Genomic DNA, 70,968 nt, shown 5'->3' on the forward strand with positions numbered 1-70,968 from the left:
GCAGCGGGAGAAAGGCACTTAGTATAACCCAAGGCCTGTGTGTGTCCTAGATGCCAAGAAATACATGCTCTCGTCGTTGCTGATGCTCGGTGTGTTTATTTCTTAGACTTCATTGTTGTCTGTTTTTCCTGTTTTCAGGGAATCACAGAATGGCCTGGGTTGCAAAGGGGCACAACGCTCATCAGTTCCAACCCCCTGCTATGTGCAGGTTGCCAACCAGCAGACCAGGCTGCCCAGAGCCACATCCAGCCTGGCCTTGAATGCCTCCAGGGATGGGGCATCCACAGCCTCCTTCAGCAACCTGTTCCAGTGCCTCGCCACCCTCTGTGTGAAAAACTTCCTCCTAATATCTAACCTAAACCTCCCCTGTCTCAGTTTAAAACCATTCCCCCTTGTCCTATCACTATCCACTTTTGTAAATAGCCATTCCCCTTCCTGTTTATGTGCTACCTTCAAATATGGGAAGATCACAATGAGATCTCCCTGGAGCCTTCTCCAAGCTAAACAATCCCAGTTCCCTCAACCTTTCCTCACAGGAGAGATGCTCCAGCCCTCTGATCATGTTTTTTCTCCATGTTTTCTGCATGTAGAATTCTCCCTTCCTAAGCCAAGCATGAGTACTTTCTCCTATTTGGTCTGTGGAGCAAATCTCATTCTTCCACCTCAGAGACTCCATTTTATATTAAACCAGCTGAACATTTGTTCTGTTTTGTTTTTGCTATTATTTGTTTATCTGGATTCATTATTTACTTGTCTGCTTAGAGGCTATTAGAGCTGTTTCTGCATTCCTGCCTCACCTGTTAAACCTCACCTCATTCCTCATTCCTATTAAAATCACTGGATTTTTTTGTGTGTTTTTGAGTTTTGAGTGCATAAAGATGGGGCTAAGAATTGTGTTCTGCACTTCTCCACAAGTTTTATCACTTATAATTAAGATTTCAAAGCAGACAAGAAGCAAATACAACACAGATAATTAGAGGATGTTTCTGTCAGATACTGACATGAACTGCATCTCTGAAAATCTGGAAGGCGGTTGAGCAATTGGTGATGAAGTGGTGTTTTTCTCCAAATTGCCAATTTGGAGATAATAAAATAGATCTAGTGATTTTAACCATGGCTTCTCTTAAATTTTAGCAACTATACATGTAACTTTTTTCTTTTTTGAAGAAACTTCTGTGCTGAGATTTTGTTGCTAGCCTCATCTCTTCTTCAAAAAAAGTCTGTAATTTGCATTTCTGAAGAAGACCAGAAGACCAGAATTTGCATTTCTGAAGAAGACCTGTGTAGATGTATCCAATCTCTGTGTATTACTGTAAGTAGTCACACTAAACTGAATGAAATGTTGTTCATGTTTAAAACCCTTTGCTCAAGCAGTTGGCAGTACTGCCGTGTCTTTGCTGTTTTTGAGTCTTTGTCTCATAGAGCTGGAGCTTGTTTTTTTTTTAGTGAGAGGATGTGTGTTACAAAGATCATTGCAACTCAAATCGATTTCTTACAAATCTTTTATTCTGGGTTGTGTAATCATAGAGTAACAGGCTGGAAGGGATCTCTTGGAGGTAATTTGGTCCTATATTCTGTTTGGAAGAGGGCTGACCTCAAAGTTGGATGCAGTTGCCAAATATGAAATCCAATAAAAATAATTAAAAACAAGGTAACTATAAACATTAATGATTTTTCTGTATATTCAAGTGGAAGCCTTTTTATAATAACATCTTCCCAGTACCAATTTTAATCCTGACAATTAAAAAGTTGTCACTTAAAATGTAAAGTATTCATTTTTAAGTGAAAAAAAAACCAACAACGTATGGCAAAATGTTTATCTTTTATTTAAATCTAGGCAGAAAAAAAAACCAACCATCCTGAGTGATGGTTTTGTCATTCAGGTTTCAAAGTAATTCACATCTGCTCATTAGTGGCAGGCTAAAATCTTGTCAGAAACAATAAAGTCTATCAGCCTTCTGCAAGTCATAAATTGGATTTAATGCTACTTATGTCTGTTTGACCAGCAGAAATCCAAGGAGTTCATGTGAACTTCAGAGAACAGTTAACATGTCATTATTATTGAAGTTCTTCCAAATGTTGTTCACCAGATCCAGTCTCAATCCACTGAGTGCTCTGTGTTGTGTACATATCAGATTAGCTAACCTGTCCTTGTCCCACTGACATACCTGAACGTGGATGCTAGTAGATATGTATCTATTTGTTCATAAGTAATCATTATTTCTGCTGTTTATGTATTACAGTATAGTTTAAAAAAAGTAAAATTACGATCTAGAAGATGAAGTTACTCAAGGGAATGGAAAACTACTGCAGGACTATAGAAGTTGTTGTAAAATTCAGTATAGTCCCTTCCAAAGCATCCGTGAAGAGGCAGAATGATCTCATTTGCTTGCAATGTTGTAATATTTTAATAAAAGACTCTGTAAGAGCCACAAATGATTATTGGATCTCCTCCTACCAGTGAATTGGTTTGGATTTCCCAGCTTGCTGGTGCCATTTCTTGAGTCCTAGCATCTTGGGAATCGTGCAGTGCTGTCATCAGACTTGCACTGAGTCACACAGTGAGTGCCTTGCTGACCCAGGCTTCTGGTCAGTCCAGGGCAAAGTGCACTCGCTAGTTTTTCAGAGTAGCCTAAATACAGACGAGATATTTAGAGTTAAGGAACCAAATGTAAACATCCGGATCCAATACTTTTGAAGAGCTCCTGATTTTTGAGCCGTTTAAGATGTCTTCATAATGCAAATGATCTCCAGCATTCTCTGTTGCTGGTAGCTGGGTGTATCTGACAATCATTGCACTTTAAAGTGTGAATGGAACGCTTAGCAGTTGCAAAACTGGCAGAAATTCTGAGAATCTATCCCTCAATTATTATTTTTTTTAATTCTTGCAATTAATCTGGAAATGGTTTTTAAAGCAACTGTGTACAAAATATCCCAGCTCAAATAGCAAACACCACAGAATTTTTCTACTAGATCTCTAAAGCAGGAAATTTATTTAGAGAGACTTAGAAATGGAGCACTCATTAACTTTCGGTACTGGAGATTTCAGTTAAGTCCTTCGGCAGAATTGAGACAGTTGTAAAGGTGGTGTATCTCTAACAGCAGAAAAGAGCACATGAGGACAGGAAAAGAAGAGAATTCGACAGATGTGTGCTAAGACTGGGGAAACTGAGCTGAGCCTTTCTGCACTATGCAGTGCAGTGACTGCAGCAGTGCCGCCTCCATTACTCTGCAGTTGTTCCACTTTGTTTTTTTGGATAAAATCAGGCTAGCAGAAACGCAGAGATTTCTGATCTCAGGCCTTATGAATCCATTTATTTCAAGCAAAACCAGTATTGTTGTGCCCATATGTAAAAATCTCAGTGGAAAATTAAATATATTCTCATTCTTTTACTTAGATAATATGAAATATCCCTAACTGTTTCTGTGGCACTTGATTTGTGCTGGAGTAGGACTGTAAGAGTGTTATCCCTCAGGCAGAAGGGATGGGCATGAAAATGAGATGTGAATATTGTCAGGCTGCCTGAAATGTGTGAAATCTTCACCAGATAAAAACCAGTACAAAGAATTCTGTTGGGAGCTGCTGTGAATAGTTATATAAATGCCAAAAGTTGTTTTTTCCTGCTCTGAAAGTAATAGCAATAACTCAAGATGAATTTTAGCATAAAAAAGACAGATACTGGCTGTACTTAAACCCTCCAACTAATCAATGGGGATGGTTTGGAAAGGGTAATTATACCTGAGTACTTGCACAAGGAGGACAGTCTGTTTAATAGCAGTAATCATTCCAGCCAAGAGAAATGAAAGAAAGGTCTATTTGTTACGTTTTTTTCTGTGAAAAAGTGATTTCAATGTGTCAGCTCTTATTTCTGAGTGACTCCCTGACACTTTTAGGGACATTTTAAGGACTACTGGGGGGATCCTGTGTCCTGTTGTCATGAAGTGCTCATCATCACAGACATGCTAATGCTTTATTATCCAAACAAGGGATGGGTGGGGTGCGTTTATATGGTATGGCATAGGAGTTAACCTCATCTTGCTGTAGTCCCAGTGCAAAGAGCCCTACAGAGATCAGTCCTAAGTGGGGAAAGATGAGATTCTCTTTGTCATCCAGAACAGCAGCGGGTTTGGACTGCATTAGCACTGATAAGAGCTAGGTCAGGCTTCAGGCTGGCTGAAGTGTAGGATCTGCTGCCACAAGCTTTCCCTGGGGCTTGCCTGCTCCAGGAGAAAAAAATAATAATAACAGCAATGTGCATCTTTAAATACAGGTATGGGAACCTACAAGAATGCAAACACACCAATAATTTGCAAACTAATGCAGGGGTTTATGTGCCAACCCTTTGAGTGCATACTTGCATATGGAAGCAGGCATAGTTTTCACCAGGGCTGCAGAGGGAGCAGAGTTGAGGAGGCTTTTAATCCCTCTGTGAATCCTTATCTTTCATTTCCTTGCTCTAATGCTGGATTGCAACTGGCACTTCCCTCTCCAGCGGCTAAAAAAAAATATGTCTATTTGTTTTTTAAACTAAAAGCTAAAAGGAAAGACTAAAGCCCACTTCAGTCAGTTGAAGTAAGATAGCGCTGCATGCAGAAGGCAGCATTAGCCTCTCCTGAGCTGTAGCTTAGAGCCAGGGATTCTTTCTGTGGGAGCTGTTTTCAGTTTTCAAACCAAGGCAGCCTTTCCCCAGTCGGACCTGCACAATGTAATTTAGGCAACAGGTAGCTCTGCGTAGTTAAAGTGATCACTCCCTCTGTTACATAATGTGGCTAAATGATAGCACACAGCCTCTCGTTAACTCTGGTTATCTTTATTTGGTTTATTTCATTTGCATTATGTTGCTAATGTAACTGTAAAAATCTGATTTGGGGGAAAGGTGATGCATCTGCCCATCCGATGTTTTTCCAGTAGGTGAGAAATCAGTAGTGATGCTGTATGCTGTCAGAAATAACACCCTCTGCTCCCAAAACCAAGTCTATTCTCCTTCCATGATAAACAGGCAGAAACAGAACCAAACTATCTTCACTCTTTTCCCAGTAGCCAGTCATTCCCCAGACAGATTCCTGTATTTGGGATGGGGTTGTGGTTTTGGACTCTGCAGCAATTACACTGCTGAAATTCCCCTTGCAGCTCTACTAAATAAAGCATTTTATTAGCTTTATGTAGTAGTTGTGTAAAACTTAAAAACCAAAAAATATCTCCTCTGACACAACTACGAGGGATATTTAGGTAGACAGAAAGCTACTATCTGAATTTGGAAAGAAAAAACAAGGTTAACTTACAGTGGGATCAAGGGATCATTGCTCACTATGAATGCCAGACCTGGAGCTGGGAAAGCTGAGTTCTACTTGAATACAAAGAACTGAGGCCCTGCACAAACGGAAGTGACCACAGTGCTGCCTGCTAACACTTGACTGCATCAAAGCTGTCAGCAATAGAGGTATTTTATCCCAATTTACTTGATTAGAGACACCGACAAAATTAATCGTTGACAAAAAGAAGTTCCAGCAACTTTGAAGACTTTTAAAACATTTTTATTGCTATGATTATTTTGCTCTAAGCAAACACACGAGGAACCTTGGCTTAAATATTAAGCAAGCGAACGAAGTCTGCAGTACAAGTGCATGTATGCTATATTGGCACAAAATATCAATTACACTTTGTGTAGCTACCAAACTGGGACTTTTGGTCCCAGATTTCAGTTACCAACTCCTAGATTAATTTATACCCAAGGAAAAGTTGTTTTTGTAGTAGAATAATTCAAAACGAGTGCTTTGTCAATTCCTACAAAATGGGAGACAACTCCAAATCCACCCACATTACACAGAGTCTGTTCATTCTTCTTATTTTGCCCTCCCCACCTCTGCCTGGTTGCTGAAGTTGCAGTTTGATTTCTGTCAGATTAGAGCTCTAGAATTTGTCCTTCTGTTTCACTCATCTTTTCGATCTTAATTTTTCTGTATTTTCTCCTCTGGCACAGAACAATCACCAAAATAATGACAAAACCAGCAGGCAGTATCACCACTGCCACCACAGCACTGATATCAACAAGCAGTTGCTTCATGCTAAACACTGGTGGCTTTTCATCAACGTAGTAAATGCGTATATTTTCAATAGCCAGATCTTTCCTATTAACAGAGACAAGAAATGTGCTGTCAGAATGAAACACAGAGTCCCCTGTTACGTCTTTTTCCAAGTAATAGGCTACATCAACTATATCTACGTCCCGCTGCTTCAAGTTATTCTGTTTTAGGTGGATTTGGATAAATGGGGAATCGTACTTCACAGCTGCGATGTATTTGGGTCGCAGTTTGTAGCGGTTCTCAAACAGACGTGTCAGGGCTTCTGCTACATCAAGAGCTTCGAAGTAATGGGATGTTTCTTTGTGCTTCAGTTCGATGTCGACCCAGTTTGTTCTTATCAGTTCATTGCATATCAAATTTTTGTCACCTTTTCCAGTTCTTCTTATTCCAGCTGTGTTCACGCACCAGCAAGTTCCAGCTTCGTCACACTGTCTGGCTTTGAAGATACCGCTGTCCTCGCAGTCTGGATCATAAATGCCACCATCCAGCAGCTTAACCCGAGGTCTGTAGGAGAGCTTCAGGACAGACATTTCTGCCTTCATCAGCAAGCATTTTGAAGTCAGCGTCGAACAATCTACTGTATGATCTGAACCTACCAGCCTGCAGGTGCAGTTGCCAGATGCATCCTGGTCGCATACTGTCCACTTATTGGTCACACAGGTACAGCTCTGTGCCGATGAAGCTACCATCAGAATCAAACCCAGCGTAACCCCAAGCAGAGGCTCCATAGCACAGGTACAACGTGTGGGTACAGCTGGAAGTGGCAGCAAGTGTTGTCTGGAGCTTATATGTGCTAGGGGACTCTACTTGTTTCTACACGCTGTTGTGCGGCTCCTTTCTTCAAAGTACAACCAGACCTGACAAACAAGTTCTTCTAAAACAACTGGTCTCTCATGCCCAGATGCCAGAGGAGCTGCGCTTTCATCTATTATTTCTAAGTGGGCAGCACTGATTGCCGAGATGCCTGACATCCCTGGTGGTGAAGGAGCAACACGGAGGAGGCAAAAGCAGACCCAAAGCATGGCTCCTGCACTGAGCTTACAGATTAGAGCACAAGGCTTCACCTCGCCTTCTTCTCTCGTCAGGATTTTTATGGAGCCCACAGACAAATGCATCTGTAAGGAACTTCCTCCATTTCTTTTGGAGGAAGTCCCACTCATCCGAGGCAATCCTACTCCTCTATGTTCATTGTGATTTTTCCTACCTCTTACATAACTTCTGTATCATCCACTGTCCAGATGCCACTTTCACATCCTTATAAAACTGCAGAGGGCTTTATTTTATGTATGATCCAACAGAACCCCGAAGTAGCTGCCAACTCAGGTAGAAAGACAATTCATCAGTTTGATGAACTTTTACTTAGCATAGGAGAGCAATCTCAGCTTCCACTACAGAAAGCTTCCCTTTTCCTACTCATCCCAAAGCAGTATTAGGAATGCTAATTTCCTAACTTTCATTACCCTTACAAAGTTGTTAGTGGTTTCTGAAGAAATTTTTCAGTCTGAACTTTGAGTAATGCCTATCACACTACACTCCAGTGGCTCCCAAGTGTCTTAATGATGATTTACAAAGCATGAACCACAATTTCCAGTTAGCATTAAGTCATCTATCTGTTTGTCAAATGGTGTCAGACCCGTTATAAATCATTATTTTGAACAGCACCATTCTCCCATCTGCACAACTTCTGTGCTGCCTTGCAGACAATTCTTTTGGCCTGCTCTGTTTTCCTGAGGGCCTGACCTGCTTTAAATCACTACGAGCAGGGCTGCCTGTAATGATGACTTGTGTGTATGTGAACAGTAGGAAGCTACCCTGGCTACTGATGAGCATTAATGACATGGTGTAGGTTTAGAATTGAAGCTGCAGATGTAAACACTCCCTCTCACTCCATAATCTGTCCATAGACCTCCTCCTGTTTCTAAATCAGCCAAAGAAATTCACGCTACTTAGGGCAGCAAAGATGAGGCAAGTTCTTCAAATCATTCCTGGCTCCTCTTCAGACCTATAGCTCATTACTGCACCTCTTCACTTCCCCTCCTCTAGGATAAAAATATCAGCATTGAAGAGCTGTAGGAAGTCATTGTGAACTACTGATACATTTTTTATGGAATCACCAAGTAATTCAGTTTCCCACTTTGAGGGTTTTTTTTGTTTGTTTGTTTGTTTTTACAAGTGTACTACATCCCAACTCTCATGTCATTTTTATTTCCAAGTAATTAATTTCCCTATCTTAGATATACATAAAATCCATATCCTTCCTTCCAAGTCAAAATCTATTTAACTGTCAGCTACATCCTCATGCTATGTCTTTGACGTTACGCACTTCAGAGAGAGCAGCCTTTGTTTTGCCCTCTGAGATGTCTCACTGAGGACAGACCCTCACCAGCTATAAAATGTTACAGCTCATAACCAGATTCAAAAGAAACTACAGCAACTGCTGTATGGCTGAGAGCTGAGCCGCCCTTGTGCTCTGAAAGCACTTTATTGAGCCAAGGTTTTTAGGTGACAGCACTTTCCTCATGCGATGCTCAGCCTTGGTCTGAGCCTCCCATCACCATTTGATAGTTTCTCCTTCCTTACAGACACAGTGAAACAGAATAAAGCAGTGGTTTTTCAGAAGTAATGTATGGAAGAAAAATGACAGGCAATTAAAACAGATGGTCTGACTTCCCTGCTGGTGATGATTCTCACTACTGTTACCTTAATTAAAAACTCCATTAATTGCTGCTTCCTTCAAAGCTGGTTCAGAGTACACAGCAGTGCTTTTAGTCACCAAAACCAAAAAAAAGTAAAACTGAGGCAAGAAAAAGGGAAAGCAGGAATAACTTCAAGTTTCCCTGACCGAGTTCCATAATTTGCCAAAGTAGCGTGTACTCCTCCATTAACTTTTTTTCCCCACTGTAGATTTTCCCTCTGTAAACATGCAGAGAACAGATTTCTTTCAAAGGCAGGAAAGGAAAAAAAGTCAAGTATATATACACAGTCCCTCAAGGTATTATTTTCTGTTACCTCCTTGAACCCACGCTAAACTGTAACAGCGCTACAAGAGTTAATTGCTGAGAACAGCAGGCTGTAAAAGGAATCCTGTAGGAAACACGGAGTGTTATTTCTTTTGTGATCTCTGCTTCCATGGAAACAATTTTTCTGCACAATTTTAAGTCTCATGAAAATAGGGCAGTAGGTCTGTGTAAAACAGCAAGGCACTTCCAATTAAACGACCAGAAGGCTTTCATCTAGGCCATTAAATGCTTTGTTCAGTATCAAACACCATTACCACGTTCCCTGAGACATGAATGAGCAACTTCCCATGTGCTGGCTCTGCAGCCACGCCGCACACATCCCCATTTCCCTCACAGTTTTGCAGCAGTGTTTCCTTTGCAGTGTTTCCTTCCCTTGCAGTGCTGAGCTACACTGCTCTGCCCCAGCGCAGGTGGCACACTGCTTTTCGCCTGCACAGCTTCTCTCTCTGCTACTCAACAATGTTCTCCATGCCCAGAAACTCCTAGCAGATCAAATTCCCTGCTGGTGCAGCAGGAATAGAGCTATAACCAACACACTTGAATGAAATTTGGGTAATGCATACAGCAGTTTGAAAGATAACTTGATGATCACCTTCAGAAGTCACTGCAGTTGCCTGCGGTGGCGAGGGAGAGAGAAAAACTGCATGATATTATTTCAGTGATCCTACAGCTAGGATGCTGGAATTGTTTCTAAGGAAATAGAGTGAAAATACAGCTCTACCATCTCAGCATCCCTGCCACAAATCATCCTAATTTTCTGGAGATCAGAGCAGAGAGTTGGTAAGAACAAATGAAAGCAACAGTATACAAACTACTGCCCACAAAACTTAATCACTGACCGCAAGGCTGCATACATAAGTAAGAATAGTTCTAGCTCTTCGTTCAAAATGACAATCATTTCTGCTGTATTCTGTAGTTTACTTTTTCGTATCATCTGTACCTAAGCTCCCTCTAGTGGTATTACACTGAGCTGAACCAATTCTTCATTCTGACTGGCTTCAAATAAAGAAATAGCAGATGTTATCTTCAAGAAGCAAGAAGCTATTAAAAGTTTGGAACGCATCTTCTGAAGTACAGAATATTCAGTCTTTATTAACAGATTCTTGGATACCATCAGTCAGGAATATCAAAGAAGTGAGCGAAAGGGGAAAAAATATTCAAAGGAATATGGACAAGGCCCCATCCTCACCATGAACAAGGTATAAATAGCTGTGAAAAAGTGCTGCTGGTTCCTGGGGCAGCAAAACTTCACTCAGACAAAAATGGCCAAGAGCTGCATCTTAGGATGCAGGGGTGACTCTCCCAGTTTGAATTCCATCGTTCCAATTGCTGCTCAAGCATTCCCCCTCTCTGGAGGAAATGCTTGGCTAGACGAGACGTGGGGTCTTATATAAACAAAAAAATACATTAGCCTGCAGTATTTGTCCTAAAACAGAGCTAACATAAGAAAAAAATCCAATGAAAAAACACCGAGCTTCTCAATAAACGTATTTAATGCCTTGTATGTGTTTGGTAGCAGAACCGACAGAATTAGTAGCATACATCTCAGAAGCACACAACTTCCAAGCTCATTATTAGATACAAAGACAAAGGACAAAAAGCAAGAGTACTTCTTACCATGACTCCTGCCCACAGAATGATTACTTGCCCTGATAGCACACTATTTCCAATCCACATGCCACACGGTGTGGTCACACAGGATTATGGTGGCACTGCCAGCTCATCGCGTGCCCCCCTCACCCTTCCTGCACTTTGAGACACAGCCCATGGAAAACCTTTGGTACCAGATCACCCTTGGGAAACCTGGTGCCTTTGTGTGCACACGTATCAAAAGCTCAGTTCTGCACAGTATTCTCTGGAGATTTGAGCTGCTTCAGAAGTGAGTTTGACTCCAAATTCTTCTGACTTAATGCGACTTAAAACCAATTAATACAACTGTATTACTTTAACTCGCTTTAATTCTTAAGCAGAAAAGCAGCCAGCACGTTCTTACCACTACTTTGGTAACACTGACATTCGTGTATACGGACAAAGAATGGTATTTACTTCATACTGCTGTTACATATGAGGCTGAAATTTCCTTCTAGTTTATAGGAGAACTACAGCTTTTAGTACATACAATATATAGCATATGATTTTTCTGGAGTATCCTATGTAAAACTGCAGCAGAACTCCTCATGCTGCAGATCATCCAGGACAGAACCAACTCAGGACAGAATGCTTTGTCACCAAGAGTGTTGTCTAAATCAGAAATACAGAAAGCCATGCAGTCTTTTTAATTAGGAATTCCCAAAGATGATGATTTCGAATATATGCAGAGTCAGCATGCCTTAAACAGATGGATGCACCAAGTTTGTAAGTTATACACAGCAGTGTGATCTAAAACTGTGCACAAACACACCTGGCAGAGAAGAGAACAGTCACCAACATTTTCCAGACCATAATCCTCAAATGTGCACCGAGAGAACCATCAAACAGCAACTGCTCAGACTTCCACACATTCATGTTCTGCATCTTCCACTTAGGAACTGACGTTATGAGATGTGATGAAAGAAGGTAATTCTAAACTCTGCAAGGAGTTCCCTCATTAGGATGCAACTGTACAATTTTAGAGCTTTTCAGATGAAAAGCTGAAGATTTAAACATATAAAATCTTAAATCCCATTTATAGATGTAGAAGTAGATATACATACATATGTATTTTTCAAATAAGAATCAAATCCATCTTTATCCCTATGAGTACAAAGTCACGTTCTGGCTTGCTTTATGTTTTCAAATATATTTCTTAGATCTAAGAAACTTTGCCCAAGATAAATCTGTGTACTGAGGTCAAAACTCCTCTTGATTTAGAGGGCAAAGTTTAAAGCATGTTTTTCTTTGTGTCCCTCCCCCCCCAAAAAGACACAATCTTCTGTTTGTTGCTCTACGCTTGCCAACAATGAAGAGCTCGTTTCCACAGGAAACACTGGCAATTAAATGTGGGCAAATCTCAATGATCTGACAGAAAAATATATTATCTTCCTGTAGAATGGAAGATCAGAAAGACTGCAACCTGTAACAAACAGGAGTTCACATTTCCACTGGAAACAAGCACAACTAGTAATGAGAAGACAACAAGTGGCCAGCCTTCTCCACCCAAAATAAAAGCAAGATGGCAAACAATATGCCAAACAGCTGCTGAACACATCGTTCATCTCAGCAAAGTGGTCAGTTCCCCCTCTGTGAATTCACTTGAACTTGGACTCTGAAAGCACTGAGGAACAAATCCATGAGTGTCAGATACATGTGCCTGTCAATTAAAAAAATGACAACAAAATTCCCAACCTGAAAGAGAGAACTGTGAGAGAACGTGAGAGAACTCTCCTCCAAGACTGAAGCACAGTACTGTGGGCAGCTGTCCTTCTTCCAAACCACAGGCTGGGGTATAAATAATTCACTAACCCTGTGATACATGGTTTCTCTGTATGTTAATAGCAAATGCTCCTCACGTAGCCTGATCAGACTCACCGGGAGTTCTTCAGTTTCTGTGAACCATAACAAAACAAAGAGACTGGGTACTTTAACTCTTACTATTGAAATGGGTCACAGTTGACATATGTTGACATAATGCAAGAAGGAAAAGAAACCGGTGGGTGAAATAAGAATTAAAAAAAAAATAAAAATCCAGACTTGTTTTGTTTAAGCCATCACACTGACAAAGGCCTCAAGTTGTGCCAGGGGAGATTCAGGCTGGGTGTCAGGAAATGCTGCTTTTCTGAAAGAGCGGCCAGGCCTCCTCCCATGGAGGAGTCACCAAACCTGGGGGTATTCAAGGAACATTCAGATGCTGTGTTGAGGGACATGGATTAGTGAGAATTATTGGTGACAGGACTGTGGGACTGGATGAGCTGTAGGTCTTTTCCAACCTTGGCGATTCTATGATTCTAATTCACTTGAACATTCATTCCTGTTTTCTTCAGCATTACTCTTCTTTTCACTCTTGTACAAGGAAAGGAATAAGTTTTCTATTTGAGTCAAGAACTCTTCAGCAATGAAGCAGCTTGTTACCTTGCCCAAAGTCTTCCTCATGCACTCCAACAGCTAGCCAAGAGAAAATGAAATCTTAAAGTTGTTTTCCTGAATTTTTGTTTCCTTCTTACTACTTGGTATTTCAAACTGGTTTTTAATTTATTTACTTTAAGATCAATTGAACAACACAGATTTCAGAAAAGAACAGCTATGTATGAACAAATGGGTGATTTTCCTACACTGGGCTTTAAAAAGAAAAAAAACAACGCTCAAAAAAGAGCCAAACCCCACTACAGCAGAAAGGAACAACTCCTCATGATCTGACTGAGCTACTGCTCAGCAACTGGCCATGACAAAAAAGAGCTGACAGCCTTTCGTGGGGAGATGTGTATTATTTTGTAAATCACAAGTTTACACAACAGCTAAATTCAAGAGAATTCGACCACCTCAATTTCAGACGTCAGCTGTTTGTAGGCAAAGCCACATTGTGAGGGGAAAAAAAGAGACGTGGATAATTATTGTGTATGTTTTCTGTTGATGCCTTTTGCTTTGGGCAGATTTTCTGTTTGGTTTGTGCAATTAGTGTTACAGCTGTAGTTTAGAACCTCATAGTGATGATTACACCAACTGGAAAATTGAAATTCTCACTTATGTGTAATAAACACAGTACAGCTCCACTTCACTGGCAGAATAAAGGACTAGGATCAATCCTCTCTCAACACGTGTGCAGTTCTCACACTGAAAGCACACGACATGCTGAGATGTCATTCATTTGCCATTTGTTCTCCCCCAAAAAGGAGGCTAAAATTTAGCAGCTGTCTGTTACTGCTATGCCCACTATCTCAAGCGAGCATCCTTATTGTCACTGTGCTGTAAGCAAAAAGCTGCACCACAGAAGTCATTTACTGGGATTAGTCTATGTCTAACATTTAGATGTGACACCTGATGATACTGAACAGACATATTTCAAATAGTATTTTAAATTACAAAGCCTGAGAACCAAAAGCAGCAAACTTACTTTCTGCAGACAAGTCAGGTCTGAATCTCTATGAAAAATTTTATCCATGGGGACACTGCTGTTGAAAGAAAAGAAGGAAAGCAGGAGAAAGGTTAGAGCAGATTTATTTCTTTACTGAAACACAATAATAAACATACTCAGCTTAGAATTTCTGCATACTACAAAGCAAAACATACCTGTGACAGAATCTGTATTTTTCAATTATCCATCTTGTTTTTTCAAATATTAATTCCCACTGAGGCTCCTCTGACATTTGCTGTATTTCAAATTTGTAGGGCAGGCCTGTAATAAATCAAACAAATACTCACTGCATAACATTTTTACAATACATTAAAAATATTTTCGGGTCACAGACACTTAACACTTGTCAGTGTTAAGGATGTTCAAGTGTGATACTTTGGATGGGAAATTTAATTTTGGTGGGTGTCTGTGTGAGGAACTGTGGAGAGCAAGAAGGGAAAAAGAAATCCACAATGTAACAGAAAAATGGCAATGTGAATTGAGTTCTTTTAAGTCAGAACCACTTCATGTCTGTAAGATCTGTGTGGCTATTAAACAAGAAAGAAAGGAAGACTGGTTTCCATGTACAAACTGGCTGATGGAATGTCTGCTACTGTTCCAGGCTTCAGAGGAATCTTCCTGTAGGAAGAAATTCTGCTAGTTTATTGAAGGTACAGAGGTGTGGAGGGGCAAATCTAGGAAATATTCCTGAAGAGTTACTTGGAAAGCACAAAGTCAGGTACCAAAAATGAGAGAAAGTGTTAAATTTCAGAACCCTACTTTCCCAAGATCCTAAGAATTCAATGAGATGAGTTGCATGCTTTCAAACTACACCTCAGTGTAATGAAAACAGAGCAATCGATACAATTTGTTAGTTGAACCTGCAGAAATATTTATAGGTCTCATTAAATACTGATTTTGTTCCTTTGCACAGAACTACAGCACTACTGCTACAGTGTAACACATCTCAAGAGGCAGCTGAGATGCTGTCTTGTAAGATGCAGTTTTCAGAGGAAAACAGAAATATTCAATCATCTCAGGTGGAAAATGTAGGTGATCAAGAAAATGTCTCCTTCTAAGGCCAGATAGCATTCCCATAGATTTTAACTCCACAACACAGGTTCCCACCACTACAGCAGCCAAGTCTTTGCTACAGTATTTCTGGCCTCCTCTGACAGAGGATTTAAACTCTGCTGCTTTACAGAAAACAAGTAAAGCATGGGAAAGAGTTTCCCAGATTTTCACGTGGACGCTGTATGTAAGCATACCTTGCTCCGACTCCTTTCTTTCTTTCCCAGATTGTGAGAAATACTACGATGTCAGTAAACAGCAAACACAATCTTTTATCTCTTCATGCCTTTCCATAATCTCCTAACAGCAAGGGCTACTTGCAGGACCTTAGGAGCAATTCCTCATTTTGTACAGCGCAAGTCCTTCCTTAGCAATGTACATCTGCTTCTCAAGGCCTGGCTCAAGAGTATGCAATATTTTTCCCCCTAACATCTAAAAGGATAAGAGAAGCTAAAACAGTGGGGAAACTATCAGTACTTACGGTAGGAACCATCAGAGCTGATCTCATCACTGATCACCAGGCAAGTAATCTGAGAATACGGCAGAGGATTGTTTCGGTTGTAAGGACTCACAATCATTCCAATGAACATGGCACCGCCCCTGGAGAAATAACTCTGAAAAACAAACAAAACCACACATCAGAAATAAGCCTTTTTCACAACAGCATCCTGAAATCAAAGGACAGACAAGAATAGTGGGAAGTCTGGGAAGCATTCATACACATTCAACCTCATTTAAACCAGCCAGCATCAGCATGCAGCATGAAGTACAGAACAACACACGAACATGCTCTGAACAAGCAACAGGGCAGAAGTGTGCATTAACATTGTGAATGGGCCTGAGGGGGTTGCACTTTCTTTGGTTATTTATTATTAATGTACACACCAGTAAGTACCTGGTATTTAGCTTGAGTGTCAATATCTCGTATGGAGGGGTTGGGGTCAAATGCTGGGTGGGAATGGTACCACCCAATAACACCGTATCCTCTGGCAGCAAGCGTTTCTGAGGCCTGCGTTTGAGATACAGGATCCATCTCACACTGCAGCCCTGTACTGAGGCTATTGCACGGCTCTGCTGCACAAACCTGTTAAGAAAGTCTCCAGATGGATAAATGCAAGAAATCTTAATCAGTTCAATAAGATTCATTTAAAGAATTCTAAGTCGCGTGCCAGATCTTCCTTGTGAAAGAGCTGACGAGCCAACACTTTAACACAGAGCATGAAAACCATTTCAAGATTGTGGTAATTAACTTCAGCTTCCGTATGCTTGAAGTAGAAGCCCCGGAGAAATAACATTTGCATCAATTCAAATGCAACAGTTTTAATGACTTAGAGAAAATGGAAAAAAGATAAACACTTACTTCCACAACTTTATCAGCTTCAGAGTATCTTCCACCTAGCAACCCTATTACTTCTGCCATAGACACATGTGAGTGCTAAAATGATATTAAACATCATTATTAAAGTTCAAGCTGTATAATTTCTCCAAAGTTTGATTTGCACTTGACAGACCACATTGGCTTCACAATTGCAATTCAGTAATTTCTCAATGACATGTATAAGAAGAACTTAGGACGGCTAAAGATGCTAAAATAGCCAGTGGTTCAATTTAAAGCAAACAAAAATGTGTTTGCTTATTATACACATGCATGTTTATAATGCACCTGTATAACACTTCCATCCATTAAGCAATGCTAACTTCAGAAACCCCACAGCATTCAAAAACTGCATGAAGTAAATACTGCGTTGCCAAATCCAACCACGTTGCCCATCAAACCCCCTCCCAACACATACATCACAGCTTTCTGTAAGATAAAACTTCCTCCTCACCAAATCCATTATTAAAAGTGCTTCTGAAGACACTTTCACCTGAAAAGGTTCCTGAAATCACAAACACAACAATGAGCATAATGAAAGTAATGTAAGTAACTAAAGCATGATAGATATTCACTCACAGATACATACCCGTTTTTCTTCAGTGAATAAACAGCATGGTATCAGCTGAAAGGGATCAAAGGAACTATAAAACGAAAGAAAATGTCTCTAAAGATGCAGGACAGTCAGGAAACTTTCCTAGTTTCCCACTGTCTCCTCAATAGAGGAAGAAGAGGATTTCTTTACTGTGTGTTTTTCATCTCATACTACGAAGCCTTCTACCAAATGCAGAAGTTCACCTCCCACACTTTTGAATTTCAGCACTAAACATCTGAAATGCTACATGTCATTTCTGCCCACGACACACATTCCTGATTTGCAGTGTTCCAGCCCCATGCCATGCAAGCCAATTGTTTTATTTCTATAAGATCTGTTTTAGAACATGATGTACAGCAAATACCTTTTTATTTGTCTTAAACCCTTAGATGATTTTGCAGGCTTCAGTTTTTCTTCTTCTCTTCTTCTTGCTAATTCTTCAGCAGACAGATGCTAAAAAATAATTGCAAAAACCCATCTCAGTGTCTTGAATGAATCCTCGACATCACTGCCCTCCTTATGTGCCACCAATTACAGTCTCCCACTGCAACCTGTGGCCACAAAGTACCAGAACACCTTCTCAGGGATCAGCATTTTCACTTTTCATTGCAAACCAAAGCTGTGTTTTGCAGGTGTATTTACTAACCAGGGCTGTACAAGAAACACTTCTGTCAGCGTAACACTACAGAAGTGATTGTTACACATGCTTACCACTGAAAGCTGTGAACTTAAGTGATTTGATTGTTTGTTTGTTTTTGTGAGGGAGTGTTCAAGAATAACAGAATGTTTCCTGTTCTTCACTTTTTCCTAAATTCTGAACTTGTAAGAATGGATGGGCTTGAGGAAGCATCTTCCACATCTTTAAAACCTTAAAACATCTCCACAGAGGGCAGCACTTCTGGAGATACTGCTAGAATCCCTGCTAACTCACCAACTCACATAACCTGCATTACAAGCACAAAGAAACCACGCTGGACCTAAAGAAAAATAACTTCATATATTATTCTCTTGTACCATTCAGTAAGGCTAAAGGGAACTAACAGAGCAACAAGATTTTCTGAGAACTAGCCCAATTCCTCTCACATCAAGGATCAAGTTCCACATTGTACACAGTCTGCATACACTATCAAGGCTGCTCTACTCTAAAGCTCTATCCTAAACACTCAGGATAAACAAGGATAGTCAGGATAAATGTAACTTAGTGTTCCGAAATCCAGAGAGAACAAGAGTTAAGCAACTCCTTTTTGTTTCTGGAAAAGGGAACCAACCTTTTCCTGCCAGATTCATGGCAAATCTGAACTAAATAAAACAGACATGTGCCAAAATAAGGCTGACTTATTTTACGTTATAAGCAAAAGGAATCAGTACAGAAATTAACGTCAGCTTCTCCTGATCCTCGATGATTTGATATTTTAACCTTAGCACTGCATTAAACCATCCCCCACCACATCAAGGGTGTAACTAAACTGAGGCAAAAACACTTTTTCTTTAACTAAAGGGTCATGAAGTTCGATACAAGATGAGGCAAAGAGCTCTGTAGGTGTCCAGCTGTGTAGATCCATCCATGCTCACAGCATGAACACCTTTGCTAAGACTGAAGTGCAGCCACTTATCAGCAGATGTAACAGCTGCAGCATTTATTGTAACAGCAAGCAATAACCAATAATCACATATGTAAATGAAGGCTCAAAACCAGGTTACCTCAAATGTCTGCCCTTCCAAGTCCTTGGCATCACACCAGTTTCCCCAAGGGTCTCGGACTCGCCGTCTTCTTGTACGCTGCAGAAAGTAAATAATCACAAATGAAGGATCAAACTGATGCAAAAAAATGCCTTTGCTGTGTTTAATCAGCTGTAAGAACACCATCCAAAAGATCACTGCCACGTGAGCTTTCCTAACACTGACATACTTCCAGAAAAGAGAAAACACCCTGGAGTTCTGCAGAATCGAGTAGTTCACAATCTGTCACAAAATATCATCAGTGATGTTTTCAGGTTTTTAAGGCTGTAAAGAACACCTGGATATCAATCCATGGAACATCAACGTCCCTCACAGAAACAGCAAACTATTATTCAACTGTGAATTATAGCACAGACCATGCAGAAAGCTATCAACCAGTATGTGTGTGCCTTGTGTAAGCTACTGTTCCTCAGCTGAAGCTTTTTTTTTCCTTTAATGGGATTGATTTTGCTTTCTTCTCATCAACTGATTTATTTCCCTATGAATTACTTCAAAATGCTACAATAAATGTAAATATGAACATTACATCTGGCAAACCTTGGTAATTCATCTAATCATGAATGAGTTACTACTTAATTGCATGCATAAGACTCTCAGCAAGTCAAATCACACACCCAGTCTACTTAATGATTAAGACACAAGCAACTTAACCTCACTCTACTGATGCACTCCACTCTTTTTGGACTAATTTATGTGAACAGATTATGGGGTGCTGGGGAGGAAGGGGTTGGGATTCCAGGAAAAAGACTGTACCAAATCTTAGTTCAGTAGCTGGGCAATTAACATGCAAGAGAACAGAAAACAGAACAGATACTAGTCAAAAAAAATAATTCTGCTTAAACTGATATTTTAACTGAAGGGTGCTCTAATGAAACTGCAAACTGAACAAGAGGAGGAGTTTCCTAAGATGGCCTGGCTTGAAAAGACCCTCATGTCAAATTTTCCACCACCCACTCTCTTCCCCTTGACCCCAAGACATACCATGGACTGCAAACGCTGAGCAAGCTGGTATGCTTCCACTGTGTCTTTGCCTTCCTTGGACCGAGATTTATCAGCTGGTTGTGGTCTGTTATAGACAGCCTGTTCTGCAGGAAATACAGGAGATACACACTGTGCTTCAGTAATGTTTGAAGGGATACAAATGCCAGAGGAAGAAAAAAGTGACATCAAGACAGATTTTGATGGTTATGCTGATGAGTGATTATACAGTTTTCTCTCACTTCCACAGCATTTCTAAGAAGGGAAAAATCTCCTTCCACTAATTCATTTGAAATAACTTCCATTTTAGACAGGATTTACTGTAGGACATTCCTCCCTACCAAGGTGTTTATCCTTCAGCTTTGGACCAGAGTCAACCCATTACAGGGACTCCAAAACTGAGCATCAATTGACAGTAACTTTTAGGTGTCTACAAATACTTTTAGCATGCCAATTAATTTCAACATTTGTATATTGTTTTAAAAAAAAAAAAAAAAAAAAGTAGCCTTGAGGGTGGAGACTGTTTTATTTCCAAAATGATTCAATATGGGGAAGCAGGAAAAGAAAAACATCCATTCTTCACATGAAAATACTTGTTTTAATAAGAAAGCTGACAAGCAATAGCTGCTCTCAGCACACGCTGACTGAAATTTAAGTTCTGAATCAATTCTGATAGAAGTTTTTTGTTTGTTTGTTTGTTTTTACCACAGCCAAAGTTAATTGCTCCTATTAATTCCAAGTACGTGTGGATACGTCCAATACAGTTCACATCACCGCAGTTCTTAAGGCCCGGACGCACTGAGGTCTTATTCAGGTATTTGGGTTTACATCTCTCCCTGAAATAAAACAGAACACATCATCCAATAGAAAACAAGTCAGGGGGAGATGAGACAGCAAAGTGTTTGACCCCGATGCAAACACCACACACTGCTGTGCAGAGCAATCACAGCAAAAACACAGGTTTCACAAAACATATGCAGTTATTTGAGCTTGCTACCTCTCCAATATGGAACATCAGAGTTTCTTTGCTACTACAATAAGCTGTTAGCACAGAGAGCACTCAGTGAGAACCCACTAAAATTTGCTAATTCTTTCTACTAAGAAGCAAAGTAACCCAGCCAGTGAGCACACACAAAACAGAACTGCAACAAGCCATCCATTCAGCCTGCTACCACAAATATTAAAGGTTCTTTGAACTGATTTTTTTGGAGATGGAATATAAGATATTCCATTGTACAAACACCACTCAAAAGTGGTTCTTAATTTGAAAAATTATTTGGTCAACATTATTTCCTCCAGTGCAGAGTGTTGCTTCCTGCTGCTCTTCTGCATGGGCACTACCACACATACCAGTAACGAATTAGAGCAGGTCTTCTGAAGAAACATTTATTGAAAATATCTAAGGATTCTTATATGCTGGATGACAAAAGCAAAAGAAAACAAGTGTAACAAAAACAGAAGTGGTTTATTCTGATATATATATAGGACACAAACTTCCATAATGCTTCAAAAAGCACTTCCACTGCTCAGCTTCCAGAATCCCAGAATCGGGAAGAGATGAAAGCAGCAACACCCATCAGTGCCATTCACTGATCACCTTTAGATTATTACTACAAACTTACTTCTACTCTTTTCAAAACCTGTTTGTACTGTTCTAACTACAACAAAGCAGGTCAAGAGTGATTTTAATGACTTACTGAAAGAAGTGAAATGAACGCATCTTACCACTGATCCAAAATATAATTCCTAATTTTCAAGTAACGCTCTGGTGTTTTGGCCTGGCGTCCTTCAAAGAATTCAGGAATAGCTTGCTTCTCTTCTTCCAGGATGATGCTTCTATCAATCTCCACTTCTTGATCAGGTGGCTTAAGAGCCTCTGCTTCTTCTTGGTGATCTTCATCCACTTGGCAGGAGGGATGAAAAAGCAGTCCGTTATCAGCCAGGTCTCTCTGCTCCTCATGAAGCTCCTGCTCAGTTACTTGTCTAGCACCATGAGATGCTCCTGTTCTGCCCTGTTCAGCTCTCTCTATAAAATCACTGCACTGCTGGTAATCCAAGTTCACAGATTTATCACCGTTCACGTACTGAGAACACGTCGCTACCTGAGATGGTAACGCATCCACTGTGGGTTGCTTGGTATTCTGAGAGTCTTCTTTCAGCAAAGAAACAGCAGAACTACGTCCAGCACTTGGAAAAGGATGCTCCGTTCCTTTTGTTTCTTCAGCTGGACTTTCTGAAATTACAGACAGTTCAGATTTTCCAACATCTTGCTGGAAAGCAGGAGAAAAGAGTTCATCCATGTCATCAGTTATATCTACTTCTTCATCGTCCGACAGCTTTTCGATTTTCACTGCATTCAGGTTAGGGTCTGCACGGCCTCTCAAGTTTCCAGCTGACCACGCTTCTACCCTTACCCCATCTTCAGTGGGAAGGCTGCCACCATGCTGACTTTGCTCTTCTCTTTCAGAACCATCGTTTTTTGCCTAAGGAAAGCATAAAATGCTTTAAGAAGGGGAAGAAAATAGAAACAATCCCCTCTGCCTCCCAGAAAGTCAGGACAATTTTACTTGACAGCAGACAGACATTCTGAGAGAGGTGTCTGATGTGCTGACAAAGCAATAGAAATACTGAAATCATTCAAAGCAAACTAACTTCACAACAGTACTCAAAATACCTGTTTACCTTGTTCTTAAAGTACTGCCTGGCATAGCTCTTTACTTGTAGCACAGTACGACTCCCAATCAACTTGGCAATTTTTGTCCAGCGGCGGCCAAACTTCACCTAGCACAACAAAGCACAGCCGAGTTACCCAGCCTCTAACATTCCAGTTTATATCCAATTGTATAAAAGCTCAGTTACACATTGCAAACACACAAACAGTACAGTTGAACCCCAGAAGCTCAGTGATCACCTCGCACCGAGAAAAGCATTGCATCCAACAGTAACAAGCATTGCTATTCCTCACTCAGTGTAGACATGCAGTAAATTCCATTGCCTACTAACCCAAGGAATGCTACTGAAATGAGTTTACACTTGCTGAAGCAAACCCTATTGCATTCAGCACTGCACAACCATGTAATCTCTGAAGATCTTATAACACTAGCTGCAGGATTTCACTTTCCCTAGTTGACTTACCCTATTGCAGTTAGTTAGTTATAGCATGCTTAATGACAGGAGTGTGGGCGTGCAATTCAGGAAGCAACATATTTCAGATATTTTGTGATCTCAAATTGTAATCAGACCTAAGTGAACAAAGCATGCTAAACACACAGAGCCATTTCTGGCAATTCATCAGTACAGATCTGATTTATAAAAACACTCTGAGTATACATGGTAATTAATTATCATCAAATTAGAAGAACATGAGTAGAAGCAGCTAAACACAGCATGCTTATTTATGGTTAGTTTATTATTTAAGATAACTTAATGATCTATTCAAAACATTACACATCAATGCAATCATACCAGCCCTTGTTCAAATAGTTCTTTTTCTTCTGATGTCCACTTCAATGAGTAGCTACCTGGTTTTGTAGGAGATCGCACCCTACGAACAGGAAGGAAATGAGGTGAAGTCTCTTGAACACATCTTCCCAAACCCCTGTAACTGAAGACAGCCCCTGCATGACCAGAGCACTACTGATCATCTCCTGTCAAGCTCATGGTGCTGTTTGAAGCACCAACTTGGCTGACAGACTGGGAAACATGTCAGCTTCTCCATCACAAAGAAAGACTCCAGATAACCATGAAACCCAACCAATTTTTTTAAATAAGGACCACTGTGCTACAAAACAAACCAACAAACCAGCAACAAAGCACAACAAGTTATTTTACTGCAGGCCTTTTGCTACATACAGTGTTTCTGCTAACAGAAATAACAGCTTGGGAGCTAACATTTTTGGGTGTGCATTCTGTAATTAAAAAAATGGAAGCTGTGCTGAAAAAAAGGCAACTGTGACAATGTACGTACATGGCTTTTCCAGTTCTCTTATGTGGGCTGCAAATACAAAAACAGAATGAAATTAGAAGTTATTAAATGTGATACAATTGCATATACCTGCAATTAACCAGCTTTTAATTTTCTTATTAATTCCTTATTATCTGAGAGCTTTCCCAGAACACAGCTTACCTTTTCACAGATCTTTTTTCTGCTTCCTTTTGACTGAGCCATATTTTCTCAGAAAGTGATTTATTTGAGAGATAATATCTGAAATTGTTATTAAGAAAGTCTTCAAAGTATCAAAGATGTGAGAATTCTAGAAATCTTACTGATCACATTGGTTCATAATAATTCAGTCGTAGAAATGCTGCATGTATGGCTTTAGAAACTGAAATTTCACATGCTCTTATTAGTTTAATACAGAAGGCAGTGATGCTTGGTTTCTGAATGCACACACTCACTGCAGTGAGCTAAGTGCCCTGTTCCTACAATAGACTTTTGCTTTTTTGACACAGAAACAATAATGAAGTAACTTTCTTTGTACTGATGCCTTATCCATTTTCAATTTAACTCTCAATAACTCATTACGTTGGGAAAATTCCTTTATTTTCTTGTTTCTTTTCTTACTCATAGTCTCAGAAGGAATACAAAAATGAATTGGAGCAATTGTTGGTGAAAACAGCTGTTTGGGCAGGTTTGCTTTGGCTGTGTCAGCACAACGCCGGAGGTAGCACTGAAAAAGCAGCTGATGTGGAAAGGAGCACAATTTCAGGCACCAGGAGCAGCCTGAAGCTGAAAAGCCTTGCAATCCCATTCTTAATACCCTCAACTGACCACATCAGGATATTTTGTTTCCAATGCCTCAACTATGTAATTGTGGCTATGGATACTTATCAGGCTGAAGAAGCCACAGACTTACTAGCAACAGGAGGAGCTATGGTAGCTATCTGACTTAATTAAGTGACAGTGCTTCAGTCACACTGCCAAGGAACCAATTTGGCCAATTCCTTTGTAATTAAGAAGCAAATCAGAAAAAGGATACTCTTCCTCCAGCAGCATTTTCTCAATGACAGCCCTGTTTTCTTCACTAATGCTGCTGTCCAGCGTCCACGGCTGCAAACAACACAAACATTTCTTAATCCTTGGATTCTGTTATGCTGTTATTTAAGTATCAAGAATCAATATATAAACAGCTTCTGAAAATAAGCAAAAAACAGTGTCTAATAAGCTAAAAGGGGATGTACATGGAGGTAAGACTGTAGTGGTAATAACCTTGCTAGAAGCACCATTCAATTAAAAATAACTTACAAGACTGTTATCAGTTCTCCAAGATGAATCAAGGTAGTGATCCTGCAGTAAGCTTGATGCTGTGTTTTCATGACCTCTGAAAAGAAGTCCCATATTCAAAACCACAAATATATTCAATCAGAATGAATGCATCATTAGCAACTATACCGTGAACAGAAGAACGAGATCCTAAAATTAAAGTCACACATTGTAGACTGTTAGGCACTGTTATTATCTTATAATATTCTATAAGGCACAGCCTAGCTGCCCCTGAGTAAGTCAGCTGTTAGTATTCTAGACTGAACATCTCACCTATCCCATTGCAAACCATACAAAATACCAGTGAAACCCTGCACAGTAAGAAGTCCCATCCAGAACCACTGAAAGTAGAAGGGACTTTGCAAAATACATATAGAAGAAAAATACCAGAACTTCATGGATAGTACAGACAATGCATCTCTTCAACTGTGTCATTCACTTGTGTTATTCCCAGTTAACATTGCTCTACCTTTGTGAGGTAAGAACATTTGCCTTAACAAAGCAATAATGTTTGCCTGTAGAGGACAGCTTCTGCTGCCAAAAGGTTTAACAAAATCTCATCATGTGGGATAGTCAGCGCTCTTACAGACTTCGTCCAGACTATGCTTACCTTTTCCTGTCAGTATTTGCTTTTCACCTTCAGAAAACCATCACTAATCAACTTTATTCTACCTTAACATAGCAAAAACCACCCGGTAATTTATGTAATGCCTTGTCATTCAAATCTTTGCTTCCAGAACATTGAGACTTGCGTAAGGAGCCATCAGCCCTCTCTCCCTTGCTAGAGTACTAAAAGCAAATTCTCTTGTACTCTGAACCACTTTGTGCCACCAGTTCCCACATCTCTTTGCAAGCAGGCACATATCCTCGTGTATGCAAGACAACAGAGTTACTGCTGTCAGCTCAGCAGCCCGATACCCCGTCCAGCAGTGCAGCAGGAGGTGCTGCTCCACACCACACACGGCCTGCTTTCTGTCGCAGGGTGATTCCCCTCCTCTGTCCCAGCACCGCTGGATCGGGTAACACCGCTGTCCGCTCACTCCACAAGTCGGTCAGACGTGCCTTAGCTGCGAACCGTGCCCTGTGTGACAGCCCGTTCCACGCCTGTGGTGCAGATTCGCTCCCTAACCGCCCGCCCTTCCCGCTGCACAGCCCCACGCCGTCCCCTCAGCCCTGTCGCACAGCTCAGCGCCGCCGCTCCGCTCCCTGCGAGGACCCGCGGCCGCAGTAAGGCCTCCCCTCAGCCCCTTTGCTCCGGGCCGAACAAACCGAAGAACTCAGGCTCCCCACAACGGCCGGGCGCCGTACCGACAGTGTGCCCGCGCACGACCCTCACTCACTCTGAAGCCGCCTCCTCTGGCGCGGTCGCCAAATCCCCCTCAACATCCACCTCCGGCTCCTCCGCCGCCATGATAGCGGGCTCACACCTCTCGCGAGAAGAGTCGCAGTCTCGCGAGACGAGGCAGAATCGAGGGGCTCTGCGCATACTCAGTTGGCGGCGAGCGCACGCGCGACAGGCAGAGGCGAAGCCGCGCCCTGAGGAGACGCCGGTCGGAGGCGGAGAGATGGCGCTGGGTAGGCGGGGCGCCGGGCGGGGAGAGGGCAGCTGGGGGCCAGGCGTGGGGCAACGGCTGTGGTGCCGTGTGGGGAGAGAGAGAAAGTGAAGGGTGGGTCTGAACGGGGCGAGAGCGGGCTCGGGGTGCGGAGGGAGGGAGTGGAGTGCTCTGAGGAGAAGCGCTCAGGGTGAGTTAACTAAGGCCCTAAGTTGTGGCTGCGGAGGTTCAGGTTGGATATTAGGGAAAATTCTTGTCAGAAAGAGCCATCGAGCCCCGGTGCTGCTGCCCGGGGTGTGGTGGGGTCACCGGGCCTGGAGGCGATCCAGGGCTGTGGGGATGTGGCGCTGAGGGATGTGGGCAGTGCGGTGGGTTGGGCTTGGTGACCTTAGGCGTCTTTTCCAGCCTTTGTGATTTTGTGATCCTACAGAGATCAATTTTTATAGTTCTAGGTTGTGTTAATGCCATGCGACGGGGCATTGCACAGAGATGTCTGAGCAGGGTACAGCCTGATACTGGGTGTCTGTAGACCTGCTTCTCTCCACTGTCCAGGTGCAGCTGTGGAATAGGCTGGCTCAGCTCCCACATCCAGCCTGGAGCAGGAGTGTATGGCCGGGCTGGAAGGGAGGGCAGGGCAGTCTGTCAGCAGTGCTTTGCAGTTAGTTCTGCCTGAGCTAAACAGACCGAACTGCTGTATTACCAGCTCCAGCATGTCTATGCTCTGTATCCTTGAGGATACAAATGTCTCCTTGTTCATAATAGATGGCTAGTTAAGAACCTGGTGTTTAACTAAGCTATCTGTGCAGACTTGAGTGGTGATTTGTACTACAGAAGGTCAAAAACAGTGCATTTAAGATTGCCACTTTTTAGATCCCAAGTATGAGGTTCATGGGAAAAAGCAGATGTGTAATCAATGCTCCAAAGTTTAATGGTACGTTTAAGATCCTGTTTTCCATGGTCCCCACTGATTACTGACTTAATTTGCCTGTTCTCAATCACACAGAGCCCCAGCACCATCCAAATTATATTAAAGAATAATGCTGCCTTTACATTTAGAAATGTTTGCTTTACGTATTTATTACACCATCAACATTTTCTTTTTCAGGAGGGTGACAATGTGAACCTGATTCTTTGTTTTGTTACATTCTGCTACTTGCAATGGGGTCTTTTTGAGGCTATTAGCTGCTAGCAAATTGGCTTTTTCTCCTTCTGACCAGTTTATGAGGGAATTTACAGCATTTAAGTGACCAACCTTGCAAGCACAGTGCAATGGGGTATCCTTATTGCTGTCTAAGGCGTTAATGGCTGCTCCATAACTCAGCAATAAGTATATCAAGTCACTGTGCCCATATTCTGCTGCAATATGCAACGCAGTCTTTCTCCAAATGTTTCTATCATCAATATTCTTATTTTTCGTTGATGTCAAAAGAATTTTTACAACTTCTGTGTCTCCTCTGATGGCTGCATAGTGCAGGGGAGTACATCCATCCATGTCCTTATCTCCAAGTCTTCCTTTTCTAGCTAGCAGAACTTGAACAATACTGAGATGGCCTCGCAGAGCTGCAGCATGCAGAGGTGTTTTTTTCTCCTTGTCTTGTGCCTTGGGGTCAGCATTAGCATTCAGAAGCATCTCCACCATTGTTTTATCTCCCCTTTCACAAGCAAAATGTAAAGGTGATTTTGACTGCTTATCTTTCGCATTAACATTGGCTTTGTGGTGCAACAGCTGTTTGGCAACATCAGCATTGCCTCTTTGACTTGCAATATGCAAGGGAGTAACAAACTCTTTAGTGACAGCATTAATTTTGGCCCCTGCGCTGACTAACGGGCCGACCAATGCTCCATGGTTGTGCAGTGCAGCAGTATGGAGTGGGGTTTCATCAGTCTGATTGGTCACATTGGCTTCCATCCCTTTGTGCAGGAGCAGGTTGGTGATGGAGGCAGCCCCAGCCCGAACTGCCAGGTGCAAAGCTGTGTCTGAAGCAGGGGTTTTTATTCCCAAATTTGCTCCCTTTTCGATTAGAACTTCTGCACATTCAGCCTTGCCCGTCTCACACGCCAGGAGTAAAGGAGTGTACTGCGTTTCATTGTAGGCATTTACATCTGTACCTCTGTCAGCTAAAGCTGCTACAATACCGTGCAAATTTTTCTGTACAGCTTTAAAAAGAGCCGACTCCATTATGTCCGATGGCAAATCTTTAGAATATTCTAGCAGTGTTTTGAAGATGGATGGGTGGCTGCTGTCGAAGGCTCTTTCGGCCACACTGGAATCAACACTGGCTCCAGCTTCCAGCAGTGCTTTTGCAGTGTTTTCAAAGCCCTGAGAAACAGCATAACTGAGAGCTGTCTGTCCTCTCTCATCCTTCCCATCAGTGGAGGCACCACACTTTAAAAGCATTTTTGCCAGACTGCTTTCATCCTTAAGAGCTGCCATGTGCAAAAAGTGATGTCGGTTCCCACTGCTTCTTGCTTCTTCTCTCAGGAACATCTTCACTATGTGACTGTGGTCATTCTGTGCAGCCAGGTGAAGTGGTGCCTTGCCTTCTTTATCCAAACTGTACATGTGAGCACCGCAGCGGAGAAGCACTTTGGCTGCATCACCATGGCCTTTCTCAGCAGCCCTGTGCAGAGGTGTTCTCCCTTTCTGGTCCATCACATCTAGCTGAGCACCTTTGCTGATCAAATATTCCATTACGCTTAGGTGCCCCTGAGAGGCTGCAACGTGCAGAAGGGTTTCATTTGAAGAGTTTAGTGCATTAATATCATTATCTTTCAGTGTTTTCTCTAACTCTGAAATACAACCGTTGGCAGCTGCATCAAAGATGCCAATATCAGAATGACGTTTTCTAGGTTTTGCTGCTCCTGAAAGCTGAGTTTCTTTTCCTTTCTTCTTAGTAGCCCCTTTGTGACTTTTTCTTTGAGGACTCTCTCCTTCTTGTTGGTACTGTTCACAGCTCTTTTCAAACCAAACTTTGTCCCTTTCAAGTAAGTATCCTATCAGTTGTCTTCTGGCATCTCTGATGCTTTCGTTTACTTCACTGACATATTTTCTCATCTTGTTATAAAGTTTTGGCTCCACTTGCTTTAAACATGGATAGAAAAAGAGCCTGCAGGCTCTTTCACCTTGAGAAACTAGGATGTCTAAAACTCGAGAGTTCTTTTCTGTTCGTGTCCTGTAGAAACTCATGACCATCCTTTTTTCTGGAGAAAAAATGCCATTGTCTATGAGGCAGCTCAGAAGGTGGTCAGGGTCATTAATGCCTTCTATTAGCTCTTCTCTTTTAGTTCTTAGGACTTCTATTGCATATGGATTGGTAAATAGGCTGGTGGAATGCATGCTCACCTTGATAAGGAAGAAGAGAACCAAACTATTGTTTAACATCAGAAGTGAAATACAAAGTATCAAAGTGGGGTCACATCACTGCCTGTGAGGTGCTGAACAGCTGCCCAGAGAGGTGCCCCGTCCCTGGAGGTGTTCAAGGCCAGGTGGGATGGGGCCCTGCACAGCCTGGGCTGGTATTAAATGGGGAGGTTGGTGGCCCTGCCTGCGGTGGGGGGGTTGGAGCTTCACGATCCTTGAGGTCCCTTCCAACCCGAGCCATTCTGTGAATCTTTTTGATAGAACTCTGAACCAGCAATCACTGTAGTTCAATAATACATCTTTAAAGAATGAGAAAGGAATCAAAACTCACCTTTAGTTCTGAAAGAAGTCCCTTGATTTTCTCTGTTCTTCCTTAGCAACACGTGAGGCTCAATAACAAAACAAAAACCTGTGATATGTAAGGATCTTCCATTTGGAAGACTTCTTCCAGACTTTTTAATGCAAAGTTAGGGAGGGAAAAAATGCTTTTGTGAAGCTGATATTTGAATAGCAGATATTGGTTATCAGGTTCCTTTGGGCCACGCTGTTCTTTGTGGTTCCCAGTTGTCCAGGCTTTTAGACCTGACAAGAGAAAATGGACAGCATGGTTACTGTTGCTGTGTTTGCATACTTGCACAGTGTTAAATGAAGGAGTACCCTTTGCCTGCACTGTAGGTGAAATCTCTGTCGTGTAATGAAATAAAACCACAAAGATCCAGATAAAAATGAACTGTACAGAGCAGCTGATTGTAAAAAGTGTTCCAGGCTTTCCAGGATGAGTTACAACTTTGGTCTGTGAGCTGTATTTAACTTTAAGGCTGTCATTCTTGTGTCTGCTGTCTGTCTGGAGCCTAATTCTATTCCATGAGGTGGATCAAGGTGTGTACAAAACTTTTAAAGTATAATTAAATGAGACTTCAAATCTGTATGTGTAGTCTTCAGTGTGAGTGTGGGACCTTTGAATCGAGCTGAAATTCATTTAACTTACTGGTCACAAAATTCCTCACAGAGAGGAGGAAATATAATAATAACCATCTACGTATTTGGAATGCAATTGAGAGAAATTGAGATGGCAGTTCTGTAAGAGCTAGAGCTGAGTGGTTGGGTTTGGTGCTTTTTAAGGTCCCTCCAACCCAAACCATCCCAGGAAAATATGCTGACAGCTTCACCTTATTTAAGCAAATCGGACATTTTGCCATCTGGGTCTTTTTCACTGCCTTTTCCATTGCATGCTGCTACCTTTGCTTGTATTTTCTTTAACAGTAGGCATAGTGTGACTGATGAGATTTCTAATTTTTTATGAGTTGACTTTATAAGCTTGCATTGCAAAACTTATTCTATTTTATAAGCTAGATTGCAAAACTTCTTTTTTTTTTCTTTTTACAAGAAAGATTTATTGAAGAAATAGCCAGGAAAGGCAAGACTTCTAGTATAAGTTTTGAAAGCCAGCCAGTTACAGAGTCAGCAAATTGGACAGCCAATTTAAAAGCCCAGTAACTCCTCTGAAATGCAAAGAGGGGCACTGCCCCAAGGATGGGTAAACTTCTGTCGTTTAGTTAATCATTGTTAACACACAACATGGAAAAGTTTGTTGTCAGGAGGTCCAACTGTTCCTATATCTGCTCATGACCCAGTCTATGAGCTGCAAATTATTTAGTCTTCAGGTCTGACTCATCAAAGTACTTCAGATATATCCATCTCTTGAGTAAAGTAATAGGCCTTACTTAAAGTTTGCTCAGATTGGGTTGTTATGTCTTCATTGTTATTGTTCCAATGCAAAATAGAGGAAGCAATGCTTGATTGCACTCACAGTTTTGAGTTCTATCCATGGAGAATGGCGAGTGCTAAGCAGTGTCATGAATACAGCTGGCCCACACAGAAAGTGTGGAACTCGTGAAAAAAATTAAAGCCATCAACTGTGATATTCCTAAAGAATCTGTTGGTATGGCAGCAATTTCCTAATGTGCAGGAACTGTGCTAATAAACCAGCAGGCATTAAAGGTGCAGTGCCCCTAACCGGCCGTGGGGGGGGACAGCGGAGCCCTGTGTGTGCAGTGGCTGTTTAGAGCCAGTGTGAAACTGGGCTTTTAGAGAATAGTATGCAGCCAATTACTTGGCCAGTTACTGTGCAAATCTTAGTCTGCAAATCGTAATTCTGGATATATTTTTAAAAGCTCTTTGTGTGGAGGTGACATGAGGAAATTCTCTGTTAAAATAGGAATTGCATTCATCAAGGAAGTTTTGGAAGCTTGTTGTATAGATGAATAAGAGATTAATAACTGGCTGTTTGAAGTATGCTTTTTGTTGATATCTTCAAAACTTATTTACTCTACTTATTTGGCATATAAATGTTTTAGGGAAAGGAAATATATTAAGGTTCCATATCTGTGTTCCTTTAATTAAGTGCATGAGACCATATATGTGCAGGACTTCCAGGAAGCTCTTCATTAGAAGTCTGAATGGCAAAATTTCTTATTACTAAGCCAAACCTTTGGCATTCTCTATTAACTTTTACCCTTATTTGATGTCTGAGAGGCATGAGGAGGTTTGTTTTTTCCTTGCAAAGTACTTCTTGTGTTGGTTTTCTTTCTGCTGGCATCTTCAGCTCTGCAAATCCAAGGGCATCCATTATTATGTTATTCTAAAAACAAAAGAAAATGATGGTCTTTGCTTCTGTCTTCTTTGTAATAGAGCACTTTTTAGGGTCTTTGTGTTCAGAGACATTGGGGCATAGCAGATGAGCATACATGCATCAAGGAAACTTTGTTTTACTCCAGAAGGACGTGCAGTAAAACTCAGATTGGTACTGATGCAGGCTCTGATTCCCCAGTCACTGGGAAAGCTCTGTGCTGTAGGTGTGCTGGTTGTGTTTTGATCATGTGCTGTTGAGATCCCTGCAGAGAGCAGGCTGTCATGACAGAAGTCCTGAATAACACATTTAAGCTCTCATTTAAGCATCATCATTAAATGCAGAAATAATGCTCTCTGAATATATGGTTAGACAGAAAAGACATCATTTATATAGATCTGTGCATACTTAGCAATGACTTTGTAGGAGGATGCCAGCTGAGAACAATGTGATTGTTTAGAGCAGGCCTGAAAAAGGGCAGGTGATGCTACTGATAGGAAGGATCTGCAGTTATGTCTGCTGAGTGGGTTTCCATGGGGGACCATCAAATGCCTGCTTGAACCCTGCTGTGGCTGCTCTGAGGAACGCAGCTCGAGCCACTTCGTTCATACCTGGAGTCCCAGCTTTGCTGCTTACACGTGTCCTTGGGCAAATCACTTCATCTCTGCTCCCTGTTTACACAAGCATTAAAATAGGAAATTTTTTTCTCCCTCACAGACATGTCCTGTGTGTTCATTAACGGTGGTGCAGTGCTTTGAAGTTACAGAGGGCTTTGAAGTTTTGCTCCTTTGAAGTATTGTTTTCTGACTTCTCAAAGATGAACGTTTATTTCTTAAATTAACACGTGCCTGTGTTTTCGAGCTTATTTTATATTGCTATGTCATCATCAAGCACACATTTAATTTTCTTTATTTTAATTTCTCAAAGATGAAAGCAGCCAAAAGTACACCTTGCACATTGTTTGACTGCCGTCCGGGATGCAGCTCTCTGGGCCCGAGGATCCTGCAGAGGTCAGCCTTTCTCCAGCCAGCACTGGAGCCTTGCGCCGCACTCACTGCCTTCTGCTGAAACCCAGCGACTGCCAGTAACTGCTTGTATTCCCCAGGGCATTTTCTTGATAAAATGGATGGAAAGCCAAACATTAATATCACAGTTTTGCTCACTGCAATATTTTTATATTTCCCAATGTGGAGTTCGATTTCATTTAAGACAGTTGTTTGCAGTAATGCCAACTGCTTATTAGGAACATATCTTTGCTGTAGAATAACCCATTTCCAAGAGAAAGTAAAGCCAACATCGTTATCTGAACACCGTGAGGAATAGGAAATATATCAGGGTAATCAAGGCATCATCACTATTAAACAGAGCTCAGGAATCATGCTTTGTTTTGGATAATCAGAAATCTAAGTGACCTGGCTGGTTGAGGTTGAACTATATTTAGGCATAGTCAGACAGAGAAGCAGCAGTGCTCGAAGTGTTTGTGGTGATGATTAGAATGCACTTGACTTATTATAACACTGGTAGAGAAGTTGACTAGTCAGAATGTCTGCAAGAGAGACAAAGCTTAGCTCTTAGTTTTGCATAAAGAGTAACTGCAGTGAGTTAGAGAAGTCCGAAGGGAAGCTCTGGCACTGAGCAATCTTGTTTGTGTTAAGTCAGGTTTCTGTCAAGAGTGGACCAGGAGATGTGGGGCCTTCCTGGTGCTGGGACGTCTCTATGCTGGCAGGGATTTAAAGAAGTATTCCATAGGGCAGTGCCACCCTTGGAGTGGCACACAGAGAACATGCATGCCAGCTGAGGCCTCCTGGAGGGGGGGGAAAGCTGATCCGTCCAGCCTCGTGTTTTGCACCTCAGCCTGGCACACTGGGCTCCCCTCTTATCTCCTGTGCAGCTCACACACTGCCTGCCATAGCTGCTCCTGCAGAGTCCCCTGTGCCAGGTCCTGTCTCTAAAGAGCTGCCTTGCAAGCAGCACTGCTCCCCTGCCTTGTCCAATAGTCATGGATGCCTCTGAGGTACTAAATAACAATACAGCAGCAGGTATAATAATGTAGATACTTTATTTCCAATACAAGGCACAAATGTTATCCTAACACTTTCCTCAAGTGTAAACACAGAAAGATCGTGTAAAGTGCTGCATCTCTACAATACAAAATGTTCTTTTTCCAAAGATGAACGTATTCTTTTCTGCAGTTCCAGTCCTGGGGCAACTCTAAGAGAGCAGCACACATCAGTATTGTGCCTCTGGTGGCCTTACATGCTGATAGGACTGACTGTGGATCCGGATTGAACTGTGGATACAAGGCTTCGTAGGCATGAATCATCCAAAGTGAGGACTAGGATTGGTTTTCTTGTCCAGTGTGAATTAGTAAACTTTCAGAAGAGTGACCAAGTAACCTTGAAGGCTTTTTTTACAGTTTAGTTTTGAATAATCAGATTCAAAGGTGTTTTTCCATAACTTTCCATGGAATTCCTTGCCAGGTGTTTTTCCAAGAAGCTGCACAGGGGAGGTAGAAGGAAGAAAGCTTTCTACTTCAGCTTCACAGAGCTAAGGGAAAGCAGCATGCTTGTTTTGAAATGTAATAAGGAGAATTAAAATTGCTCTGAAACAAACAGGAAAATTGTTACTGATGACACGATGAAATTTACATCATGCAAAGATCAAAAAAGAAAAAGGATCATTTTTTTTCTGTTGACTATCATGGGCAGTGTGCTTCTATATGTACTTATTCTGCAGAAATCTTTACTGTCACAATCTTAATTTAAATTTAGAAACTAACTCTGTTAGCTTTTATGGAAAGTTGTTACTCAAATCACTAACGCTAAATGCACACGATGTAAAAGCACTGTTACTAAATGCTGAGGCATCTTCAAGGATCAGCAAACTGGCTTTCTTTTCTGCTTTTTTCTTAACAGGCAGATTTTTTTACATTTTTAAACAGGCCTTTGTGGTTTTGGGTTGGGAACGCACACTTAGTCAGTGAAATCTTACAGAAGGAAATGCTCTGTGGAAGTTCTTCAGCTGCCCCCCATAGGCATGGGGCTGCTCCCAGAAGGTGCCTATGGCAGTGCCACCAGATCTCCCACAGCAGGCAGCTGTATGCAAGCAGAATATTGCTTGTACCCATTAGAAAGTGCTGCAGAGAGAGTGCTGCAGAGATTAATGGAGACTAATGTGACTTTGAAAGGAAATGATGTTTTGCTACATCATAAAGCAGTTTTAATTGCTGTTATTTATTAAGTTATTACAGTTAGATGTCAGGCATCAGACAGCACAGACGTGCACCTAAACAATGTCTTGCCAATGAAGTCTACCTATGCACACACTGAAATTTTACTCTCTCTGAGGAATCCATTTATGTATATAAATTGTGTTTGTTATGTCAACAGAATTTTCAAGTCCATTTATTTTAGTTCCACGGTTGTTGTTTTTCCTGAATGTAAAGAAATAGAAAACTTCTGAATTAGGTGTGGAAAACCACCCCAAGCTTCTCTTATTCTGTTAAGAAGAATGAATTCGTAATTACTCTGTAAAAAAGGCAGAGCATTTTCTGTTGACAACAATTTTCTGAGTTAGTGGGGGTAAGTTGGAGGTTCCAGTAACACCACCAGTAGGAAAAAGCTACTGCTGAGAGCAGATAGTAGGGACTGGGGGCTCAGCCGTTCCCCCTTCAAGTTGCTTGAAGGCAGCTAGAACACCTGGACCTGGAGAAGCTTCTCTGCATCTCTTCCTTCTTCTACAGTTGTCATCTTAGTCCTCCTTGATTTTCATTTTTTTAACTTATCACAGAATCACAGAATGGCCTGGGTTGGAAGGGACCTCAAGGATCATGAATTTCCAACCCCCTGCCACACGCAGGGCCATCAACCTCCGCATTTAATACCAGCCCAGGCTGTGCAGGGCCCCATCCAACCTGGCCTTGAACACCTCCAGGGATGGACAGAGCATCCACAGCCTCTCTGGGCAGCTGTTCCAGCACCTCACCGCTCTCATAGTAAAGAACTCAAAGAACTTAATATTCTAGCTTTGATTCTTGTCTCTTTTCCTGTTAACCTTGAAAATGGTTCCTATATTCCCTGATCCCCGAGTTATTCATTGTGAATCCTCTAGGTCACTCTCTTGTCTTTGATACTTTTTTGGATCCAGAATTCTATATTTAGAGAAATAGTAAGTTGATATCAGCCTGGCTGTGTCTCCTTGTGTGCCAGCATCTGTATTCTTAGCTCCAGTTCAGAAAATGTGTAAGTCTGTATTTAAATGCGGAGAGGTGCTTGAGCAGAGGGTAAGTTTGAGTTCTAAGAGCCTTGGTAAAACACGAGCAGTTCCTCTCTTTTTGAATGCAGTACTATGCTTAAACATGAAGGGTCTGATTGCTGCACTGAATCAGGACCTCGGCCTTCCTCCTGTCTGCTTCCATGAGAAACACTTGTGCTGATTTGGGTAGCTCCCTAAATCACAAAAGCCTGACAACTCCTCCAGATTCATGGCGTTTGCTTCCCTTGGCATATCCCAAAACATCCTTCTCTGTGCAGCTGCACCTGTGATATTCTGGCAGCGCTCTTTGTTCCCAAGCCATTATGTCTTCCTACTCAAATTTCCATTCAAAGAGTGATTCATCCAGCAGGGGAAAGGCATGACCCAGCTGCCCCCTCAGTTTCCATCGTTTTGCAAATCAAACACACTCTCATCTGAACCAGAGCTTTCATTTCAGACCTCTCTCTTCTCATTCCTTAAACTGCTTCTTATTCCTTATTCCTGTAGCGCTTGCTGTGAGCACAGAAATGTTTGCTGTACCAATAGGTTTCCTTTGGTCACAAGAGCAACAGAATCATATCAGCATGGATTGTCTTTCCTCTAGGAATACTTTTTTTTTCACAGCAGATGATGGTTGTTACCTGTGCCAGAGCTACTGTGTGGACAAAGCATAAGCTTGACTCATTATGCCAGCATCCTTCTTTGTTTTTTTAATAACAGCTTTCATGCTCTTAATGTTTAGTTCTAATGTCCAGCTGGAGAAAATTGCACACCTCTACCAAAAGCTTCTGCAAGAGCTGCTTAGTCTTCAATCATTCTTTCTAATGCTTCTGTTGTTTTCCATTGTCCCCTGTGCTACTTGCCTCTTATTCCTTTGAACACTATATTAAACCTTTCTAAAGACTCCTCTTCAACCATTTTTCTTCTGTCATCAAATCCACCTAGTTACAATTCTGCCTCCTTTACTGTGCAGTAGAAGTGCTTCCTATCTGAGAAAGGGGTTTTGTTTGCTTGTTTGTTTGTTCTTATTCCCTTACCTAAATAGCCATTCTAGGTTTACAGGACTCTCAGGGATAAAGCTGGGACTCCTGCCAGCTGACATAGCTGTTGCTGAAGTGCTATCTGGAGCCATTGCCTACCTGTAGGTCTGTTTTCTGCTGTCATGGTTCCCAGTGAAGCAAAGTCTTTGGCTCAATATGTGTATACCATAATATGCAAAGAACAGTAAAATCCCCAGGGATTTTAAAAGACTCAGATTAAGGAACATAAAGTGATTTCTAGGAAGTTCTTGCACAGTGAAGTAGCTACAGTAAGAGAAGAGCTGAATAATCAACCTTATTTTTCCCTTGTGTCATAAGAGCAGGGAAAGCTTCATTTCAACTAAGTGTTAATACAGCACTGTGAAAATAGGATCAGTGTGACATTAAGAAATGAAGGAAGGGATATTGTTGTGACAGCTCAAACTGTATTCATTTCATGTTTAATTCAATAAAATACCCCTGTTTTAAACTTATCTGAGAGTTATGAGATTATGAGATCTTGTTATGAGATCTTACAAGAGAATGCAGAGCAAGCTTTCTGAGGACTATATACAAAGTCTATTTGCTAGAAATACTGGCAAATGGAGGAGTGTTGAATTGGGAGCTGTGTTTTTTCCAACAGGTTGCATTGCTGCTACATCAGTATGACTTTCAGTTTTGCAAGGATTGGCACCGAACCCATCAGAATAGTTGTCTGCTCCCCCCTTCCCCTCTGTTACTCACTGGCATAATTTCCATCCAACAAAGCTTTTCAAAAATAAGGAAGGAAAAGTCCTTCCTGTACAAGCTTCCTGTGGATCCCATCCAGATAGAAAGGACTTGTGTAAACGCTTGGCAGGCAGTCCCAGCATATGCCACTTAGTGACTTCCTTTTCTTCTGCTGCCATTCCACGTACAGAGAATGAATCTGAAAATCAGAGTCGTTTTCATTCATTTTCAAATAAGAAATTGTAAATGGTAAATTTCCTATCTGTGTAGAACGCCCACATTTTAAATTAAAAGTTTTGAATGCTGACAGCATTAGTCATAGGAAATCCTGTATGAACATCCAGCACTTAAGTTGGACCTTCCCCTGGATCACACCATAGAAGGAGCTTACAGGAAAACTTTCTGTTACTTTTAAGTGCTTGTTTTAACCCTTTATCTACCATCTGGTAGAACAGAGCTTTTCTTCTGGAGCCCATTTCCTGTCTTTTGGTGATCAAAATAGTATTGGAAATCTATATATTTCAGTGCTGTTTTTTGTTTTGTGTTTTAATAATGTGTTGGTAGGATTTGGTAGATGTGTAAATATGTGTATACACCTCTCCCACCCCCAACGCCCTTCAGTGCATGGTATTCAGAAGGAAATAAATATGCTTTAGAATATTCTATTGGATATCAGGGAACCTGCTTCTAATAGCAGGATGTACAATTTCCTCATAATTGCCCACATATAGCTTGTTATCGTACCAATATATGACATAAGATATTATATGCAGTAGAAGTATTTAAAAATGTTTGGTGCAAGGTTTGTTTTCACAGAAGCCCAGTAAGCCAAGCAGCTCTGCTGGGGCAGTCTGCTGCTTAACCCTTTACCTTCCACAGCCCTCTGCCCCTGGATCAGAGCTTCAGTACCAGCACATCTTGCAGATTAAGGAACAGGGTTTCACCGTGATGCTGGAAGGACAAACATTGACTTGCACACTGTCAGCTTCAAGCAAAGTGTATAGTTCAGTGAGATGGAAAGCTAGAAAAGGCAGCATCCCTTTGTAAGCTAAGCCATAACATGGACAAGGCATGAAATAACAAATGCAGCTATGTTGCATGGCATCATCTTCACATTACTGAGGGATCCAAATGTGATCGTTTCTGTGCCTTCACTTAGAAGAAGAAAAAAAACAACAACCCCCCCCCAAAAAAAAACAAAAAACAACAAACCTTCCAGTTTTCATTTTCACTGAGTGGGAAAATCCCACACATGTTGAGTTATTGTGTAACAGCTGGCTTCAATTAAGAATCCAGGCTTCACGCTCTGGGATTCCTCTCTGAAGTATCAAATAATGCCGGCGTTCAAGATTAGGATGAGGCTCGTGACTTTGGGCATGGCAAACATATATTAGGCAAATGAACTGAAAGAATCAGGTTTTTTGTAGTGCTGAGAAGACTTTCATAGTTCTCCAGTTTTAGATCAAAGTATAGCAATGTTTAAACATGGCTTAATTTATTTTAATTAATGAATCAAAATATATTTGAGTATATAATCATTTATAGGCTTTAGAGTAGGCAAATACTGATGACTGACAAAGAAATGAGAAGGTATTAAAGTACTCAGAGAGTTTACTTCTGTTCTGACTCTTCTCATTGATTTAAACAGCCTTTAATATATTTGGGGGTTTCAGCACTATAAACTCTCATTTTTTGTTGTGTTGTGTTGTGACCATTTTTACGGCTACATGGAGACCTTCTGCTTTCTCCTCTTGCAGTGATATTGTCTGACATTATATCAGCTCAACCTTAGAAACAGTGAGGAATTTGCTTCTATTTTTGAGTGTTAATTGCTTGATCTTGGTTGTTCCTGTTTCTACACAGTGGTACAGGACAAGGAGTTTTATTTCATCTGAGTGCCCTTTGATCATACTGCTATTACAGAAGTTAGACTCTCCTAAAGGACAAGGACAGCAATGCTATGCTTCTCACAGGTTGGCAGGCTTGCAGTTCTGTGGCTGCACTGCACAGTGCACTCCCAAAGGGGATAACATTAGCTTTTGCTTCTTAGATCAGACTGCAGACCTGTCAAAACACTTATAACTAAATTTCAGGAGAGAATGCCATAAGAAAGACCACAGAAAACCAGGCATTACTGTTCCTAAACTGAGATACATATGTTCTTAATTTGCAGCAGATTTAGGGATTGAGCTGTTTCTAACAGAAAAAGAGTAACTGCATTACATCTTCCATTCCCTGAGCTCATTATGTTATTCCTTTTGTCATTTTATTTTGTCATTGTTACCTTTTGCAGTTCGATTGGAGAAGTAACTGGCTTTGCAAGTAGATACCATACATGCTGAGAGTAAGAGCATTCCATGAACCCAGATGCCACATCCAGCCCACAGGCACGTAACCGTGGAAGAAAGAACAATTGACATTAAGCTAAAAAGCAAGCCTTTCTCATATTGCCAGTCTGGCATTTCCTGTGCAGTGAAAAACACAGAAGCAATTTCTGCATGTAAGAATGATAAAACAGCGAACAGAGGGGGCCGGGGAAATGGCTTGTAACAAGTTTGGGGTGTGCTGATATATTTTGTAAGTAAATTCAAAACAGGCATGGAAGCCAACATCAGGAGCATGTGCAAGGAATTCCATTTATAAGACTTAGAATAATAACCTCACTGCCCTCTTAAATAATTTTAAATATATATGCACAAAGTTAGTCATCTCACAAAAAGCAGTTTCATAAGCAGGTATACTAAGGACTCAGTTCCCAAGTCAAGTTAATGGGTGCAGGAAAATTGTTCTCTGTGAAAGTCAAACCACGTTTTATAGCTTTGTCCATATGGGAAGTTGAGCTTGTTTAACCAAAAGCGTGAATGAAAATTAAGTTATAAAACTGGTGCAAGATGTGCCTGGGCATTTTTGCAGTATAATTGAAGTTGGGAAGAATGAATTAAAGAGTTCTGTCTCAATCCCTGGTAGTTTGGAGGTTGCCAGCGATCCCTGTTTCTCAAACAAGAAGAGAGTATGATTTTTAAAACATGCTTTCTTCACAGTATTGATCAGTGGTCTGATTTCCAGAGCTGCTATTTCTGCCCAGCATCTTTTGGATTTGGGCTAGTTTTTGGTAACTGTCAGTCGTTATCTTGGGAAGAAAAGAACCAAAGCAGGCAACCTTATTTTTACTTTTGCAAAAGTACATGGAAGTAACAGCTATACATAGTGGTGAAGCTCAGTCAGGGGCACTTCCCTTAATATTCCACACTTAGCTGCACTGGGGAGGGCATGAGTGGCAAATATAATTCACAAGTCTCTAACCAAGCTGAAATATTACAAGCCCAGCTGAATCTGCATAGTTGAATGGTGGTCCATTTTTCACAGCCTTGAGAACCAATGTGGTGGGAAGTTAGATAAAGATGTACTGCTTCCTGCAGGGCTGCACTGGAAAGATATGGGTTAGAAAATCTCTGCTTAAAGGAGAAGGAAACTGGACCAAGACCACTGAATTCTGTTTATTTTCTGTCATCTAAAGAAGGAAACTTTGCTGTTAACTTGCCAAGGGCTTGCTGTGGTCAGCGACCTTGTTGCAAGCTAACTGTAAACTCTTGTACCAAAGCCAGCTATGCTTCATGTATAGCCTTGTATAGTTTTGTTTGTTTGTTTTTGTGGATAGAAGTACTTTGTTAAATAACTTGAATATTCATATTTAGAAATTGTCTCCTTCAATCAGAAAACAAGGAGAGCTGGCAATCTGTTTGACAGCAGATCCAAACAAGAGATGCATTTGGCCTTGAGAATTACATTTCCTTTTCTCCCCTTTAGGTATTTGGGTCAGACTCTATGTGATTATTTAGTGTGATAAGGATCATATCTTGACTGAGGCCCAGACATACCAACGGAGGGTTTGTAATGAATCTTGTTGTTAATTACTTCTTGTAAGGAGTTTTGAACGGTTAATGTTTAGGGACACCTTGCTGTTTGCAGATGGGGAAAATGGTGTACTTTTGGTGTGTGATGCAGTAGAATAGCGTTTTGTGTACAGAAATTCATTCATCATTACCACATGATGGTTATGAACTTTTCTGTTCAGAAGAAGGAAAGGCCTCCTTTTTCTAATCAGGTAAATCAGACCCAGGTTTTGTCCTATCTGACCGAAAGCCTTTCAGTTAAAGAACCAGACAGCTGAGTTGTGGGTACTCCCAGCTTGCTACTTCGTGTACCCAGCTCACTCTCTGAAGATGTATGCACTGTTGGACTCTGTTAAGTCCAAAGAGAGCTCCTGGTGTCTCCTTACCTAGAAAACTCACTGTCAGAAGTTAAACTGAATAAATCCTGACCCATACCTTTGAAGCGCTATGGCTTTGTTTCAAGAGGAACTTCCCTTATTTCACTTCTCAAGGTAAAAACAAAACAACCAGAGTTTGTACAGGGAGAGCAGCAGCTTGCAATTTTTACTAGTGTTAAAAGTTCCAAAACTACTTTTGGACAGAAACAAAAATGAGCTTTTCATTCAGAAGCTGCCAAAGTGCTTTGATTTGTGGTCACACAGAGGTCAGAAACTTAGAGAAGTTTCTCCAGGTAATCTCTAACTTCTGTAGTGCAAGGCTGCACTTTTCAACCTCCTGCTAATCCTTCTAGTGGAGATTCAACATTTCTGAAGTCACTTCTATTCAGCGTGGCTGCTACCTGCATCACTGTGTGAGTTTAAATAGCGACATTCAGTAGACATTCATGTTTTCATGCCTTATCTGAGACACAGGAAGCACAGTAACAGTCCTCATCCTCATTAGTTTGGCATCCTGGATGCAAATTCAAAACTCATAGATGCTGGGTTTTGAACCGTAGTGTCCTCTGAAATAGCTGGGGTTGTTCTGTGGTCACAGTGATGCAGGATCTCCCTGCTACTTGCAGTGGTTGCTTTAAGAACTAAGTGAAGCAGCTAAAATGCATCGATTTGAGAAGGTTTGCATGATTGCAAGTTTCATCTGAAGTCTTTTCTGGCTGCTCCACCATTTACACAAAAGCTCGTGCTGCAAACCTCCGTGCAGTGTGTTCCAGCACTGTTTGCTTTTGAGCTCCATCTGCTGGAATTGCGTCTCATTTCCCACATCTTTGGTGTTATTGTGCTGCAATTTCATAGGAATTCTTTTAAATTTGAAAGAGAATAAAGAAGAAAGGTCAGTTTGGAGGAGTTTCTAGCAAATTTTTGGTCCTTTTGTTTATGGAATTAACATAAAAATTGCCTGGAGAATTCAAGGCTCAAAACACAAAATAACTGTGGGACAAAAGAAGATAAATGTTAATTCTTCCTCTGCTCTTGCCCACAGTTAGTTCTGAGGTATTTTTGTATAGATTTGGATTAATCACGTCAGGTCAGAACCTACTCAATTCTGCCTTAAGACTTCAATAATAGGTTACTTTCTTCACTCATTTTCCTTAATTAGTTTCCTGCCCAGTGTCTGCTGTTACTCTATGGCTAAGAAAGTCATCATTGTTTTGAATATTCAGTTAACTTTTTAAAAAGCTCTGTTTTCCCATTGCGACTGTTTTCTAGTATTTGGAATACTTAGCGACCTAGTTTGATTTATGTAGTGCCATCATTCCTTAACAAAAAATGTACTGCAAAGAGTAATGTGTGAAATTGGAAAAGAGAGCCCAGGTGTGCAGAAGTAATCAGAGGCTATCATGGTAACTGAGGCGATGACTTCTTACAGGTTCTCTTTGTAAGAAGCACCAGCTCTGCTCCGAGAATATATTGTGATGTCGATGTCAGCAATAATACGTACGTGTGGAATTGGGATGGCCTCCACCCTCGGGGGCAGGCAGTGCTGTTGGCAGTGCGTGCAGTTTGTAGAAACAAGAGCACATCTCTGGAATGATCACCTTCCCGCAATGCGACCCACCTACATTTTCCTTTTCTTCAGCTGGAACACGAATACCATCTTCCCTCTCCCTGTCCCATAGCTGATGTTAATAAGACGTATTCTGTTTCATAATGGATTTGTGTACACAATAATTTCAAATATTATTCCTTACTGTCCGTCTGTTCATTAGCAGCATTTTGCATTCACTTATGTTGTTTGTAACTTTTTTTAATAGAGAAACTTTGCCTGAACTGGTTTAATTTCTAGTTGTTGGTAAATCTACGCTGTTTTGTACCTGTCCTGGGGATAGGAAGGAAGAGATGAAAAGCAGGGAAGGCATTCACCTTGGTATCAAAGATAAATGTTCTGGTTTTTCAGCTCTGCCATGTACTTCTGGCTGTGGGACACCTCGCTCCATGCTGTAACTACTCCACGATGCCCAAGCTTGCTCTGGCCTGAGCCGGTCCACCCGCCTCCGCAGGCTGCTCATTAATGCTGCCCAGCTAATAAACCTGCAGCCTGGCTCAGGTTATTCAGTGGGCAGAGTGCTGTGCTGATCCAGCTGGACACACCTTCCAGTTCTGCTGCTGGTTCAGGCTTCACACTGCCCTGTGCAGCCTCTGCATGTGCTGCATGATGCTAGATAAGCGATGTAAGCCTGCTGTACAACTAACCCGGCTGCCTGCAAATTAGATTCTCTGCTTCCTCTGCTGTTGGGAGGATAAGATCATTAATGCATATGCAGCAATGTACTTTATTGAAAGGCTTATTTACTTTTTCAGAAAACAATTATCTTAATGGATTCCTTAGGCTTCTGCATGAGACAAAACTGTCAGTCTAGTTTCCATACAGGTTTAGAGGAATAGTGATGGCAGGTTATTAGTGAATAGTGAATAGGAATAGTGATGGCTGTGCGTCTTGGCGGGTTCCTATAATTCTGTAGGAAATTATGGCATCTCATCTCCATCATTAAGTGGGGACACACTGCCTGAATGCACACTGGTACTGAAGTGCTGTATTTTGAGGTCAGTATTTTTTGACCTGCGGAGAACTGAGCGACTCAAGGATGAAGGACTATGTCAATAACTGCTACAATGCTCTGACTTTAAATCTGGCTGGCATCTAACACTTCTCCACTGGACTAAGTTGGATGGTTACTATTGTTTCTGTAGTGACAAGTACTTTGGATTTAGAATTATTCTGTTCTCCTCGCAGCTCACTTCAGTTCATGGGATAGAAGTGTGAGGAGTTGGTTGTTTTTGTGCAGACCCAAGTTCTAATTAATATTTCTGTAGCACAAACATGTTGTTCTGATTAGAGGATCTTTGCCTAGGCATTTCGGTGTAGCCTGCCCTGTTTGAAACCCTGCCTTTTTCTGACTTCACTTCCTGAATCCGCTGACAGCACTCACAGCCAAACAAAATACATGCTCACAATGCTGTTATTTGCAAAATATTCCCTTGTGAGTACAGCTGGGGCAACAAAAAGAGTTTCTAAATCTCAAAGAAAATGGACTTTTCCTTATAGAAGTAAGGCACACAACGCATTAGGCAATTTTAATCTCAAGTTAAGTAGGTATGAAAACTTTGCATTTCACCACATATAAACGCATGCATGTCTTTCAGTACAGTCATGCTTATTGATCACCAAGTGATCTGGTAATACACTAGGAGTGCTGGGCTTTAATCTGTTCTGAAGTGCACCAGACAGAAACAGGCTCACATCCCAGCACACTGTTTACAAAACAGACGGAGGTGGAGGTAATGTAAACTTACTTTGCCCCATGTCAGGCTCGATCCTCAGACATGGGATATAGGAAAGGATTTGTGCTACGTCCTCCCTGTCTCCTTGTGAACCTGTGTGACTGGCACTGAATACCGCAGCACCTCCTGGGCTGGGCCTGGGCAGGTAATTCTGTGTCTGCCGAACCAGCAGCGCTGCTACTCAGTAACTTTTTTTGCCAGTGCTTCAGAATGTGGAACTGGAGAGAGAAAACTTCTAACTGCGGTGCTAAGTGCCTGTGTGCGCGTAGAAGGATAGGGTGGAGCAGACTGTCACTCAGCTGTATTTAATTAACATAGTATTTTATATAATGTATTTATTTTTTGCGTAATTAGGTGATTAAGCAAAATGCTTGCTAGTAACATCCATTCCATAACCCAGCACTATGGAGAGTTGAACAGGCACCTTTGCAGGTAATTAATCTCCTTGCCCTGCTTATTTTGCTAGTTGGCACTTGCTTAAATCCCTGTAAAACCACACCCAGCAGTGCTGTGCATTATCCCTCTGCTGTCTATTCCTACATATGGTCAAAATCAACTTACCTTCCGGGTTGCTGACATCAGCAAAATGTGCTCTTGGCAAACTACAGTATCCTCCTAGTAACCCTTTGTTTGGTTGGTGTTGTTACAAGAGTATTCCTCTGACAGCAGCAAACAGCATCTAAACAGTGCTGGCCCCCACGCTTGGGTTACAATGTAGGATACTGCCACAATATCACATTCTACCCGTTAAAACAACCCTTCTTATCATTAACTCCATACAATTTGGGCAGAAGAAAAAAAAGTCAAAAGAAAGATAATTCTGTGCTTCCTGTGAGGAACTGATGTTTGGATGCACATCAGTTGGAAGTTTCAGGGTATCTCTATGCTGACAGTAAGTGGTCTGCTCTCAGCAGTCTGTGATGCAACCTTACACATGGCTGTCACTGCAGATAAACATTTTTTTTTTCCTTAGAATATGGATTAGGGTTGTCTAAAAAACTTCATAACGTTACTTTACTAGTAGTTAGTCTGTAGTATTTTCTGCTTCTTCTCTTTGCTGTTTCGCCATCAGCATCAAACAGAACATCTGCTCTCTCCTCATATTTGTAGCTATTGAAGAAAATGAATTGGGTGCCACATGTTGGAAAGCGTGGCATCAAAATCATTCCCCCCACCAGTTGAGTAGCATGTCTCTAAGATAGATGTTTACATTGTTGCACTAAGAAACAAGATTATATTAAAACTACATGGGAAGCACCAGAAAAGTTGCCATCATGTCTTTTCACTTCCTGCTACATTGTTTTCCCAGTTTTCCTATTGCTAAACAGAACCTGCAGTAACAGCTGAAAGGATTTCAAAGACAACAAGTTTTTTGTTGTTGTTTTTTTTCTCCTCACCGACAACAGCATTTTCACAACTATAAACAGAGATTGCCTTTTACTGTGGAAAGAGCACACAGGAATGAAGGTAAATATTTCTATTTTTGAAGTCTAGAGCACTTTTGTTAAAAAGAAAAGCAAACAGCCTCTTGCCTGATCCTGCTTGAGGGCATTAGCTTAATAAAAAGCATGCAAGAGCACAGGCAGCCAGCTACAAGTGCAGAGCAGTCTCACACACAGGCTTCCTACCATCTAAAGCCTGCCTAAAGCCGCAGTCAGCTGCCCCAGCAGGGCCACTACAATACACAAGCACTCCTCTCAGGTTAAGGTTAGCAACTGCAACTCCAAGACAACTCAAAAAGTTCTGTTTGTTCAGTGCTCAGGATCTGGTTTCCCCCCCTCGGTCTCCTCCTCACACGTTCTCCAGGACATGCCTGTAGTTACAGAGCGAGTTTAACATAATCCCTGCCCTTTAGAGTTCAGCATAAAGGGCGTTTTCCTAATTCCCGTACTGGCAAATATAATAATAATAATAAGAAAAAAGTGTGAGGAGGAAATGCATTTTAAGTATTTTATTTTTCTTAAATATAATAGAACCTTCTAGATTTTTTTTTTTCCAGAAACAGAAACATTAAAAAAATTATACTTTATTACAAATGGTAAACTCAGAGTGCTAAAAAAAAGCCTCTTATTTACAAACAATACTGGGCAGTACCCAAATGAACAACATAAAAATAACTTACAAAGTCATGAAGTAGTTTATTGACATTAATCAACTTTCATAAAATAAAATAAAAAAGGATATGTACATACACCATTTACTTGAAGGCAGGCAGAACAGTTCTTGTTTGTTTATCAGCCTCCCGCAAACCTCCCTCCCGCCTTTTTTTTTTTTTTCTTAAGGAATACTACATAAAGCAATCTACAGTTTCTATTGCAGTTTAACCTTTAATACTGAATGATCATCGAATGTTAGGTCCATGCAGGTCTTGGTCAATGTTAAACGAAGATCTGACGCCTCATCAGAGCAGGAACAGCACTCCTCGGAGCGGTGCTGGCTGCTTCACCAACTCAAGCTGAAGGCTCGCCAGTCTTTCCACACATGCGCTTTGCAGCACGCAGGCAGGACTCGCAGCCTCTCAGCTTTTACCGTGAGCTTTACGCGGCCGCCGCTTTTGGTTTGTTGTTTAGTTATACCACAACATCACAGTTCCTATTTAAGTCAGTCTCTTCAAAACGTTTGCAACTGTTGTGTTAGCATTAGCTGGCACCCGCTGTTGACATGGTTCATGACCTTCTGCTTAAGCTGTGCAACCTGTTCTCTGAGCATGTTGGCAGTGGATGCCAGCTCTGAGTTCTGGGCTTTCAAAGTTTTCACTTTTTCTTCCAACCTGGCAATCCTTTCCAACTTCCTTTTCCGGCATTTGGACGCCGCAATTCTGTTTCTCATGCGTTTTCTCTCGGCTTTGATTCTCTCCTGCGACTCCATGTCAATAGGGGACAGGGGAGGGGTTTCCCCCGGCATTTCAGGTACAGTCTGAGGCTCTTCTTTCAGAGCCTGAAGCCTGGGATGCTGCACGGGCATCTGGGGGTTTATGTGATGCTGCGGCGCGTAGCCCATGCCGTTGGCGTTGTAGTTGGGTGCGGAGTTGAGCGCGTTGGGGTTGAAGTTGCTGAGATTGGCGTACACTGGGGGCTCGCTGTGCAAACTCGTGTTGAAGCTGCCACCACCGGCCATGGAGGACACAGGTGCCATGCCACCGCTGACAGGTTGGGCGGCCGAGGTGACGCTGGGCAGCGTGTTCTGGTTGTGCAGTTCCGCCAACGCTCTCACGAAGCCTTCGGCGAAGCCCTCTTGCTCGTCGGTAACGTTCTTGGGGCAGAGGAACTGCGTCGGGGTCGGCGTGGTCGTGATTAACCCGTTGCTGGACTGGATGATGAGCCGCTCCAGCTCCGGGGAGGCCAACTTCAGCAGCCCCACGTCGGGGGAGGTGAGGATGTCGGCGTTCTTGTTCCTCAGGTGCGGCTTCAGGCTGCTGGCCGGGTCGGACAGGTTCAGCGTCATGCTCTGCTTCAGCACCTTGGCGTTATTATATCCATAGCCGCCGCTCTCCGGCGGCGCGAAGCTGGCGTTCAGGGCATCCTCGTAGAAAGTAGGCTCCATCTTTGCACTCATAGAACAGAACCCGCGGAGTGGTGCCGGGAGCCGCGGCAGCGCGCTGGAGCGTCCCGGCCGCCGCCCCACAGCGCTCCCGGCCGCGCGGGTTGGGGTGAAGAGCGCGCGGAGCCTTACTTCTAGCCGGGACGCCGCCGCTCCTCCCGGCGCGGGCCGGGCCCGCCGGGCCTCGCCGCGCTTCCCGGGCCGCCTCGCCTCGCCGCGCTGCGCCGCCGGGCCGGGCCGCTCCTGCCGCCGCCGCCGCGAGTACTTCCCGGCTCCGCGCTGCCGCTCGGCCCTGCCCGCTCCAGCGGCTGACTCAGTCGCGCTGCCGCCCGCCCGCCCCGCACTCTGAGCCCGCTCGCGGCGTGCAGCCCTTCACTTATCAGCGACCGGGAGCCCGCTAAAAATAGCCCATGATGTCACCCCGCGGGCTCCCCATTGGCTGCCGCCGCCTCTCCCGGGGGAGGCGGGCCGCTGGCCCGGCCCGGTGCATAGCAGCCGGTCGCCATGGCCACCCCACCCCTAGAAGCTTCTCAGCGCCGGCGCGGGGCCTTGTGGGATGAGGTAATGCTGGCGGCGGCCCGGGGCATTGTGGGCTGACGTATTGTTTTTGAATATCTGGTTACCGCGTCTCGAGCTCGAGCGGGGTTGGCCGCCACCGGCGCCTCCTCACGGTCCGCGTACCGCCCGCCCGCCGCCGTGCCGGGGTGCAGCACTGCCGCCCCGCGCCGCGTCCCCCGCCCGCGCGTTGCATTGCATCGCGTTGCGTTGCATCGCGTCGCGTCGCGTTGCCGCACGGGGCCGAGGTGCGACGTGCGGGGGAGGGCGGGCCGCGCTCCTCCGTTCGACGGCGCAGTTCTGCCCGCCGCCCCTCCCCTCCCGCCTCCCGGTGGTACGACCCTGGAGGTGGCGCTCCGGGGAGCCCTCACGTGATTTCCCCTCCTCGCCGCCGCCGCCGCTTCCAGGCAGGGCCGGGGGGAGTTGCGGCGCTCCGGGGCGGGAGCGCAGCGCTGTGGGGCCGCCCCCGCGCCGCAGAGGGGCCCAGCGCCGGGCGGGCGTGCCCGGGGTGGCGGCGGCTCCACCTCGCCTCCTCCCGTCCCGGGGAGCCCCGGCGGGCGAGGAGGGGCCGCCCTGTTCCCTTCAGCCCCGGCTTCCCCCAGCCGCCGCGGTGAACGGCGCGTCCGTTCCCAGGGTCGGGAGCTCCCCGGAGTAACGGGAGAAAGCTGACGGGAAGAGAGCCGGGCTCGGGATGGGTTTCCCTACAGTCATCTTTAAACTCGGGACGGTTTCCCGGTTGCAGAGCGCTGTGCTGGTGTTAGTGCGTGAGCGCAGCTTGGCGTGGGGGGGAACGGCAGGAGATGGAGGGATCCGGTCGGGGAAGGAGGTCTGTGCTGCTGCAGAGCTGCGGGGCGCACCTCCGGACCGCAACGACTCGCAGCTCAGCTGGTAGAGCTGCCCGCGGCGTGCCTCCTGGACGGGAACCCGGGGCAACAAGTCCTGCTGCTGGCTGCCGGGTTCCATCGTTCTGTGTGATGTGCCAAGCTGACAAGCTTAAGTCTTGGTTTAAAAATGCGCTTTAAAATTCTCCGGTGCTATTTTTTTCTAGACGTAATAACATAATTACCTGTTACAGCATGGGAAGCAACAATGAAATAAACAACAACAAAAAAAGCTGTAAATTAAAAGTGAATGTCTGAATGCACTGATAGAAGTTACTATTCCCTTTTCTATAGAATCTCCTCCCACTCCCCCCGCTGTGCCCACCTGACTTCAGTCATTGTATTCATTTCACCCATGTGCCCATGTGTGCTGGAATCACACAGCCAATCCACGCACCCCTGTAGGTTTGTGCTAGCAGTCTGTGGTGTACAGTTTGCCCATGAATGTGGGACTTGGTGTGTGCTGCAGGTGTGTGCATAGCCTTCACGTAGGCAATGAGCACCTCTGTGCGGGTAATTCAAGCTGCCCGGCTGCCTCTGTAGCTTCAGCAGAGGTTATTGCATGTGCGTAGGGAAGTCTCTGAAAGTCACCAGTTTTAGAAGCAGCTTCCTAGCTCTGTCCTAAGCTTTACATAAAAGATAGATAGAGGCCAGAGCCTGACTCCTGCCACAGGACACCGAGCAAAGCTGGCAGATGGCAGGTTCAGAATGAATGAGAGAAATTGCTTTGCAGAGCTGTCGGGCTGTGGAACACCTTGGCAAGAGGGTGCTGTGCAGACGGAAGGGTTTTAAAGTGATTAGATGAAGTCACAGGAGAGAAATCTCTCAAGGGCTATTGAGTGCAGTGAATCTCTGGCTCTGGAAATCCCGAAGCTGCAAATGGCCTGTGTCTGGGAGAGCATCCCAGGGCAAAACTCCTGTGTGCGTGCCTTGGTTTTGTGTGCCTTAGGACTGCGGAGTGTCTCATCGGGCCTGATGGGGCTGTCCTGATGTTCCTGCTGTGCCCACACTCCCACTTAGACAGTCTGTAAATGATCCGGCTCTGTTGTGTCAGCATACCATTTTGATCCATGTAAAGGGCTTGTCTGTGCAAAGAAGAAATTCTGGAGAAAGGCAAGATGTGAATTTTAAACATTTTGTTGTCTGGAGGTTTTTATTTTAAAATGATTTTTAAACTAAAAGGCTTTTATGTGTGTGGCTTTTGTTACGTAGGAAACCATTGCAAGTCCTTTGCTTTAGTCAGTTTTCTGTATAAACAAATAACCCCGACAAAGGATGTTCCAATTAACTGTTGACATATTTAATTTGTCAAAGTGTTGTCCTTTTGTTTCCTCTGCACATCTGTTTTGTCCTAGAAAGCCGCATCCATTCTGCGTATCAGGGAGCTTGGTCAGTGTAGCTCTAACCACTCCAGCCTGGTTAAGTGGGCCCTTACAGCCTGTCCACATCATCCCCACCTGTATGGGTGCAGAATTTTCATTGGCCTCAGTGAGTGCTGGATCGGGCTGGAGATATTCACTCCAAGTCATTTCATTTCTTTGGTCTTTTTTTATCCCCAGCCCATTTTAGTTTTACTTCCTTCCTTTTACAAAGGTGCAGTTTAGGACTAGACATTCCAGTTTGCCAGAGACGTGTTGCTACTGAGGCCCATAGCTATAGGGGACACCCATCAGTCCACTCATTATGTTAATTACTACTCGCTTAAAGGTTACCTGGTAATAGACAGCCAGCTTGCCCATAAAGGTTGCGCGTAGCAGGAGAGCTCTGAAACCCAAGACCAACGTTCTTTGCTGCTCTGAGGGGATTTCAGCCTTCTGATCCCAACAGGGAATGAGTGCCAGGCGGGTGCTTGGCCATGGGCAGGGATCTCGGCTCAGCTCTCAGCACAGCGCCCGACTCCCACCTGAGTCATTGAGCGCGGCTCCCCGTGCGTGCAGCGACAGTGATCCTCCATGGCCGTCAGCCGAGGGGCTGGAAGCTTGGGGCTGTGCTCTGGTCTATTAAACAGGGCTTTACTTGAGGGCTTTCCCCTCTTTCCTGATGTCCTTAAGCAAATACTCCTTTAGTAGAATGAAAACACTTAGCGGCCCATCTATAAACCATGGCCGTTTACATGTCCCAGTAAACTAAACCCTTGGGTAGGGGCTGGAAATTAGCTGCATATCTCTGTTGCTGTGAGAGGCAGATGCTCTGACCAGCATAATGCAGGTTTTGATTTATAAAGTTCTCTAATCGATCAATATGAGATTGACTGAGGCAATCAGATAATCTGAATAATTAAATGGCTTTTCAAAGACAAATTAAAATTTCTTATACGTGCTCCATCCATCTGCACTATATTTGGCGTCCAGGAATAAGCAGGTTGGTTGGTTTGTTGCAGGCCTGTATCCCAGGTGCTTTTTGCTTATGTCTGGATTATTAGAAAAAAGAAATAGTAGGTTTTTACTGTTTCTGTATTGGAAACAGCACTGACAGAAGGAAAGTGCTTGCTTGTGTGCAGAATATATACATATATATATTTTAAGCTTAGATATATTACGACAAGGAGTTTCTGCATTATCCTTATAAATGCTCTCCTTCATTTATTTGCTTTTTGACCCCCTTCGTGCTTTCCAACATGATACCTGCTTCAACTCTGCATGAGGTAAGGCTGAGAATCCATGGACCTTCTCCAGCAGCTTCTTTTTTTGATGAACTGCTGCAGAGCACGTCTGCCCTGCTGAGGGAGTGGAGAGTTGGAATGGGCAGAAGGAGCAAATGTATTTCTTTTGTGTTCTTTATCAGAGCATGGTGAAAGAGGCCAGGGGTGCGAGGGCACAGGGAGCAGAGTTTCCTTGGGGTAAGTGGAAGTAAAAATAATTCACAGCAGTTCCTCAAGGTGTGTTCTCAGGGCCGGTTCAAATCCACCTCAGCCTGCAGTGCAAGAGGTGTGGCAGAGCCGCCACATCGTCCACCCCCGGCTTCCGGCCCCACGGCCGCTCCTTCTGCTCTTTGCCCTCAGCAGGGCTCACGTGGCCTCGTGGGGATCCAGGAACTGCGTCTGGCTGAGAGCTGAACTTAAAAAATCATCTCTGAGGGTCCAAGGGAGAGGTGTGAATGCGCAGGAGGTCTCTGAGCTTGATGTGAAGAACCCTGAAACCAGATCTGTGAGACAAGGCGGAACACGTGGTCCTGAGCTAGCATTTGTCCATGAAAAGGGTTCCTCAGAACTACAAGCACTTGTAAATGAATATCGTGTCCATCTCCTCCACCCTCAATTAGTCATCGCATAACCAAGCTACATGCGTTTAGTCCTTTTCATCTTTCTTCTTGTCAAGCCCTTTAGCCTGTCCCCCTCACCTACTCATCCCACCAATCATTTTAATTAATCTGTGAATTTCTTTGAAACTACTACTTTGTGGAATGGAGGAAAATGAGTAGGTTACAGAGACAAGATTGTGAATGATGGAGGTGGGGCAAAGTTAGGAGACTTTGCAAGACCTGTTGGGTTACCTCTGGGGCATACAGCAAAGCTGGATGTAAACAGAGTATAGAAGTGAAGGAGGAACCACTAAAAACAGTTGTTGGGTTTTCTTTTTCCATTTTATTATGAGTACTGCTGGAGCATTTCAAACCTTGGGTGTTTTATGTGCAGCAAAAAAAGGAGTGAAAGATGTAATATGATTGTCTCTAAAGTGGAGAGGATGACCTTCTATTTAGTTATTCCGTTTTTTCCATTCCTTGCTAGCTTTATAGAGGCTTTGAGTTATCACTGCAGTTACTCAAAAGTATATTTTCAAATCATTAATGAGCTGTTTTTTGTTATTCAAACAGCTGTATTTATTTGCATAATTTTTGATGAAAAACCTGGGTGAATAGAAGCTAGCTACATTGTTTAGAGGTGAAGAGATCCCAGGGTATTGCTCCCCTTGGAATTTTAGGGCTTTACAAATCAAAATATCATGCTATTAATGCCTCTATGTCATTATTCCTATCCCACAGCATATCCAGTGTTCTGAGAAACAGAGAATTGGGCAAAGTTCCTATCCTTTGGATCTTATACTTCAACAATCCCCAACACACAACCAAGGCTGGCAGAAAGGCAGCTGATCAACAGTGGGAGCCCAGAGAGTGAAGTGAGTTTGAAGGTAAGCTGTACAGGAGGCACTGGAGGACATGTGGCATATGGGAAGCAGAAGGCAGTGCTCGGTTGTGGCTAGCAGTATGAAAAAAAAATTAACATACAAATAGAAGCATACTAATGCTGAGTGCTGGAGAGGCAGATGAGCACCTTTGAAAAGATATTTAGTGTGTTTGAGGACAAAGATCCCAACAGAAATGTGCATTTTTTCAGATACAACCAAGGCACGATTTCACTGTGCAGAAATGAAATGAGGTTTCTGGCATTTTGGTATTTTGATAAATCTTTATTAAAGTAAGCAGGAACAACAAAATGCATTGAGTTATGTTGCCAGTTGTGACCAAATACCTCAGAATAACCAGATTTAACTGTTGGGAGCCGTCGATAAAATAGTTTACTTTTGATTAGAGTCTCAGAATGGATACAAAATGCCTGGCTTTTTAATTAATAAGCAATCTGGCATCTCGTCAAAGTTGACACCTCACTCTGTCTTAGCAGCTGTTGGAACAGTAGGCTTCTGGCAACCTGGGATAAAGGAGTGCTTGCAACGGGAGAAGGAAAGGAAGCAAGTCAGCATGACACCAAAAATGCCTTGCACCACAGAGCATAGGAATTTCCAATGAGAAATCAAGCTCCCCTTCCCTCAGCTACGGGTTCAGACTTGCATGGACAGCGAGTTTCTGTTGCTGAGTATCACCAGTGGTTGGTGGCTGACAGATGTAAGGACTCCTGTGTGAATTTGAGTGATGTTTCTGGTTCTGACAATGGTAGCAATAAACAGAGAAAGCATTGAACAGTGAAAGTAGGTCCTGCAGGTTGCTTCTTCCCAGGGATTATAGTGGCAGAGCCTGTGGGGAAGTTTACCGAGTGCCTGCTCATGTCATTCAAATGGAAACATTCCCTCTGGATGACAGTCATTTGAGTTGGAGTCATGGTGTGGGAGCAGTGAGGGTTGCCAAACAGCTAAGGCAGGCACTGTAGGGAGGAAAGGGCACAGAGGAGGAAAGGTAGGACAATAAGCAGAGTTAAAGACTTCAGCTGTGGGGAAGATGCTGCTAAACTGCTACTCTTCCTCAGTCCTGTCTGATGAATAGTAAGCAGGCAGATCTCTGAGCACAGCTGAAGTGTCACACAATCCCCACTGTGCTGGCTGCTCCCACTTGAAGTGGAAATGTCCTGGTCTTGTCCACTGCAGCTTCTCAGGGCTTCTGCAGGAGGAGAATCAGGCCACTTGAAACCCTGAAAATTGCACTTACTGCCTCTTTTCTTCAGTAAAAAATCACGTGCAGTCACTGACACTGCAGTATTTGTACCTTCCCTCGTTTCAGAGACGAGGCACTGACGGAAAATTCTGCCCAGGTAGTACTGATCCTTACCTGTGTTCATTTTACTTACAGTGGCTTTAGGAGCACAGCTCACATATGTGCTAGAGGAAATACTGCATGAACAGCAGGCAGTGCATTTGGCAGACACGTTGGTCAGCTCGCAGGATTGTTTACACAGTCTGTTGAGAACATATGAAACATATAAAAAGCCATAATATTTGAATATATTAGAAACAAGCTCATGAGATCAAGGAAAATTTTGAGGATAAAAGGGCAACAATAAAGCAAAGGCCTGAGGGCTGTGATGGCTGCTAATTGAAATTCAGCTGGTTTTTTGGCTGTTGTTTTTTTCCAGAGAACATAACTAGAAAGACATTCCAAAAAGGACTGCATGGTATTTAGAGGTCTGGGTACCAGCTGTAATGTGCACATACTTGCAGAGGCTTCTGTTCTGCCAAGGCTGTGGACTCAGGTGAGTCACATGAGAGAGGTTAAGCACACATATTGTAGGAGCTAATGGTACAAAGTAGCCTTATTCTATATCAGCATGTTTGGTGCTGATTTCTTCCAGCCACTGCGTTCCTTACAGTCAGTGTAGGAAAAGATGTGTGGCTGGCAAATCTGCAAGCCCAGGCAAAGATGTTCTGGGTGTGGATGCTTACAACCTATTGCCAAGTGCTTCAAATAGGCATTTATGTCAAAGATCTGAGGTCAATTCAATGATAGCCAATTTCAGCCTCGGATGATTTTACAAATATTAATAAGAACAGTAGTGTATTTCACATTTATGTTCTTGGCCTGCAAAACACCTACCTAAGCCTGTACCATTAGTGGTTGGGAATATACATTCAATTCAAGGCAACCAAAAGAATTTACAAGGTGAAGCAAAAATATGTTCACCTCTTTAATGTCACCTCACAAGTATAATGAGAAGTAATTTTATTTTCTGTGTGGAGAAAAAGCAGGAGAAATGAGTAAACTCAAGTGGGATACAACCACAACCTCCCCTGCTTCTGCCTCCCCACTGAATGACCTTAAGTTACTTTTGCATTTCTCTGGCTTGCTTTGCTTGCTTGTAAAACAGTCATAACTGAAGTTGTAGTAAAGCGTGAAGATCCCCTTTCTGTGGGGAAAAAAAAATGCTATGCAAGTGGCATGATCTACTTTTCTTTCTGAAAATGCAGTAAGGAAATAGGTACAGATAAGGGATGAAATTTCATCTGGAAGAATACCTAGGATTAATTTATTGGTATAAAATATTTGTTAGTGGTCCTGTTTGCTTTTAGGATATCAACTATTGACATTTTTATTAATTCATCAGCCTTGTAATGCATTTAGAACATGTAGAGCACATCCTGGCACTGAGATTTATGCCATTTTCACTCTCTGACACTTTGCCCAAATATCTTCCTGCAGTTGCTGTGGACTTTTTTTTGTTGCTGCTGGGGGAAGCTGGAGAGGGAAAGCAGAGGAGGGGAAAGGTGTTAATGTATTTTTTTCCCCCCACCCTCAGAACTATGACTATGATTTGGAGTTGTTACTGTCAAAAATCTGGGTAGGGGAAAGTAATGCTTTTCAGTTTCCCAGTAGGGGGAAGTTGGGGCAAGGTGCTGAACACCTTCCCAAAATCACACGGACCGTTTCTTTGGATACAAAGTTTTGATACTTAGTCCAAAACACTGACAAGAAGATACCACGTGAAACACAGGAACTCTTCTGCATTTCACACCCCTTGGGGAAGAGAGTGAATGCAACAGCCACTCCCTGCTCGCATGAAAGGGCATTGCTGCAAAGGTGAGGCTTACAGTCCCCCTGGACACTCCGCCCAGCAAATCTGCCCCTAAGCTTTCTTGCAAGCTTTTGCATATATCTATGTTTTAAATTGCACAGCAACAATTTTTAGGAAAACTAAGGAGCAGATGTAAATCAGCACAATTTACCGTGTTGTGAGCTCCCAAGTGCTTTTGGCCTGCACTGCTGACAAAAGAGGCCGTCCTGCCCTCTTCCTGCTCCCACGCTGTCCCCTCCCTTGCTCTGACACAACCATGAGGTGAAGCGTTTTGGGAAATGCATCCAGTTCAAATCTTATCCCAGCAAAAAGTCTGAATGGCCAGGGAAGGAGGAATTTCCTTCTTTTCAGAGTGTCACCAGCATACGCTGGATTAAAATCCTTGTAGAACCACTGCCTTAGTGCAATTCCCTGGTCTGTGAGAGCCAGGAGCTTCTCTAGTTTGTCCCAGCAGCTCTTGGCTAAAGGAGAATTGTGCTGCATCTGGAAACTCAATCAAGCTGCTTTCAAAACCTTTCATTCACACGTGGTCCGCAGTTGGTTCTTAGCGCACCTTTGCTATAGGCAGTAGCGCTCCACGAGCCTGTCAACATTGTAGTCAAACAAAGGCTCGTCTCAAGACTTTGTGTTGTGTAAATAAACCTTGTGCCTAGCAGGGTGTCACTGAGTTAATGTAAAGCCTGAAGAGGGGAGGGCGTGGGAGCAGCATGCCAGTGTTAACTTTTCTGCTCAGGATTGCAACAGGATTGCAACAGCCCAGCCTATCTGAGCTGCCGCACGTACTGTAAACATGTCTGTGCACTTGAATTTGATATGGGCGGTGATAGAGCAGTATACCTTTCTGGGAAGTGCTAATGGGCAGCAAGCTTTCATTTTAAGGAAATTCTGCATAAGCAATAGCAGTTTTCTTGCTACAGTGCTGATTCTGTCCATGAGGTCCACAGAAACAGATAAACAAAGGCAATATATGTGGCAGCATTCACCAGCAGGTTGAAGTCTCAGGGTAAGAAGGAGAAATGCAGAAAATCCCATAAACATCAGTAGTTATACTTTTGAATCTGTGGTAGCTTTGAGTACTTTTTGTGCTTCTCACAGATCAGGAACCAGGGGACAATTGACAGCAATAACCACAGTGGTAAAAATACACAATTGTTTTTTTGAACCAAACAGCGCTTCATATGCAAAGCTGCCTATGTAAGTGTGCCTAGGGTGCTTTTTGAGGCCTCATGGGAAGTTTTGCAAAGAGTTAGCTACCTTTTATAAACTTTTATCAACCAGAAGCTTTTCTGATAGTTTCAGAATCCTCTGTTGCTTTTTCTAGACTTACTTTTTCTTTCCCCCCCCCCTCACACAGGGTGATACAAACTGTAAGAAAAGTTTCAGGAGAGCCTCCTGTCCCCCCATTCCTTTTTCTCATCCTTCCCCCTCCCCCAAACACTGGGAGCTCTCAAAAAATATTTTAATATCCTGGAGATTAAAGGCAGTGTCTTTAATTTGTATTTGTCTTTTAATAGCTCTGATTGTCACTGCCTTGTCCTTCCCTTTGCTGGGAGTACATTTGAATGCTCCTGCTATGTTATTTGTGCACTTGCTGTCAGGTTCAGTAAGCAGTTTCTTAGCAGGGCACCTTCCCACATAAAGATGTCTCCAGTTCTTGTCTTACCTCTCTCTTCCTCCATGTGCAAGGTCTCGACAGCAGAGAGCAACAGAGCTGAGTGTCAGGGTGTCAGTAACTCCTAGCTGATAAATGGAAATTAACTCCAGAACCTCACAGATCCACTGGTAGCTGCGTACAGGGCACTTTATACATGTTCCAGTTATGCAGGTTTTGCATGGTGCCTATTTTAAGTTTAGGCATTTTGTTATTGTTGGACCTGTTAAAGTTCAGAACTGTAGCACGCCAGTGAACCTCTTAGGTAATACTGAAAATGTTGTGGTAATCTGCTTAAGGATTATCTGTGTAAATAGGAGTATCGACAAAGAATTGAAGTTACACGTTAATCACAATAATTGCTCCAAAGACAAACTGGCGAGCAGCTGGCTAGAAGCTAGAAATGTAGCTAGTTTTATACCATAGATCCTAAATGGTACTGCTGGTGGAATCCTGTGTTTAGTCAGTGAGTGACAACCCCCCCTTTGAGGCGTAGCACCGAGGATTTCCCCTTCCTGAATGGGTAAAGGTGAGTAAAATTTCCCAGAGCATAAAAGCATGTTACAGAAGTGGCCAGATTTTCAGTTTTGAATTAGAAGAGATACTTTCATTTTCAGTATCTCCATTAGTGCTGCTTTTTGCAAGACCAGGAGCGTGAACTCCTGTATCTGAGCCAAAATTCCAACCTAAGCAGAATGTACTCATCTAAAGTTCCCTTTTGGTTTCATTTGGACAAGATATTCTTTGGTGTAGAGTTGCTGTGTACTGTTTCAGCAGTTGCTGTGTTGGGAGCTTGGGAATGTGCTCCCTTGGAAGAGGTTACGTAAAAACCTAGACCATAATAATCTCAGAGAAACCCCCGAGTGTGGTGATTAAAAAGACCAAACGATTAGGGGAAACACATCAAAGAGTCTCTGTGAGAGTCCAAAAAGGAAAAATACTGATTATATTTGTTTTGATTTTGTCTTACATGAAGTAAAAGATGTGTGGTGTGTCCTGGGTCACCACCCTAAGGGGTGTGTACTTAAAGACAACAGAATCAGGCTCCAAGACTTGTATGTGGTTTATTTTGGTTGCAGGGCTGGGAAGATAAGATACCATTGTGCCATCTACATAGTGGTGCTATCAATCTGATAGATTATACTTTCCATACACCTCTGACCACCTCACCTGCCCTCTGCCCACTAATCTGTTTCTAACAGGGTGACTCCTAGCTTTCTGGCCTTTTAGAAACTTTCGGCTGTGATTTATTTAAACGGCCACAAAAATGTTTTTCTTCTCCAAATGTGTAATTCTTTGTGATGAAAGCAGCCAGAAGCGTGAGATGGGTAACACTGATTACTGAAGCTATTGTGCTAGCTCAGGCTCAGTAAATTGTGAATCTTAGGGGCCAAAATTGTTTAGAATTCCATCCAAGGTCTGGGAATAAGAGTAGATACTCATTGATTGATAGCCTTGTTGTTCACACTCCACCGGGTTCTAATGCTGTTATTTTAGAACAGTGTTAGATTCATTTAAAAAGTTTATTAGACTTGGTCTGCCCTGGGAACCAGGTTAGAAAAGATTTGAGCTAATGAAATATGCAAAATGTGGTTTTAGGGCTCTCCTTTAATGTGGAATGGAGAAGAAAGGTTTTAGTCGGCTACAGCAAATCCAGTAAGGGAACTGTTTACTTTAGACTCTCACAGTTATTTTTCATGTGCATTTTCAGAGCTTTTCAGCTGGATGTACTTCATGTAGACTAGCATATTAATCAATATTTTCTTCTGATATTTGTTTTCCTGTTGGTATTCTGACTTAAGTAGTCACAGTTGTTTTCTTTCTGGGAGACTGGTATAGCAGATTCCAAAAACCTATGGGAAAATAACTGAGCTCAACACTGGAAATGGAGGAATATAAAATATAATCCCAATTTAGGCAGGAGTATTGCATCTGAGTTTATTTTCCCATGCGCAAAGTGATGTGGCAATAAGAATATTACAGATTCTTGATGTCAAGGCTTGCATACACTTGAGCGATGCAGCCATCCTTAGAAAATGGAAGTCAGCAAAGCCTTTGTGCTATCCTACTGCAAATATCATCTCTCTTCCCAAGTGCTCATCTGTCACAAAAAATCGTACCTAATCTACATCTGAAGATGACACAGAAGGAGCCCCTGGGCATCTGAGAAGTTCCAGTGCTTCCCTGGCTGCCTCGTGTTGATGGTCATTTTAGGATTTCATATGAAGAAAAACACTGGCAACAGTGCATAATATTTTCTTACATAAACAACAAGAGATTGAAAACAAAAATCTCAGTGCAGGAACATATTCTCTTTGTGCCAATTGGGTGATATATTGACTTTGCTGGTTATGCATGTTTGGCTTTGGCCTCTTTAGAACACTCCCAAGTTTGAGTCCAAGCTGCTGATGTTGTCTTTAATTTTTTTTTATGAGTTTTTGTGAGTGTAAATGAGGCTGCTTGGAGCAAAATGTTTCAGGTGAAAGATCCTTGCGTTTTTCTAATCTTCTGTCATCTTGATTTGATGACATGGTGTAAAATCTACCTGTTTGCATGACTAATTTGGGACTCTTGAGAGTAAAAGGTGAGAAGCAGAATAGAGAAATGAGTAGAGGCAGCAATACTTTGATTCAAACCTTGAAGGCTGTGAGACATTTTCTACATCTGCGATGTCTTGCTCTTGCACATTAGATAGGTTGTTTTTTGTCCAGATCAGGACTCAGGTCTGTTTTCCCTTCTTAAAAGAAAGACTGAGAAGAATCATTCTGTTTATGTTAGCATTTAGTTTTGATCTGGTAGTCATAAAACCTCAGATATGTTTGGAAAGCAAATAGAGGTGCAATGGCAAAAGCAGTGGTGTTGGTTTTTGTTTTATTTTAATTTGCTTAACAGCAAAACTAAAAATGTGATGCTGATTTATATGCAGTAATATTGATTCCTATATTGTTACAGCTATGTAATCTAGAGTCTAGCTGAGCACTGAATGTTTTTTTCCTGTGTACTCTGTCCTACCTTTGTTATTCAGCACATAATGCTGCATTAATGAAAGCAGCACTGGTGTGTTTCTCATCATTATATTCTTCCAAGTCATAGCATCGATGCTGGAAGGAAACCATTGTCTATAGAAAACATTCTTAAGTTTTTTAAAGGCTTCCATCTAGAAAAACTTTTTGGTAGAGAAGGGCTGATGCTGTAAGTACTCATTCCACTAATGGTCTCATTTTGATTACACTCTTTGCAGGTTGCATGGTCACATTTTGAGCGAGCTGCAGAATATATACTGAATCCAAACATGACATGCTTATTTTAAACTTAAAATTTCTCTATCTGTGCTTAGGATGCTTAATTGAAGTGGTGGCTCAGAAGCAGGCTGTTCAGTCTCCAGTGACTCAGAGAAGTGCAGTGGGTAAGCACTGTTAAAAACCAGGTGCATAAATTTGAAAATGTTGATCCAAATCACATTATTATAAGTAGTGGGGAAATGTCATGACTTACTGAGATTAAACAAAGACCTGCTTAGAATCTTGTGACTTCAGCTCATAAATGGATTTCATCACTCATTACAGCTGCATAAACAAATGCATGTGGTATATATGCATGTTTTGTTTTTGGAAGTTGTTGTTTTTAAAATCCCCTCAGAGGTGTTTTTTGTTGCTTTTTTTTTAATTGCTCCTAATGAGCCAATGTTCCCCAGTTCTGGAGCGATGCCTTGTACCTGAGCAGCGTAGCACGGTCATTGCTTTTAAGGGAATAGTTTGCCTGCTTTTCTCCCTTTCTGGCAGCTGAGCTGCTTTGGCAAGCAGGTCATTTTAAAGGAGGAATTTACAATATGAAGCCTGCTGTCAAAATTTTTATTCCTTTTATGCAAGTAGCCTTAACTTAGTGCTCGCTTAGAGCTGTGGAAGTGTAGTCCCAGCCCCATCAGCAATTGGAGTATGTCCTACATGATGTCTCAGCTCCTACTGAATAAGTTTATCATGTATCTAGGTATTTTTTGGCTGGTTAACATAACTTTTCCTGTTGTCTGTCTACCTGTTTCTCCCGATGGGTCTCATGTAAAGAATCCTAGAAACCAAAGCCCTGTGATTATCCATGTGTAATTAGTAGTTCACCCATGTTTTCTTGCCAGTATGTTGCAAGTGGGATGTGGCAAGATTAAGCAAAGTTTTGGTCTTCCTGCTGAGACTATTACCTGAAGGCACTAATGATGACAGTGGTTTGTGATGTACAACAGGTGCTTGTCATCTGTGGCTTTAAAATGTGGCATAGATAAAAACTATTAAATCATTCACATGTCTCTGGTTTAAAATATGCCACTTTTGGTTAAAAATCACACTGCTCAGCATGTTGAGGCAGGCAATTATCAAAGATTAACCTTGAGAAACCGAGAAGACAAAATACAGGGGTAATTCCTTGAATTCTAGCTTGCCATTTCATACTCTGAACTGAGATGCTGCATTATTCCTAGGTGGGCAGCTCCAATTTTACTTGCAGCCTCCTCTTTTTACTCCTGAAAGCTAGGCACGAAAATAAAAAGAACAACATGGGACAGGTCGTGTTTGGGGCTCTTATCCATATATCCTAAATAGATGGATTTGGCCTGAATTGGATTACTTTGTTTTACTCCCTAGAAGGATAAAACTCATACTAAAAAGAGACGTAATTTAAAATGAATAAACCCCAAATTTTTACACTTTTCTGTCCAGTAGCACTAATTTTTAGGCAACTAGGAAGGAGCCCTAATCATATGTGATCCTAAATTTGCTTAAGCAACCTGCTGAATGTATCTGTGAGTATCCTGCCCCTTCTGTTGGAGTCTGAAGAAAATCCAGTTGCTCATCACCTCTGAAAACCTGCCCTCTCATTTAGGTAGTTAAAAAAACTCCTGACGCACTCCAAGATGTTGCCTTGAACGCCTTAAAATGTCACATTAAAATCACGTACAGTTCACCCACAAACCATCTGGCTTTGCAGATCTGAAAGCGATTAATTAAGCTTCTCGCCTTCCTAATAAGGCCTATTGGAAGTGCCACGGCCAGCAGTGGGTCTGCAGTGTGCAGGATGGCCGTGGCCGAGGTTCCCTGTGCCCGGTGGCCGGCAGAGCCTTGCCACACTTTGCAGTGCTACCTAACACAGCTCTCACAGCAGGCTGGACAAATACCTGTGTTTGTCCTTAAAAGGCTCTGCCTGCTGCTGCAGGAGCCCCAGCGCTTCCTGGCTCTGCTCAGCCGCACTCCTAAAAAGGCAGTTCCTTGCTCCCACTTCCCGCAGCCCAGCTCTCCGGGGAGGACGGCCCTCCCAGGACCAGCGGTTCACTTACAAGGAAAGCCTCCCTTATGGCTTTTGCTGTTGCTTCTCGAGGAAGCCGTTGTGTTTACAAGCACTGCTGGGGTTATCCTCTCAGTGAATAATGGAAAGTGTAACAGAGTGCAGTGCCCGAGCCTGCAAGCCTCCCAGCACAGGCACGTTTCTGCAGCAGCATGCAGCCCGGAGGGCTCTGTGCAGGGAAGGAGATGCGCCGTGGGAAGCAGTTCAGAGCCGTAGTCTTGAAAGCGTATTAGGTTATGGTTTTATAATAGAAAGTAGTCAGCAGCAATATGAGCTCAAAGCAATTCATGTCCTTTTTCCTCCTCCCCTGGCTGCCATTCCTGCACTGCCTCTTTGCTTGTGCTCGCGCAGCTCTTTGTGGGGCCATGCTGTGTTTTTGGTTTGATTTGTTCTGAAAGCCAGAAAAGCATTTTCTGCATAGCTTGATGGTGTGGTTTCACAAAAAGCTGTGCAAGTATTAGCTGAGTGAAGGATAGGAAAGAGGGACAACAGGACTTGGTTACCAATGCCCCATAGTCTTCCTAACATGAAACCATAGCTACTGTGTGCACCTTCTGGAGAAAAACTCTCCAACTGCTGAATGTTTTATTAGATATTTCTACAGATTTAATTGAACGGCTCTGAAGGATCTGATTACTGGTTTATTTATTTCACATGCCAAGTTACAGGCTTAGTTACAGTCTGGTAGATTTTTAAGGACAAGTTCTTTACTGAAGCCAGATTTTGGAAAAGGCTTGAATATTCCAATTCAGAAGGGGCTTTACACAGCCTTTTTTTTTTTTTTTTTTGTTTTTATTAAATTAACAAATCATCCTGGCTCAATTTGAAATAATTACAAGGAGAATTTTTCAACTTTAAGATCTGTGAAATTCTGACATGTGCGGCGTGCTGAGTGCTCTCGTATTCATTTCAGAAAGGGACTTAAAATAATTCATTTCCAAGGGGGTTGTTTGGGAAAGGCCAGCACCAGAGGTCCCCCTCACTGTGTTCTTCGGGGCGTGTGGGACATTGGGGTGCAGCTCACAGAGGTTGAACGCAATGTACTCAGGCACAGCAGTTTGTCTCTTCAGAGCCACACACTTCCTTCTTTTATCAGGCTGCTCCTGGCAATTCTGTTCAACCTTTGGACTTTATGGCCTCTCTCAGGATGTAGCATTGGTTCCCTAATATCTCTTCTCTCGTCTTTTGCCAAGTTTCCAGCAGGCAATGAGGCCATGGCAGGCAGGGTCACAGGTGTTAAGGGAAGTCAGCAGCACAAACAATTATTGTTACAAAATCAGATTCCACGCTTGTAAGGATGAAATACTGCTTTTCTTAATCCTGTCTTTTCTTTTTTTCTGAGATTACGAGGCATTTCCTACCTCATTTTCCTTTTACACCAGTGCTAGGTTAGCTCCCATGGATTATGTAGTTGAGGTTAACAGTACTGATGGTGTGGATAGAAGTAATGGCAGTGACACGCACTTTTTTAATGCACAATGTTAGCTGAGGTCTGTTATGTATTTTCTAGTATTGCCTTTATAGCTGCTGGTACTTTTAGTATGTCTGTCGTGTAAAATATGATGTGTTAATGAGGTACATAGGAAGAAACAGATCAGACAATAAGGAAGAGGGTGATTAGATAGAAACGTTGATCGAACAATAAGGAAGAGGGTGATTGACTGTTGGTCTGATGCAGTGGGAGGTGGCATGTCTGACTAACAGCTATGGAATTTGATAATTTGGCAGAAGAAAAACACGTGCAGCTACAGGTTTGGGGCTGTCTGAGGACAGTGGTCCCAATATACAGCATATGTGAGATTTGGAAGTTGTATGTTGTAGGGAAGATGCACACATGAAAAGGTAGTGAGAGGACTGCTGGAAACACAGCTGTTAATCTGAGTTCAGAAAGTGCCTGTATGTTCTTTTAAAGTGAGCAGTAATTTTGGTGCAGAGCAACTTGTCCCCAATACAGTGTTATTAAGGGAGGCTGAATTGTCCAGATCTTAGCAGTTTCAGAACACTTTTGAATTTTGGAAAAGTTCTTTATGTACACAAAGCACTTTGATGCAGCACTGCTATATGATCAGTCTGAATTAACAGCCCCGTCTCACGCTTAGTAGCACCATTCTCAACCCCTGATTGTGTTGCTTTTCTTAGTCTACAATGTAGCAGCTCTGCATGGGGCTCTCACTGGTCCTTGTTTATGTACAAACTTGTAGCAGAGCAACTCTGTCAGTTTTTGTGTTGTTAATATTTTTATAGACTGCTCCAGCTGTGTTCCTTTGTGTGAGCACAGTTATAGTCAAATCAAGGACATATTCCCCTTCCAACGTGTGAATTAAGTAGGATTTTAGAAGTGTAAATCTACCCGACTTAGGAGAATTTACTGATTTACCTCATTGATAGAACAGATAAAATGTTTGAATGTTTCAAAGGGGAAATTTAGAGAAGCAGGAGCCCTTTCAATCACACAGGTGCTCTGAAGTCCCAGTGGCAGCCCATGTTTGAGCCCTGAATGCAGTCTTAGCACTTTGTTCATTTTCTAATAACCGATATCCAGGTGATGCAATGAGACCTGTAGAAAAAAGTAACTAAAAGTACCTGAATTTTCCCTTTAACCACATGAAGAATGCAAGTGCAGTTCTGATAATGCAGAATAAAGTACACTACAGAACAAGCTGGTGCTGTTATAGCCATGCATATTAAATGTAATTGGTGATCATAAAAGGAACCTTTATCAGGAAACGTCACTAAAGGTAAGCAACCTTTTACAAATAGATTATTACTTCCTGGGATAGGCTCTGTATATAGTTTATAGAAAGCTAAGATATTAGTGCTACTGTCTTTGATTAGTAAGCAAATTCATTTTTGTAGGAAGTATATTTTCGTAGAATCAGAGAATAGAATCACAGAATGGCTTGGGTTGGAAGGGACCTCAAGCATCACGAAGCTCCAGCCCCCCACCACCACATGCAGAGCCACCAACCTCCATATCCAATACTAGACCAGGCTGCCCAGGGCCCCATCCAACCTGGCCTTGAACACCTCCACGGATGGGATATCCACAATCTCTGTGTGCAGCCTGTTCCAGCACCTCACCACCCTCTCTATGAAGAACTTCCCCCATGTTGATGCAAACAATACAGCTCATGTATTATGATCTGTCAGTGTCATTGCTATTTAAGAAAATCAAACTTTCAGAATTTAGAATCAACCATCACAGCACGGTTTACTTGTTTCAGTGTAGTATCCTTTAAACACAGCTGCTCAGATGTGCCACTTTGCATGTAAGGCAGTGCTGGCTTCAAAAGGCACTGAGGATCTAGGTTTTTTGCACAGGCCTTAAAAGTAACCTATGGTAATACTGATAGAGTTCACCAAAAAGGCATTTTCTAGGGCTCTGCTCAGAAGAAGATGGTGCTTTCTTTTGTCCCACCTTCAGTTGTCTTTGTTGCAGTTTATAGCCCAGCTTTTAATGGTACTAACCAGAAATACCTTGAAGCACTGGGCTGTAAACTACAGCAGACGAGCAGCTGTTGTGCAAGCTCTTTGCTTCTTGTGGTGAGGATGGGAACCTTAAAAATTGGGTAGGGTCAAGAGCAGGAAATGGGAGCCATTACGACTGTTCCAAGGAAGTGGTTCCACTCGTGAATCACAGTCCTGGTTTCTCCATGCTGTGTGGGAGTGGCGTCCTGTCCTGGCTGCTCTGCCACTGGGGAGAAGGGAGAAGGAGATGCTGGAGTTCCACCACCATCACTTCTCAGGCTGCTGTCATTTGGGCAGCTGGAGCAGGGAAGAATCTGAATGGTTGGAGTACTCTTAAGCTTTTATGCAGCATGAATTAAGGATTGCATTCCATTGCTAGTTAGATGATGATTGGAGAGTGACAAGGAGTGCTGTCCTTTACTGGAGGAATTTGACCAAATGCCACAAACACCTGGGTTATCCTGTAGAGAACAAAATCTGCTATTGTGTGAGACAACCAGGGCTGCCAAGTCTTGCCCACCTCTCACCCCTCCCCCCTTTTTTTTCCTGCTGTCATGAGTCACACAGCTCTGGCAGCGCCTGGAGCCAGTCTCGTGGTAGCACAGGAACCTCTTACCCTCACTTGTTCTCCAGTCCTTCCCAGAGGAAAACGGCTGCGTAGGCTTCTGCTCCCTTTCTTGCTGCATCGAATTGCTGCCACACCTCAGTTTCTTCAGGCCTTCTTGTCAGGGCACCATTGACTTACTCATAACTGATACAGACATCAAACTCAAGCAATCTCTCCTCTGCTCTCCAAGCTCTGTGGCTCCTGCAAGCTTTTTCAGTGCTGAAAGGACTGTGCACTTTGCCTAGTTTAAAACCTCACCCAGAAGCTGTTTCTGCCCGTTCTCACGAAGAGAAGGCATAGAATATGAGAGATCCTGGTAGTTGAGTGTTGCTGTTGTTGATCTTTTCAAAGCCCACTCGTGACTAGATGATCTCGGGTGTCTTTTCCAACCTTGGTGATTCTATTAAATAAATCCCCAAGATCCATTACAGGCTTGCTGTAGCAGTACCAGCAGTGGCTGTGTGTTGGTAGCACAAGTCTCCTATTTGCAGTTTGAAAGGCAGTGGTTGCACACAATGAGTGACTTGGAGAAAGGACGTACCTTTGTCTCTCACTTTATCTTTGCACTGATTAAATGCATCTTCTTCCATCTCTGAAGCAAATGTACACTGGCACGGATGAAAGAAGAATAGAATTAATAGAAAACAAGCTGTTCTGAAAGAATCGGGTTTTTAAAAGAGAGTCTTGTACCTGTCTGGATCCTGTATCCTCATAGAAAACCTGGTATAGCCCAGAGAATCTGCTAGAGGTATAAGCAAGCTGTGATATATAATGTGCACAGAGATGATTTCTGGGTTTTATAGAGAAGTTGTGCTTCTATTTCTAAACTCACTGCTGCTCTGCTTTACTGCATTTTTACTAACACACAGCCCAACTGAACTGAACAGTAAACTGGGTGCTTCTCCAGATGTGGTTACAGGGAAGGATGCGTGCAAGGAACTCTTTGGGGTCAACTTAAGTCTCCTGGGTGAAAGAATTGGACTTAATTCTAGGAAGGGGCAGCGGAAGAGGATCCACAGTGCGTACGTCGAAGATTGAGGCTTGGTCTTTGCTCCTTCCACAGAGGCTTATTGCTCACACGGGTTCCGAAGTCGATTTACGTTTTCAGATATAAGAATATTTGCAAAAGTTGAATGTGTTCATACGGAATCGTTGTCAGCTGGGGACATCAGGTAATAATTTCTGCAGTCAAATCCAAATTTATTTGAGAAAGTGTGAAAAGATTCTTCTGCTTTAAGTTAGGCTGCAAGTAACTGAAAACATTGTCCGCCTCTCACTAATTACCATTTTCTTAGATAGCTGTAGTGTCTTGGAAGTTTGTGCTTCATGATAAAAGGGTGTACCTTCTAATTTCTACCTAAATAGTCTCCCAGAGTCACACTAGGGTTACACAAG

At 42.6% G+C, this 70,968-nt stretch overlaps 4 protein-coding genes across 6 annotated transcripts; all 4 read right to left on the reverse strand.

Moving 5' to 3' along the window:
• Positions 1–5,519: 5,519 nt before the first annotated feature.
• TACSTD2 (tumor associated calcium signal transducer 2) lies at positions 5,520–10,490 on the reverse strand. Its single transcript, XM_042820177.1, has one exon. It carries the CDS (start codon positions 6,810–6,812, stop codon positions 5,904–5,906), a length of 909 nt encoding a protein of 302 aa, XP_042676111.1. The 5' UTR covers positions 6,813–10,490; the 3' UTR covers positions 5,520–5,903.
• Positions 10,491–10,579: 89 nt separating this feature from the next.
• MYSM1 (Myb like, SWIRM and MPN domains 1) lies at positions 10,580–26,608 on the reverse strand. Of its 3 annotated transcripts, none has more exons than XM_042820175.1 (20): positions 26,493–26,608; positions 25,135–25,210; positions 24,869–24,939; positions 24,016–24,093; positions 23,857–23,883; positions 23,355–23,433; positions 22,572–22,670; positions 21,615–22,372; positions 20,595–20,725; positions 19,893–19,996; positions 18,873–18,950; positions 17,536–17,624; positions 17,166–17,220; positions 17,070–17,081; positions 16,562–16,636; positions 16,097–16,285; positions 15,683–15,815; positions 14,307–14,412; positions 14,131–14,188; positions 10,580–13,184 (listed from the first exon to the last, which is right to left on the reverse strand). In XM_042820175.1, exons 1-20 carry the CDS (start codon positions 26,561–26,563, stop codon positions 13,020–13,022), a joined length of 2,454 nt encoding a protein of 817 aa, XP_042676109.1. In that variant the 5' UTR covers positions 26,564–26,608; the 3' UTR covers positions 10,580–13,019. The 3 variants fall into 3 exon arrangements, with proteins under 3 accessions (XP_042676109.1, XP_042676108.1, XP_042676110.1); XM_042820174.1 differs by having other exon boundaries at positions 17,031–17,081; XM_042820176.1 differs by lacking the exon at positions 25,135–25,210 and having other exon boundaries at positions 17,031–17,081; positions 26,493–26,581.
• A 1,175-nt stretch (positions 26,609–27,783) lies between these two features.
• LOC122161002 (CARD- and ANK-domain containing inflammasome adapter protein-like) lies at positions 27,784–30,042 on the reverse strand. The gene has a single exon (XM_042820068.1). It carries the CDS (start codon positions 30,040–30,042, stop codon positions 27,784–27,786), a length of 2,259 nt encoding a protein of 752 aa, XP_042676002.1.
• Positions 30,043–48,353: 18,311 nt separating this feature from the next.
• JUN (Jun proto-oncogene, AP-1 transcription factor subunit) lies at positions 48,354–49,945 on the reverse strand. The gene has a single exon (XM_042819058.1). The coding sequence runs from the start codon at positions 49,862–49,864 to the stop codon at positions 48,920–48,922; it is 945 nt and encodes a 314-aa protein (XP_042674992.1). The 5' UTR covers positions 49,865–49,945; the 3' UTR covers positions 48,354–48,919.
• Between the last annotated feature and the right edge of the window lie 21,023 nt (positions 49,946–70,968).

This window comes from Centrocercus urophasianus, unplaced genomic scaffold, assembly GCF_019232065.1.
Source record: "Centrocercus urophasianus isolate 14NV4802_14NV808 unplaced genomic scaffold, USGS_Curo_1.0 seq_18, whole genome shotgun sequence".
In the NCBI taxonomy this organism is placed as follows: domain Eukaryota; kingdom Metazoa; phylum Chordata; class Aves; order Galliformes; family Phasianidae; genus Centrocercus; species Centrocercus urophasianus.

What these genes read in the sequence shown, in the direction of transcription:
- TACSTD2 (XM_042820177.1), bottom strand. Translation starts at nt 6,812, where the DNA reads ATGGAGCCTCTGCTTGGGGTTACGCTGGGTTTGATTCTGATGGTAGCT.
- MYSM1 (XM_042820174.1), bottom strand. Translation starts at nt 26,563, where the DNA reads ATGGCGGCGGAGGAGCCGGAGGTGGATGTTGAGGGGGATTTGGCGACC. An exon ending in AAGAGAACTGGAAAAGCCAT is followed by an intron (nt 23,434 to 23,856) that starts GTACGTACATTG and finishes TCCTGTTCGTAG; the next exon opens with GGTGCGATCTCCTACAAAAC. An exon ending in TGGAAGGGCAGACATTTGAG is followed by an intron (nt 17,625 to 18,872) that starts GTAACCTGGTTT and finishes ATTATTTTTTAG; the next exon opens with CATCTGTCTGCTGAAGAATT.
- LOC122161002 (XM_042820068.1), bottom strand. Translation starts at nt 30,042, where the DNA reads ATGCATTCCACCAGCCTATTTACCAATCCATATGCAATAGAAGTCCTA.
- JUN (XM_042819058.1), bottom strand. Translation starts at nt 49,864, where the DNA reads ATGAGTGCAAAGATGGAGCCTACTTTCTACGAGGATGCCCTGAACGCC.